Below are 72089 nucleotides of genomic sequence, written 5' to 3' on the forward strand. Positions count from 1 at the left end.
AATAAAATTCTATTTAAAAAAATAATGTTATTTTGGCAAGTTCTACTGTAAAACTTATGTTGGCTCTTATTGATCATTAATTCCCTTTCTAAATGTTCATGAATCATTTTTTAATAATATGTGTCCTGATGAGAATAACCAGGATAATGAGGGTCTTTGAGTTCACACCATATAAAGAATGGTTGGTGGAAAATGCCTAGATAAAGTTAAATCCAAGATAGACTATGATAGCCATCTTTAAATTTTTTTTTTAGGAATGCCAATAGGAAGGGTTTGTACTCATTTTGGAATTTTGCCAGGAATAAAGTCAAGTACACTGACCTATAGCTTTCAGATTCTATTTTCCTTTCTTTCTTTTCAACAGGATATTTTCCTCTTCTCCAATGCTACAGCACTTCTCACCTTCTCTACAATCTTTGGAAGGTCACTGATAGTTGTTTATGTATCATGTACAACATTTTCCAGTGTTATACTGAAACAGAACCATTTGGAGAACCATACCGTTAATATTTACTCTTCTATTTTAACTTTATGCTGGGTATATTCTTGAATATAGAATATATAGAATCAGAATTGCAGGTAATCCCAGGAGCAATCGGAGAGATGTATGATGAGTTTAAGTAAGCTAAAATATGTTTATAGTGATTTCTGGCAGTGTGAAAATGTAATTAAGGGCATGTATGATCCAAAGAGGAAAAGGGCTGGTCATTGACAAGGGCAAAGAATAGCAGGTAGGCAGATCTAATGTTTTTAACAACTTCCTTGAAAAAGACCCATAGGAGGGCATCCAATATTTTGGATGGAATTTCTATGGAGGTTTGATAAAAGAGATAAATAAGAATCAAGAATCACATGGGATAAAAAGATCAGGGTTAAAGTGTAGTTTGTACTAGTGGCAAAAGAATGGTCTGGCAGAAAGCATGTAGAATTTGTAATCTTAAGATCCTGGTTGAAATCAGATATACTTCTCTCTGCAAACAATATTTCATAGTCCTAGAAAAATATTAAACTAGCAAAAAATGAACATGAGGAAACTAAGACCTAGAGAGGTAATATATTACCTTGGGCAAATCATATTACCTCCCTGGGCCTCTGTTTCCTTATGCTTATTTTTTTAATTTATTTTATTTTTAATTTATGGAATAAAAAAATCTATGTAACATAGTATAATATAAAGATAATTGCATATAAAATTGAAAATATATTATGTACAACTTACTATTCATTTTAAATGTATAATAAAGTTATCATATAAATTTATTTTTCCCCTACCCCCAACCCTGTCCTAGAGATGGCTACCATTAGACATAAATAGGTAATGTGTGTGTATGTATGTATGTGTATATATATATATATATATATATACATATACATATATATACATATACATACACATAACCCTATATATATATATATACACCCTATTACCTATTTATGTCTAATGGTAGCCATTTATGTCATATATATACACATATACCTATTACCTATTTGTGTCTAATGGTAGCCATCTCTATATACACACACATACATACACATATACATACACACATAAATGTATATATATGAAGTATGTCTAGATTAATTATATATATTGTGTATGTGTGTGTGTGTGTGTGTGTGTGTAAAATGATTCTGTATATACTTCTTTTTATCAGTTTTTCCCCCCTCTGGATGCAGATAGCATCTTTCTTCATATGACCTTTACTTTTAATTATATATTTATAATAGTCAAAATGACTTAGTCAGTCATTCTTAAAATAAAACTGCTGTTACTGTATACAGTGTTCTCTTGGTTCTGCTCATTTCACTCAACCATTTCATGCAAGTTTTTCCATGCCTTTCTAAGACCACTGAGTTCATCATTTCTTATACCACAGTAGTATTCCATCACAACCATAAACCACAACTGGTACAGCCATTCACCAATTAAAGGGAATCCCTGCAATTTTCAGTTCTTTGCTACCACAAAGAGAGGTGCTATAAATATCCCATTCACATTCAAAATTATAATTACTATATGTGAATTTCCCTCCATCTTATTTTTACTTACTATTTTTCCCAGCCTCTGATTTGACCAATTGTACCCTGTTGCCTTATCTTCTCTCCCCACCTTCCCACTCTCCATCCCACCCACCCCTCCAAGAATCCTCCTTACCCTCTCCTCCAACCTTCCAATTTCAATTCATGCACCCCTCTAAAAGTTTCTCCCCACTATTCCTGAAATAACAAATGTCAATTTAGTAACTGGATGGATATTTCTGGCACTTTTATAATAATGCTGTCAGGGCTAAACCTTCAGACCCACTGAATCTTGAACTGATGGATGGCTTTGGCTAGTTGATAATCAATATCTCCAACCCCTATAACCTAATGAATCTCTATAGTTAGTCTTCATTCCCTTAAGACCTCCACAACTGAAGAATTTGGCTGGATTGCTTAAAAACACTATCTTTTCTTGAAATTGGGACATCCTAGAAAAATATGAGACATATATTACTATAGCTATTGAATACTGGAGATCAAGAAAAGCAATTTGAGGTCATCTTTTGGGTAACTAAAAACCATGGAATATGAGAATTGAAGAAACTAGGGATATTTAGTTTAAAAAATAGTTGATGTGGGAGGAGGAAGAGTATGTAAATATAGGAATAATGATAATAGCTAGTATTAATTTGGTGCTTTTAAGATTTTCAAAGCATTTTACAAATATTTCATTTGATCCTCATGACAACTCTGTGAGTGCTATTATTATCCCCCTTCTATAGATAAGAAAACTGAGGCAGACTGAGGTTAAGTGATTTTCTTAAGGTCACCTCTGAAGCTGCATTTGAACTTATGTTTTCCTAACCCTGGTCCAGCACTCTCTATACTATGCCACCTAGCTGTTTCAGATGTCTGAAGTAGAGTTATATGGAAAAGGGATTACTTATTTTTCTTGGCTTCAAAGGGACCAGAAAGGGAGGCAGATTTTAGTTAAATATTAAAAACTTCCTAACAATTAAAGTTGTCCAAAAATGTAGTAGATGGTAATTTTCTTTTTGCTGTAGGTGTACAAATGAAGTCTTTGTCTGTTTTTTATGACACATATTGCTTTTTTTTTCCCCCAGGGCAATGAGGGTTAAGTGACTTGCCCAGGGTCACACAGCTAGTGTCAAGTGTCTGAGGCTGGATTTGAATTCAGGTCCTCCTGAATCCAATGCCAGTGCTTTATCTACTATGCCACCTAGCTGCCCCCTATGACATATTCTTGATCAAGTTGGCATCTCATAGAAGAGATTTCTGATCTAGGTATGGCTTGGGTTATATGATGTTTTAAGATGCCTTCTGAGATTACATGATTCTAAGGCATGATTTTCCTACTCCAGGTTGTGATTTTGGACAATTATATTCACCATAACATAAGAAAATATGCTTTAGAACTTCAAGAAATGTTGAAGATCCAGTTCCTAATCTAGGAAAAGCAATACTTATTTGTGAAGCAGGTTTTGACCATCAGATAAAACATAATCACGGGGAAAACTGCTCATTATTTTAAATTTAATAACTTTTACTATTAAGGCCACTTGAATATCTTGTTATTGTTTTTTTTCTTCTGCCTTATTTCCCAATTGTAACAGAAAATCAGAAACAACCAGAACAAGGTAGAGCTGGTTACCTAACAGGATGTAGCTGGTTCTAACAGGTCTTAACCACACCCTTGGGATACTTCAGTGAACCACACCCGTGACAAAGAAGGCATTAAAAAAATATAGGGATAAACTAGCTCTGCAATTAAGGACAGTCTGAGGCAAGATTGCACAACTAAAACTGAGCTATGATGATACTACCCATGGTTTAATTCTGAAAAAATATTCTAAATATAATTAAGATTTATTTGGTAAATGATCAAGATTAGGTAAGTTAAATTTGCCAAATAATAGGGGTAATCTGCCTTGGTGGTGAAGATATAATCAAAAATATTAAGAACTTTTCCCACTAAATAATTGGTAAACAAATCAAGTTATCACTGTATTTTAATTTAATATGGCAAAATTAGAACTTCATTAAACCACCCTGTGCAAAGTAATTTATATAGTGCTTTAATGTTTGCAAAGCATTTTACCAATATCATTCATTTGATCCTAATAACAACCCTAAGGGTTATTATAATTATCCCCAGTATATAGAAGAGGAAAAAGACTGAGAGAAGTTAAGTGATTTGCCTTGGATTATACAGTTAGCAAATAGCTAAGGCCAGGCCCATGTCACAACAAAAGTATATAAACACTCAGTGATAAAGATACAAATGAACTTTGAAAAATAAAACCCAGCATCTATATACAGACAGGACTGGAATGGGGCAAGGGTTCAAGTGTCTAATTTACCAGTGGTTATAGACTTTCTATACTTGGTACCAGCCTATACATTGACTCCATTTTTTATCATTTTCATTATAAATTGTTTAAATGGTATTAAAATATAAGCTAAAACTCCATAGTGATTGTTAATGTTCTTATTTAATACTGGAAAATAAGTTTATATATATTTTTTAAATCTTGTAAATTTATAGATATGAACAAATAACCTCTTTATAATTTCACAGTAGGCTAAGAATCTGTGCCTTTAGGTTTTCCCTAAAAGTTGAGCAATGAACTATTTTTTTTCAGGAAAAACTATTGGTTTTATTTGAGTCATTTTGTTCTGGTTAGATGACTCTTTGATAGGTATGTTGCAGAAAGGACTCTTGTCTTTGTATGCTCAGTGCCAGGAAAATGGTCTTGCACTGAGTATGTGTGTTTCAAAAAAAATTCAATTGAAATTAATTGAATTCTGATATGGTTTTCAAAGATTTCATTCAACTGAGACAGATGATTTTCACCAAAGGAAGAAATCTGCTTTAGGAAAGAGTGGGATTAATTAAATATATTATACCACTTGAAAGACATTTAGTTGGTTTCTATTCATGATAAAACATGTTGTCTGAATAAAATGCTTGAGATATCACCTTCTTTTAGGAAAATTTGTTTTTATTCAGTATTTACAAAGCATTACTTTCACTTAGCATGCACATACATATTGGACAAGGACCATGGCAAACTTTTAATTTTGTTGCTGTGGCCTCTAAATGCCTTATTTGATGTCAATGTGGTTTTATAATTTGAATCCCTAAAACATCCTTAAAAGTAGTTTTTTTTTCACTCAATTCACTTAAACTATACTTGACCCTCTATAATTTGCATGAGTGTTACCTCTACTTAATACTGCCTTCCATTTATCCAGGTCTTATATACTATTCCCTATATCAGTAAGAAAATACATCTGTAGGGGCAGCTAGGTGGTATAGTGGATAGAGCACCAGCCCTGAATTCAGGAGGTCCTGAGTTCAAATCCAGCCTCAGACACTTAACACTTACTAGCTGTGTGACCCTGGGCAAGTCACTTACCCTCAATTGCCTCACCACAAAAAAAAAGAAAATACATCTGTAGCAAACAGTCAGATGACCTCCATGAATTTTTGTGGCTGACAAAAAATGCAGGACAGGATATCTCCAATTTTTATTTATCTGATTATGTCTAAACTTTAAGTACATGGACTAGGCCTTTTTCTTTCTTTCTCAAATTTAACAAATCATAACATTGGAATTTCCCTTTTAGTAGTTATTAAGAGTACATTATCGGGCAGCTACGTGGTGCAGTGGATAGAGCACCGGCCCTGGAGTCAGGAGTACCTGAGTTCAAATCTGGCCTCAGACACTTAACACTTACTAGCTGTGTGACCCTGGGCAAGTCACTTAACCCCAATTGCCTCACTTAAAAAAAAAGTACATTATCTATAGTAACAATCTAAAACTTTTCTAGGCATCATAAGCATATTTCCTTGAAGAATATTTTTAAAAAATATTTTAAGTTTTACAAACATTTAATGAACACAAGGGATTAAATACTTTGAAGGATTAATGAGGAACTTGGTATTCAGTGAAACTCATTTATGATAATTACACTTAATTTTCATCTACTTCAGTACTCCCACATAATTCTTTCCTATGAGTAAGAGATACTTGGGGATATGAAGCAGGGTGAGGATGTCTCTTGCTACATCTGTTTGCTCCCTTCCCATAGCCATGAAACTGTTTGGTATACAGATATCCCTTTGAACTCAGTTGAAATTGTACTTAAGAAAAAATTCACAGGTAATTAGTAACAATGAGTCTACATGCTTTAAATAGTATCATAAACTGTAAAAATACACTAACAAAATTATTGGTACCAATACCCTTTTAATGAAATTTTAGAAAAATTTCATTAATCATGAGGCTGACTCTGTATTACTTCAAATTTTGGCTAAACTCTTTCAGAACGACTTTACATTGCAATGTTCATTTTTTAACCATACATATATATAACATACACATATTCACAAAATGTACCTACATAACAACTACCAATAATGCCTCCATAAATTGTGATTTTTGTAAGGAGCTAATAGTAAGAATTCTCTTACTTCCCTGGGGTACATGTCGGCCTTGATTTCCTAAATCAGTGCTCTTCAAAATGGGGCCCCATTGACTGATGGTAGTCCATGAGAATCCTCCTGATGATTTGTGAGTTTGTCTCTTGAGAAGACCCTGTGGCTAGTTCTGCTATTGGACACCTTAGGCAGATCATTTCACTTTTGGAGCACTCAATTTTTCTCATCTGTAAAGAGTAGGGGTTTACTTCATGATTTCCAAAATCCTTTTGGGTTCTTGGAGTTTAAGTAGATTTATATACTTGGATTTTGGATGTGTACTAGTAATTTGATCATGATATCCTCACTCTTTCACTTTTGTTTTTGTCACCAGTGCCTAGCACAATGACTGCCACATAGTAGGTGATAATAAATACTTATGGATTGATATTTCTTATTTCTCAAAATTATTTACCCAGTGTCACTTTCATACTTGCAGTTTCATTACTAATGTCATTTTTTTTAAAGTGGTAATAAGACAGGTGAGATATAATCAAGGGTTACTGTACTAAAGCACAGCCTGTACAAGATTGTGCATTCTGCAACACAATTTTGCCAATGAGTAAGTAATTATTTATGTTCATAGACTATTCCAGAGTATCGATTTTATTATTTTGACATTTGGTGCTCCTCCTTATCATAGCCTGTTAATTTGAGGGAGACTAGAATAATTTTCTGAAAGGCTGTGAATATACCTCTGAAAGTATACAACTTTCTTGTAGGAAGAAAAATCTTCCCTAAGAAAAAAAGAAACACACATAACATTAAAATCAAAACAAATTAGTAGTATATAACCTCTCAATTCAAAAGAACCATTGACTATATTTTGCTTTTGAATGATATGCACACTCTCATTGATGCTATATTGGGATTTATATCTGTGAAATGCTATAATTAACCTGAAATTTTAATTCTTATTGATTAAGATAATTGAATGCATACATATACCAAAATCATGCCATGCTAATATATGTATAAAAAAAAAAACTACACAAAAAAGCAGAAAAAAGTAAATTTATTGCAAAATACAGTTTTTCCTTCCCACCCTACCACTGGCTATTTGCTCCCTTAGAAATCTGTTTTTTTAAAATACTGAAACATTAGAAGTGCAGAAAATAATCAATCATTTGCACAGGTTATTCATATGACATTTTGAATTCTGAAACTTCTGAAACAAGCACATTTTAATTTCAGTCATGGAACTATTTTCAAAATAACATTATTTTTAACATACAATATAAATTATATTTTTAAGAGGTAACAACTAATGATATCCAAGTAGTTTTTAAAACAGTGAAAATCAACTCAGAGATCCTTTGTTTCCAAGACTTCTGCACAATTCCACCCCGCCCCCAAATTTTAACAATGGCTTCCCTTAGTTAAAGCAGAAATACATCTTTGAAACATAATTTTTTCTTGTTCACATATATGAAAGTCAGCAAGCTGTAATGGATAATATGCTTGATTTGAAGTCAGGAAGACCTGGGTTCAAATCTGATCTCTGACATTTACAGTTGGCACAACATGTTATTTCCATGAGCCACATGAAAACCTCAATAGCAATGAGTTAAAGATGAGTTGCTATCTTCCTTGGTGGAGAAAACTCCCAAACTACCCAAATCATTGGCCTTTTATGCATTGATGATTAGACACACACTTCCACTCTTGTTCCTTCCCTAAAACAGCTTTAAGGACAGTGTAGTATAGAGAGTAAAACTGGGAACAAATTAATGCTGCAACTATTACCTTTTTCTCTTTCCTCAGAAAGCTATCTCCACAAAACTCCATACAAATTGCTTTTCATGTCACTAATTAACCCTCATCACATTCCTGCCAGTACTGCCATCTTTCCTCAGAATCATTGTATCTTACCTGTGTTATTTAAAAATGTTATTTCATATGTAACATATGTATGACACGGATAACATAATATGCAAGACATTAAGTGATATTGGCAATGGGGGAAACATGTTGGTGTCTCTCTTCTGCTCCAACATCCACTTTCATTTTGAGGAACACATAGATTCAAAATTGACACAGAGGAGAAAATGAGGCAACAGAAACAAAAGAGCCCGACCAGACATCCCATTCACTATCTAACCAATTAATTGATGAAGAGAAACCTTTTTTCTAGACAGAAAACCATCTCCATGACATTTGCAGTTTTTATCTGTAGATATTTAAAATCTAATAACAAAATCTCTTAAGAAATATTTATTTAAAATATCCGCACTCTTTTCTGGATTGATGTATAATTGAGAAGTCTAAAACTTAAAAAAATATTCACCTGAATTATTTTACATATATACATGTCAGTTTTAAATTTTTTTGTTTTCTGAAAAAACTCCAAAATTGGTATTGTTTTCATTTCTCTGACTATAGGGAGGAAATGTTAATAATCCTAATGTTCTTTTCTTATCTTGCTTTGCATTTACACAATGCTTTGTAAACAGAAGAATTTAATAAATTGCCCATGCCAGAGTCCAGATTTGAACTCAGGTCCTATTGACTCCAGGGCCAGAGCTCTATCCATTATGCCAGCTAGCTGCCCCCCATGCCATATTCTAATGACAAAAATTCAGAGATGTACATATACATATACATATACATATATATATATATACATACATACATACATGTAGAATTATACTTCTTTCAGGCAATCTCAGCTATCTGGGGTAAGATTCTTGAAGGTAACCTTTGACTGTAAAACCAAAGAACCCACCAAGAAATATACCTATTAGTAGGTAAGGGGTTGGACCTGTGATTTCTTTGGTATAAAGAACTCTCTGGAGAGGAAATTCCCTCCACTATGCAGCTATGTGCACCTTCTCTACAATATATCATCTTAGAGAGTTGCCTAGAGCACTGAGGAGGGAAGGATGACACAGCCAGTATGTGTCAGAGGAGAGATTTGAACTCAGATCTTGCTGCTCCCAGGACAGCTTCAATATTCCTCTCTTCTTCCTCCACTTCCTCTCTTATTGGATATTAAAAATCTTACATTTATATTAACTAAATCAGAGTGAGAGGCCTCACTCATAATCAAACAAGCTTAAAATCTTACATTCCATTATCCTTGACAATTTATTCATTTCCCAGGCATCTCTATTTATAAGAAAGATACGTCGTATACAAGATTCCATAAAACATCCCAAGTGAATCATCACCTGCTTATTCTGTATTAAACCACAGGAAAGGAAGCTAATGCCTTGTGTAAAGTGAAAAAAAAAAGGAATACCTAATAACCTTTTTTTTTTTAAGTGAGGCAATTGGGGTTAAGTGACTTGCCCAGGGTCACATAGCTCGTAAGTGTTAAGTGTCTGAGGCCGGTTTGAACTCAGGTACTCCTGACCTCCCAGGGCGGTGCTCTATCCACTGCACACCCTAGCTGACCCACACTTATAACCTTTTAAAAAAATACTACTGATCAAACCTTGATGAAATTTTACCTGTGGTAAGGAGAAAGAGAGACAGAGACAGAGACAGACCAAGGCCTGGGGGAAGGTTCTGAGAAAAAATTGAGACACAATCCCTGTGGAAAACTCTTGAAGAGTCATTTACAGTTGTCACTAGGATCATACAATTTAGAGTTGGAAGGACAATCCCAACCCCCTCATTTTGCAGATGAGGAAACTGAGGCTCTGAGAAGTGATGGCTTAATAATACTACTATTAGCTCACACTTACATATTGCATTAATATTTGCAAAGCGCTTTACAGACATTTGATTTCATTGACCTCCTAAAGGTAACACGGGCTAGTAAATAACAATCAGATTTTTAACCCGGTCATCTGACTCCAAATTGCGTGCTCTTTCCATAACACCGCGCTGCCTCCAGCTTTATTTCTTTATGCATGTCTTTGCTAATGTCCTAAATTTGGGTTCCAGATGATCTAAAAACTCAAGTCCCTCTTCATCCTGCCGATCACTGCAACAGCCTACAGAGCCAGCTACAGATCCTTTTCCTTCATAGTTATAGGAAAGGACGTAGTCTTTAGAATACTTATGCTCTTCATCCTGTCCACAGTGATACACCTTCTGTAGATGAAGAAAACACATTTTATTATTTATTTTTTTAAAACCACCTAAACATATTCACATAAAAATAATTTCTTTGATTTACCTTTTATTGTTTAATTTTTAATCAGAGTGTGTCCTCTAATGGATTCCTACATATAAAAAATGCACATGATTGGTCTAAATTATATTCATACTTAAAATAAATATTTAGCAAATAAATGTTTCTAGTGATTTACAAAGGTATAAATTAAATTATATATCTATTATAAAGCCACCTTGCATTTTTCAAATCAAACCCACAGACTTGAGGTTTTGATTTGTCTGCTAAATAAGGGCTTCACATATCCACAGGCAGATTCTGTAGTCTATCATGTTTACATAGAGCTATAGAACTGGATAACGTTCACGTTAGATGATAAATCTGTACATTAATCAAAATGAAAAGTGAAGAATCAAAATAAGCTTGTCATTAACCATCTAGTTGATATCATTAGCTGATGTCAAATGTTATTCTGAGTTCTCCATCCGACACTGAGTGCAGTTCATAGCCACATATATTACAGTTGCAAACTATGTGCTTTGGTGCCAAATGCTTATCCTACTTGTATTAAAAATATTTACAATTTATAATATGCTCATCACTAGATAAACCTTATTTAATTTTATGTTTTGACAGTATTAAGAGAAAGATGTCAACTGTTTATCCCTCACTGAAATATATGCCTGCACATAGTTACATTGGACACCTTTGTCTAATACCTCTTTAAAAGGTGATGCTAACATAATTCATTTAGATAATCAAGGAAACCATAATTTATGAGCTATAAAATCAGATGAAACTGTGACAAAATGCTGTTGAGAGTAACAGGATGATCATCAGCATCAAATTCACTATGACATAAAACACACACACACACACACACACACACAATGTGGACTCAGGATAATAGGAGCTTACTTCACCAAGGCGAGGTTGAGTAAAACTGTGCCAATCGGTGTATGCATATCTTCCAGTATCCATCAGTCCCTGTCCTGATCCTTTGTATGATTCCAATGTCTGATGGCCTCCGCTTTTGGTTGATTCCAAGGTGCAACCTTTGAGCATTTCAAACTTTGCTGTCCACCAGTTTTGGTTCCCCTGGCCCAACACGGTCCCCGTGCAGATAACTGGTTCACAAAGGTTTGAAGTTTGTGTGGGAAGTCTAATATTTGCTTCCTGAAGATAAAATTTTAAAAGGACACAAGATAGCAGTTATTTTTAATTTTTATTCTTTTCCTAGATTTTCATTTTATATTTCATATCCACTGATGTAAAATCATGGGATTAAAAAGTTACTGTCAGGTTTTTGTTTAAAATCCTATGTGAAATGAAAACAATTAAGCAAGGATCCTTTAAAATGTTAAATATGAAGAATATCTGTAAACTAAAAAAAAGGTCTGAACAGCACAGTAACAGAATAATTTGGTATTTTATTGTTATTTTATAGATTTAAAGAATTTCATATTATATCTATAAAAGGTAAAGATGTTTACTTGAAGTTAAATTATTATACAAAAAATGCTGGGTAACATGACGAGCAAGAAGGTAGAATGGAAACTTTATATAATGTCTTCAATGTAAAAACTCAAAATAATTAGATGGCAGGCAATATAGTAATTACAGCAACTTCCATAAGACCACGAATGGCAGACAATTCCACATCCCACTCAAGGGTTAAAAAAAAAAAACAAAGACAATTCCTTAATTAAACACCAGAAAATTTTAACATAAGAGCTTTCACTCAGTTCCACTCTCCCAAACGAATCTATCTACATGCCTGCCTACAATGAACACAAGCCACCTCTTAGTGTTTGTTACTGGCGACCTGAATGTAAGACTCTCCATGCATGTGGTATATCTGCCTAAAATACCTCATCCTATTCTCCACCCTATTCCACAACAAAGTAGTAAGGAACATTGATTCTATTCCAGTCATGTAAGCAAAGGATGAGAGCGAAATGAAGGAAGAAACATGTAGTGACTGCCCCCAGTGCCACCAGGCTAGAGAGAAAGCGGCATTGACCCTACAAGAAAATTATAGAAAAGACTGGAAAAATCATATAGGCTGTTACTCAGGACAGGGAACCCCAGAAGGGAAGATAAACCCTATTTCCTAATTGGAAAGAAGCTGAAGTTGCTCAGGAGCCAGCCTGTAAAGGAGTGGAAGAAGAGGACCAAAGAGTAAGTGAAAAAAATATATACATATACATATACATATACATATGTATGCATATATATATGAAAGACAACATAAATTTTAAGAGATCGTGCCTCAATAAAACTCAAGTATACAGATTACCCAATAAAGAGGACCATAAAAAGAAAAGTGAGAACAAATAAAATCTCAAAAAGGAGCCAAAATACTTTAAACAAATACTATAATATAAAAGAGGAAAATTGTTGTTACTTAATAAAAACAGAACCTTGTGGACTTAGAATTATATCAGTTCAGAGCTGTAAAGGATCTAAGCAGCTAACTATTCTAAACAGTAATTACCCAACAAGTGATCACCCAGCCTCTACTTTAAGGCCTTTGTGAGATAGAAACTGCCATTTTCTTCCATTCATTTTTGTATAGTTATGATTGTTAAGAAGTTTGTCATATCAAGCCTAACTTTCGTTTGTTTGTTTGGTTTTTATTTTGGGTTTTTTTTGTGGGGGAGGGTTTGCAATTTCTATTCATTTCTCCTGGCTCTGCCCTCTGGGTTGGCCAAAAAAAAAAAATCTAATTTTTCTCTTACATAACAACCTAAAAGTAATTGAAGAAAACTATCACTTTTACCTGAACCGTTCCTCTCCTGGCTACACAAACCTAAGTAGGTGATCACTTAAGCTTCCATTTTGAAGGACTTGAGAATAACAGCCTTGGGCAATCCACAAACATCCTGCTTTTTCCATTTCCTGAGCTACCAACCTTTGTTGGAGAGGAAAAAACCAAAATAATTGAAACAACATAAATAAATTTACACTTGGCTATATCAAGGGGGTCTTCAGTGCTGCTTGGCACTCTTCCTATTCTGTTTACTAATTTCCTATCTCATTTTCCACAATGACTGTTCCAGAATTGCTCCTCTCTCTTCAAGTCATTAACTTCACTACAGACTCTCCCAGAGTCACAGCAGCAGCCTAGGCTTCTACATGACTGAAAATATGGAAACCATCTAACCTCTAAGTAGTCTTCTAGTCTTAATCCATGATCTTGGTAAGAAAATTAATCTGGTAGGTACATGTAGGGTGTACTAGGCTTTAGAAGAGTGTAGAAAGTTGTTATGAAACTATTACAATGGTCCAGCTGTGAGGTAAACTTCAGTATGGTAATACTTCTAAATCTCAAGTGGTTTATTCACCTGAATAGTTTGTTGTTGTTATTTTGGTGAGACAATTGGGGTTAAGTGACTTGCCCAGGGTCACATAGCTAGTAAGTGTTAAGTGTCTGAGGCCGGATTTGAACTCAGGTACTCCTGAATCCGGGGCTGGTGCTCTATCCACTGCACCACCTAGCTGTCCGCTGAATAGTTTTATATCTAGAATAGGCAGCATAGTGTGGTGGCTAGAGGGCTGACCTTGTAGTCTAAAAGAACTGAGGTCTGGTCCTGTCTCTGACACATTCTTGTTATCTACCATCCTGCTAGAAGGTCACTTAACCAATCAGTGTCCATGGCATCCCCCTAAAATTCAAAGTTACAGATTAATGTCTGCCTCTTTTCTTCACAAGCATGGCCTCCTCAATCATTCCCTTTCCTTCTCTAATCTTAAATCTCTCTTTATCCATTGGCTCCTTCCATGCTACCTATAAGTATGACTAGACCCCCTTAAAACAAACAAACAGGGGTAGCTAGGTGGCACAGTAGATAAAACACTGGCCCTGGATTCAGAAGGATCTGAATTCAAATCCAGCCACAGACACTTAACACTTACTAGCTGCATGACCCTGAGCAAGTCACTTAATGTTCATTGCCCTGCAAACAACAACAACAAAATACTTCATTTGATTCCCTTAAGCTATCATTCTATTCTCTATCATAGTCAAGCTAAAAGATTATCAACAGTGGTTGCCTTGACTTCCCCAAATCTCACTCACTTTTCATCCTTTCAAAACCTGGCTTCTGACATTATTATTATTATCATTATCATTATCATTATTATTATTATTTTGGCGAGGCAATTGGGGTTAAGTGACTTGCCCAGGGTCACACAACTAGTAAGTGTCAAATGTCTGACGCTGGATTTGAACTCAGGTCCTCCTGACTCCAGGGCTGGTGCTCTATCCACTGTGCCACCTAGCTGCCCCCTGACCTTATTATTTGATTAAAACTGTTCTTTCCAAGTGTATCAATAATCTCTTGTTTTAAAAATTGTTGATCTTTTCTCACTATTTATCCTTCTTAACCAGTGTTTGACATTGTTGACCATCCCATTTCCTGGTACTCATTCTCTCCTCATAGTTTTTTTTGTTGATACAGCTTGGATTTTATATGTGTTGTCCAAAGTAAAAATGTAATATATGTATATGTGTATTCATATGCATATGATATAATATTACATTATATTTGCATATATTTCAGATGTATATACATATGTGCATGTATATAATTTGTGTGTGTATTTCAGGCTAAATGAAAATTTGATTCTATGTTCTTTTAGATTATTCAAATAATTTTCCCCTTCCATAATAATGATTAAGCGAGAGTTGGCATATATATGTATTTGTATATAATGTATATATATTTATCATATGTATAAATCATATATATAATATATACATACACACATGCACATATACTGATTTATGTATTATAATATGTATTATATAGACAGATACACATAGAGAGAGATTATATATGTAATAATACATATTTTTATCATGTCTTTTCTTACAAAGCATTTTGTATTTATGATCCCATTTGAGTCTTGCAATAATCCTGTGACAGGTATTATTTTAATTTTACAGATGAAATGACTAGCCCACAACCACACTTTTAGTATGAGAGTCAACATTAGAACCCAAGTCTTTTATGATTCCAAGTCCAGAACTTTTTTCATTAATCTATACTGTCATTCAGTTATTATTCTATTAACCATCTACTTCAATTGTAGCTATGTGGGGGGTGGGAAGGAAGCCCAATAATTTTCTCCTACTACCCTATGTTCCTGAAGAATTGAGCCAACCACCATGTTTATATAATCTGTAAAATAACCCAAAGACGAAAATATGAACAATTAAAGGAGATCATTGAATGCCGCCTTAGAATTTATCACACAATCAAAAACACCCCCCTTGCCCCAAAAGATATAAAATGTTTACCATTACTTCTTCTCCTGGGCCTTCTGTGTTTGATACAATTAAATTCTGTTGAGCTATATCTTCTGGAAAGCATTTTTGTACTGTCTTCTTAGTGGTAACACAGAAACATGCAAACAGGACACCTAAAACAAAGTACTTGAGTTAAACCTCTCATTTGCCTAAATTTATTGGATGGCCTTCTTCTGAGGATACCCTGAAGATTCTTAGATTATTGGTAGATGTGTAAATTCATCTCAAGAACTTTGCTACCTCTTACAACTTAAACACACACACACACACACACACACACACACACACACACACACACACTACCTCCCATTGGTGTAGATGCACTGGCAAAGAAAGTCATGAACTTTATAAAAAGATATTAGGAAATTAATTCCTATATTTTAGTATCTATATCTCAGTAAAACAATAACTATCACATAACCAAAATATCATTAGAAAGCTAAATTTAAAAAATATAAAATTAGACCACAGATTCATTAATACTGTTCATTGGCAATATGTACCCAATTGGATCCCCCATACATGATAAATGTATGTCATGATACATGACAAACTAAATTAATAAGGACTGGGGCCAGGAAACAAGAGAAATTTTGGCTTCTATGCATAGTGCTTACAGGCCACATTTATATGCCAGGAAGTTAAAAGAACAATAGTAAGCCACCCAATATATAACTTCCTCTATGGGAGATTTATGGAAAAAGAAGGAAGGAAAAGTCACATGGGAAAAGGAATAGAGGAGCTGTGATTAGTACTGTTAGAAGCATCCACACCAATAACATCACAGATCTTTCCAAGTATTAAGATTGTTTCCAGCTCTTGAGTTATGCTGTTTTCAGAAACTGACACCATTTCTTCTGCATAATTCTCCTTTGAGAAGACTAAAACCCATCCAAAGTCACATAGATGATTGTAGGTAGAAAAGATGAAACTGGATTCCAAGTCCTCTGACCTCAAATCCTTTCCCTGCCCCCTCCCCTGTTATCACATCTCCTTTTGGGAGCATTTGAGGTAGAATGACTATCTCCACCATTTGTTTTATTATCCTGGTCTCTCCCTCTCCTACTACCTATTGTACCCTTAACTCTTTCCCATCCCTACAAATTCTTAGCCAGTTGCAAGTATTTAAAAATAAAATTGATAAAAAAATTGCATGCTCCAAAAGTCTTGGAGAAATGGTCTAAAACTATATAGGGTAATGTAAATAATTTGAGGCTTTGAAGGTATTCATTGCATCAAATTAATCTTGAGAATAAACTACCAGTGGTGTAAATAATAATAGTTGGCTTTATATTGTACTTTAAAGTTTGTAAAGTGCTTTATTTATAAATATATTATTTGATATTGTATGTCAACTCTACCTTGTGAAGACCCTATGAGGCAGGTACTACAAGTTATCCCGATTTTTATAAATGAGAAAATGGGGTACTAGAGAAATCAATTAAGTGACTTGCCAGGATCACACAGCTAATAAGTGTTGGAGGCTGGCTTTAAACTCAGGTTTTCCTAGTTCCAAGTCCAGGATCCTCTCCACTACTCCATGTAACTGCCTCCAAAACAAACCATAAATTCATAGCATAATAATTAAGAAATAGAGCATTGAAAAAAGCAAATATAGACATGATCTGACTATCCAACTACACTGTAAAACTTCTTCTATCTTCTATTTTTTCTACTTTCCCAACTCCTTCTCCACCATCCCTCAATTACACTCCACTGCACACAAGGAATGAAATAATATGAAGGAGAATGAGGCACATTGAATGAAAACTATTTGAAGCCCTGTCCTGTAGATAGCATCCTACTCAAGACAAAGAAGCTAGCACTTATATTTTGGTTATTTTATTGCTTAGACCTTGAAATGATTTCCAGAATAGTAGCTTTACTTCAAGGTATCTGACTTCTACCCATTTAGAGTGACACTATTTAAATCAGGAGTATATATATATATATTTTAGTGAGGCAATTGGGGTTAAGTGACTTGCTCAGGGTCACACAGCTAGTAAGTTGTCAAGTGTCTGAGGTCAGATTTGAACTCAGGTCCGCCTGACTCCAGGGCCGGTGCTCTATCCACTGTGCCACCTAGCTGCCCTGAGTTCCTATATTTTCAAAGTGGGCCACATGATAAATCTGTATTTTTCAAGGTACATAAATTTAATTTATTGGATTCAGCTTTAGTTGTAATTGCTCATAACCTGAGTGTGCCACCGAGGCACCCAGAAGCAGTAAGTTACATGACAATAGTGGCCAACTGGAGGTTAGTGTTTACTGGCCTATGTGTGCCAGTGTGTAATTAGGTCAAAGGCATGTTAATAGTCTCAGGTATGCTCAAGGGTCAAGTAAGGTGCATCTGACTGATGGGGCAGCTCTAAGGTAGAGCAAATTGGAGGGGTTAATGGGATACCTGTTAGATGTTGGAAGTTTATTTAAATAGAAAATATTCAAGGCAGAGGCAGCACGGAACAGTGAGAAAAGAACTGGATTTGGAGTCAGAAGGCCTAGGTTCAACTCTACCATTTACTCCCTGTGCAACCAAAAGCAAGTGACTTAACTATTCTGGACCTTAACTTTTTGATATATAATGTGAGAATTAGACTAGATCGCCTCTAAGATAACTTCCAGATTTAAATCTATGATCCCATTATCCCATAGCAGGACGGTGAATCACAGGCTAGATGCTTGTATTTAAATTTAGTTTAAGAAAATTAATACTTTATATTTGAAAAGCCAGAGTTCTAAAGAGGAATACAGTTTCTGTTATGGACAGTCAAACATGGGTTCAAGTAGCATACTCAAAAATGTATCTCTTTTCTTTTTTCCTTAAGGAAGCCAACAAATAACCCCAAGGCCATGGACAAGATGTGGTCTATATCACTCACAGAAACATTCCTAGGGAATCACAAAATGAGGTACACTTCTTTTTTTTTGTTGGAGTAGGATACAGAAAATCCCCCAACATAACAGTCAGAGCTGTCCAATGCCTCAGAGTAAGAAAAGAATAATGGTAGCTTTCAATTAAGCTGTTCTCCAACCATATCCCTTAAGTAGGCATTACCTAGCCCCAAGTTTCCTCATCTATGAAAAGAGGATTAGACAGCATGAAATATAAGTTCCCATGTAGTTCTCAAATTCTATTTCAATAGAAGTTCATAAATTGAATGATATTATGAAAAGATATTGATTACAAAAATCCCCACATTTAATTTGAGGAAAGACAAGGTAAATAATTATACTTACATAATAGCAGGGCAGAACCCAGCACCATTGAAAGGATAGCCCATTTCCCAAGATGTATATTTGAAGATGATTCTCTGTCCTGACGAGACAGCATCTTACAATCACTTGGTAAAGTGCAATCACACAATCTGACTCCTAAATGAGATACTTGACCATTGCCATGCCGATCTCGTACTCTAATGGGCACTGAATAAAAATCACTCCTGAGGCCTTCCTTTGGATAAATTACTGCACTTGTATCTGGGAAAAGAGAAGTGTTGACCTAACATTAATAAGACCTTTTGATGCAAGTTAATAACCAAGTTATATATTTTGATAAAAGTTCGTAGGTAAAAAGAAAAGTCAGGTGGGTATTTTTATTTGTGGTTACTCACTTATTTTGAGCATAAAAGAAATAACACTCTTCCTTAACTTTTGAAGAAAAGCTAAAGCTCTATCTGATGTTAGTGTTTAAACATTAGCAAAGCAAACTACGTATTCCTATGTGAACATTAATGTGTTTTGTCCTGAAAAACCCTATTCGTTAAAGGATTTGCAGAGTAGGAAGTATAGGCAGTTCTTTTAAAATAACACTTGTTTATCCTTTCATAATATCTGAGATTGTTACAAACTAATGCCAACAACTTTCATTACAATAAGAAAAGATAAGAATGTTAGTGGATTACAAGTGGAAACATTTCACATCTTTACATACCAGATACTTTTCGTATTGTCCAAAGTTTATCACCCTGATTATCCAATATAAATTCAAAAGGTGGACCATTTGTTGGTCCATCATGATCCACAGCTTCTATCTTGCCACCTCCATCCCCATGACGGCAAATTGTCACATTATCTTTAATTATTGGTGAATTATCATTTTCATCTTCCAGACGTACTACCAGTGTTCCAGTGCATGATCTGCCAACTAAAATAGAAGCATAATAACTTTTAATAATCTATTAAATTCTTGTTTCCTTCCTTCATTTCTTTTCAAACTTATTGCCCCATCAGACACACACACACACACACACACACGCACACACACACACACACACGCACACACACACACACACGCACACACACACACGCACACACACACACACACACACACACACACCATTGCAACCAAATTGCCCTTACTGGCTGGGTCCTCAACTTGGCAATATATCTCCTTCATCTGGCCCTTTGCAAAAAGGAGCTCCTTGTGCTTAGATTATGTTACTCTCTCACCTCTCCCTCTTACAATCCTCATTTCCTTCAAGGTTTGACTCAAAGGCCACCTCATAATTCCCCTAATTGTAAGTGCATTCTCCACTTAAATTGCCCTGCATTGCCTTCTGCTCCCCAGGAGTCCACTTTTTGTTTGGTTTTGTTTTGACTTCTTTTCATGGTGTATGATACAGTACTGCTCAGCCAGGGACAAGCAGCTCAGGGCACCCCCCCACTTTGGAGAATGCTTTACATCTTAGGCACAATAAACTGTGAGATTAGACATCAAGTGTAAACCATTTTCCAAACCATGTTACAAATAACAGGAGATTAAGCGGGAGGATTCACTCTTTAACCATCAGAGGTTACCCAAACTGTCCAGAATTGTGACCCTGGGTGACTACTGTAGTCCATACAGATTTAATAACTTATCAGTGAGTGGCACAGCTGGCATGACCGATATTAAATATTCAATGATCTTTGTATAAGAGCTCATTTTTAGGAAAAGTACTATGCAGCTCATGCCAAATCCTTATAAACTTTATACCAACAACATAAAGGAGCTTGGATTGGAATACTTATCCAAGTGATAACTAAAGGGTTAAAAGATTTCTTATACATCTTATACATCCCACATTAAATGATTTTTCTTTTCAAGATCATGTCCCACTTGTTATGAAAAATTTGTCCCTGGATCTCAAATAGTCCCAAATCTCAAAAATATATGTTTAATGCACAATTGGCAAATAGAGATAAGTGATTTTGGTTTCATATTTGAACAATAGGAAGAGAGACATGTTTAAAAAAAGTACTTGACCAAAAAAAATGTAGTTGTGCAATATTCACCAGCTTACTATAATTCAACATTTGGCCATTATTTAAAATATAATTTTGTGTATTATGCCAGTTAACTTGAGAGGACGTGATTTAAAAATATGAATGTCTTCAGTAAAAGTCAAAACCCTAAACTTTTTTAGAAAAATAATAGATGATAGATAGATAGATGGATAGATAGATGCATGGATGGATGGATGGATGGAAGGATGGAAAGATGGATGGATGGATGATAGATAGATAGATAGATAGATAGATAGATAGATAGATAGATAGATAGATAGATAAAAGGATAAACCCTTAAATGCAATGATGATTTAAGAGGACATTTTCATGAAAACTCATGGAAACCCTATCAAATATACTTATGAATTTAGTGGGAACATAACCTATCTTATAATATTGAGCTTTCTTATGAATTCTTGTGTCTTCCTTTTTGGCATACTTTTCTCTGTGCTAACATATATTAGTGAGATGATAAAAGTACCAAATATGAATAAAAGTATGTGTGAATGGCTTTAGATAAAAGTTACGTGGTAGACTGAATATGCTTAGTTTGTTACAGAGCAATCAAAAGTAAAATATTTATATTAAAATTTTACATTTATATTCAAGTATGTAAAATTATGTTGGAACTGATTCAGTGAAATTGCTCAAAGATGTAAGTGGGACTTTTGAATGATTTAGAAGAAATTATATTTAAATTATAAAAAATTATTTCTTATATTCATATCATAGTATAATGATAAATCAGTATAACTCATGGATCCATAAATTCTGTATTGCTTTTAAAAGTCAAATACATTATATAAAAAGGAATCCCAGAATAATATTTGCCAAGGGGCATAAATGCCCTAGGGCAGTCCTTGCTTTTGTACATAATAAGTACTTTAAAATATTTGTTGAAATGAATTAGTTCATGGATTTTCCCTCTGCAGTTCTGTAATCTATTATATTTGTCATATATGGTACTCACCATTATCTACTGCAAGCACTGTGACATTGTATTGGTCATTTTTTACGAATGCTGACTCTCTATCCAGGACTTTAGTGGTTTTCAAGTTTCCTGTTTTTTCATCAATTTCAAACCAATTATCTTCATCTTTCAGCTTCTGATACCTAATTAGAAGATGTGAAATGGAAAATGATATATTATGAGATGCATTATTATATGAAATCCATGTCCCCTTTCCCACAATCCCAACTAAACTACATATGACGTTAAAAATAAAGATGATTAAAAAGTTGCATACCTCAAGCCTTCACCACTGTGGGTTTCTGGGTCCCGTGCTTTGTATCCAAAGATTTCTCTCCCAGCCTTTAAACCGTCTTTCGATTCTATAACTGTTACAGGAGGCTGGCATTCAGGTCCCTCATCACTATCTCTGACATTGACAATGACAGAAGTTGTGCAAGTCGTAATGCTTCTGGAGTTTGTTCCTTTAGAGAACTCAGCTTCATTAACTACACCAACTTGTAAAATAATTTGGCGAGTGGCTTCATAATCCAGCGGCTGTTCAATCAAATATATCTTGTTAGTCAGTAGGAAACAATATACATATTAGGCCCATTTGTTAATTGAGCTATAATTTCTAGGCATAGCAAAGAAAGGAAAAAATATGGAGCTATTTCCAAAGATATGTTCAAAATAAAAGCTAAGATAACTAGAAACCAATTGGCTACTTTCAAAAGACTTTCCAACGCAAATGTTTCCTATGTTACTTCTTATGTTTGACTGATAAGCCCCAGTCTTCTTTTTTTAATCTGGTGTTAATCATAAATAGAAATGCTGAAGAAGTGATAGAACACTACAATTTGAACAGTCACACATTCTACATTATGTTTATTCCCCTATTTGATTCATGACAAAGGCACAAATCATTAAAGAAAACATAAACCCAGTAGGCTAAGGAGATCTAGTAATTCATTAAAGAACCAGACACACTTTGAATTTTTGGCAAAAAGCAAAAATACTGTAAAGACAACTCATCACATTCAAATAATCAAATAGATCTGTTGGAAATTCCCTTCAACTATATAGAATGCAACCCATCCAAACTTGCCCATTCTGTAGAATTCTTGTTATTTAATTATTTGATTATTTCATTAACTACATAGATGTTTCATATAAAGATATAGATAGATATATAGAGATATAGATACATATGCATAGTTATATGCATACATAACATAATTTGAAATCACAATCCCTATAGAGAGCAGAGATGATAAAAAGTCACCCTTATCACAATTTATTTACCTTAACAACACATAAGATGCCTGCATTTGTATTAGGATCAGTAGTGATATGGAATTGTCCATTTTCATTTCCCTTTAGGATAATGTATTTGGCTCTTGAATGAGGGGTGTTAGGTAAATCCTTGTCCTCTATGTCCATGCGCAGAATTTCTACATTGATTCTATTTTCTTCCACCTCTGTCACATACTGAAAAAATGTATTATAATTTCATTATATACATAATTTCTAAGTGCAACACACTTTGCACTCTCCCCTCCTGGCTGCAGCAAAAGAGTCAAGTTGATAAAAATTTGTTAAGTGCTTTGTGTCAGGCTCACTGAGTTCTAAGTGCTGGAACACAAAGAATGGCAAAAACAACACGACTCACAAGGAACTCAAAATCTAATTAGGGGAGGGCAGAAAGAAAACAAGCAAACAACTATGTAGTTACAAGATATACAAGGGATAAATGGGAGATCATTTCAGAGGTAAGGCACTAACACTAAGGACGACTGGGAAAGATGTTTTGCAGAACGTAGGGGCTTAGCTGAGAATTGAAGGAATCTAGGAAGTCCAAGAGGCAGAGGTGAGAAGGGAGAGAATGAGAGCATGAGTATGAGAGTATGAGAGACAACATACCCAGAGCTGGAAGCTGGAGTGTCTTGAGTAAGAAACAGCAAGGAAGCCAGTGTTACTGGGGAGTAAGGTATAAGAATAATGGGTAGGTAGAACTTTAAAAGCCAAACAGAGGGTTTGTTGTTTGATCCTGGAAGAAACAGGGAGTCACTGGAATGTGTTGAATGGGTATATGGGTGGGTTAACATGATCAAACACATACTATAGGAAGATCAATTTGACGCTGAATGGAAGATGATCTGGAGTGGAGAGAGATTTGAAGCAGGAAAACCAACCACTAGGCTATTGCAATAGTCCAGATATGAGGTGATAATGGCCTGTACGGGTTAGAAACAATGTCAAAGGAAACAAAAGGAACATGAGAAATGTCATCAAAGTAGAATCAGTAGGACTTAGCAAAAGTTGTATAAGGTATGAGAGTGAAGAGGTGAGGATGGCACAGTGGTTGTAAGCCTATGTGACCTAGAGGATGGTGGTGTCTTTAATGGTAATAAAGAAGTTAGAAAAATGGGGAAGGTTTTAAAGAAAAGAAAATGAATTGAGTTTTAGATATGTGGATTTTAAGATGTCTACAGGACATCCATTTAAAGATATCCAGGAGGTAGATGACTGGAGATCAGGAGAAGGGTTAGGGAGGGATAAGTAGATCTAGATTCATCTGCATAAAAATAATAATTGAATCCACGGGGAGCTGATGAGATCACCAAGTTAAATAGTATAGAGGGAGAAAAGAAGAAGACCAAGGACAGTTTTGGGGAGATACCTTCAGTTATTAGATGTGGCCTATATGAAATCCAGCAAAGGAGATTGAGGAGTTGTAAGACAGATAGGAGGAGAACCAGAAGAAACATCATTACAAAAACCTAAGGAGAAGAGATGATCAAGGAGAAAGGAGTGATAGATACACAGTGTCAAAGACTGCAAAGAAATTCCATTTAAAATAGCAGCAGACAATATAAAATACTGGGGAACCTCCTTGCCAAGGCAAACCCAAAGAGCATACAACACAATTACAAAACATTTTCCACACAAATACAGATCAAAACTATTTGAGAAATGTTAATTGCTCATGGCTAGGCTGAACCACCATAATAAAAATAACAATTCTACATAAGTTAATTTATTTATTCAGTGCCATACCAATCAAACTATCAAAGAATTATTTTATAGAGATAGAAAAAATAGTAACAAAATTAATCTGGAAGAACAAAAGGTCAAGAATATCAAGGGAATCAGTGGGAAAAGATGTGAAGGACAATAAACAAGCAGTTCCAGACTTCAGACTATATTACAAAGTATAATCATCAATACAATTTGGCAAGAGCTAATAAATAGAATGATGAATCAATGGAACATATTAGGTACACTATACAGTAGTAAATTACCATAGTCATCTAACATTTCATAAACTCAAAGATACAATAAACTTTGGGGCTAAGAACTCACCATTTCACAAAAATTGTTGGGAAAATTAGAAAGCAGTTTGGCAGAAACTAGGCATAGACCAACATCTCATACTGTATAACCACATAAGATCAAAATGGATTTAGACATAAAGAGCGATATCATAATCAAATTAGGGGAGAATGGAAAATGTGTAATATAAAATGTTAGCTAATATTAATACTATTTTTAGTGGAAAGATCATTGGATTCAAAGTCTGAAAACCTTATTTAAAGCCTTGTTCAGGCATTATCTAATTGTGTGGCCATGGGCAAGTGCCTACATCTGTTATCCAATCTGTGAAATTAGATAATCTGGATGATCTCTAAGATCCTTCTGACTTTAAATCTTAAAATAATATGATTCTTTCATGCTTAGAACATAAATTTATTATTTATTTAATCACACTATGAAGTACAAGGAGTATCACTTCCCCTCAACACCATTGCATTCTATGTCATATACTATTTAAATTGAACTTGGACTTATTACATTAAGGAGCCACATATGTATACCACTTTTATTCTTTGTTCTATTAGATCTCCTCCTACAGGTATATAGCTGAGGAACAAAAATTAAACTATTCCATTCTCCAATTAAATCCCTGGACTGAAAGTAAGAAGGACAAAGGAAATAATTTTACCCTTTAATTTTCAAAAGCAAAGTTGTAAACTATATTATTCTGTTACTTGCCTGAGTTAAATAAATCATCATTTTTATCCAGCCAGGGGTTGGGATTTATGAGTAGAACTGAACTTAGAAATTCCACCTCCCACTAGCTCATTCACATGAAACTTGCTATTTGCCCTAACTATGACTACTGTTCTTTTGATTCCTTCCTTTTCTTTTTGTCTATCTTTCCCCTTCATCTATATTCACCCTTGTTCATATGGACTATTTGTTCCCAACCTTTGGTAGAGCCAAACTTGTATTGGTCTGATCAGCCACAATCAGATACACTGTACCTCGACCCCAACATAGTAATGTCATTTTGGCCCTTTCTGAGAATGAATAACAACCAAGCAACTATTCACCCTTGACTTAGTGATCTATTAAATTCACAATTACTATTCTAGAATTTATTCCTTTTACTTAACACTATTCCAAACCTACTAATCATCTGCCAGTAGCATCATTAGTTTATTCTGGGGAGAAGGGAAAGGTCCCTATAGGGAAGCAAAAGATTTCTCCAGACAACAAGAAGGCATAATTCTTTCCTTAATATTGTGGATCTTTTGACTCATCAGTTTGGAGATAACAGAATTATCATAATATTTCTATCAAAATATTATTTTCTTTCCCACATAAATTCTGCTCCAATATGGAGTATCAACATCAAACAGGAGTTATCCATAATGAATACTCATTGACTCACAAACCTATCAAGGACTGAGGTGGAGAAGGGGATGAGGGTGCAGTATGAAACTTACAGAAGTTTTTCGGAAAGTTGGAGCATTGTCATTTTCATCTTTTATGTTAATAGTCAGTACTGCTGTACTTGATAAACCAAAACTCTGACCAGCCATATCTCGTGCTTCAACATGCAATGCATATGTAGGACATGCCTGGAAAAAAAAAATCAACATCTGTAATGTTCCTCATTCCTGTAACAGACAAATCCTCATGTCCATCTTCTAATGTAATTTGCTATATTTTGGGGACAAATAGTAATAATAGCTAGCATTAATGTAACACATTAAGAATAGGAAAGCCTTTTCCACATATTATCTCATTTGATCCTCACAGCAACTTAGGTAAGTAGGTGTTATTATTATTATTCCCATTTTAAAGATGAGAACACTAAGGCTGAGAGGTTAAGTGACTTGCCTAGAGTCACACAATTAAGTAAGTATCTGAGGCTAAATTTGAACTCAGGACTTTCTAATTCCAAGTCCACCACTCTATTCATTGTGCCACTTGACTGCTTTACAAATGTGAAGGCCAGGTTAATCATATGTAAGCATTACAACAAATTCAAAAGCAATGTTTTAAAATCCATTTGGAAGGATAAGACAAAACTTTCATGGAGAAAGGTTTGATCTACCTACTAAATAGAGTGATCAGAAAGCACTTTCCAATTCTGATTTTAAGTTGTTCTTGAAAAAATTTAGTGACATTCAATTTACTACTCCTTCTTTTAAGTTTCCTGTTTCTTTGGAATTGTTTCAGTCTCAGTTGTGCATTTTTCATAGGCAGAAGCTGAGCAACTAAGCTATTTCTTTTATTTTTCCACTTAATTTAAAATTTCTTAGATTTTTGCTTGGCCATTTTCTTGTCCATTTTGTTTTGTTTCCTATCCTCACTTCCTCCATCAAACAATGCTATCCTATTTCTGACTTTTTAAGAGAAGATAAAGCAGGGAGCTTGATCATGTTTGCCATTTCAATTTGACTTTCTGTCACACTTGTAAAAATTTTTGACTTGGTGAAATTTACATTGGATCTATAAGTAGGCTTTTCTCAATTTTATCTTTTCATAAATTTCCCTTTCAGTTTGAATATAGGACCTACTTGGTTTCATCTTTTAATTTTGATTTTTGAATCTCATGTTTTTGTTTCATCTGCTATTCTAAAAATTTGCCTTTTTTTACATTGCATAATTTGCCTCCTATCTTCCAGAAACACTGGTACAACACCAGCACAACCTTCTGTCTCCCCTTTGATATTTCTTCAAAGTTTTCTTTTTTTAAACCTGTTTGCTCATTTTTATAAGTGAATTGTTAATATATTAAGAGGACCATTCTAGACTCATATAATTGTACTGATGAGTATATCAATTTTGTGAATAACTGATTTCCACCATGGATTTTATACTTTCATAAAGACAAACTGAGAGGTAAAGTGACAGATCAGAGAGAAGAGGTAATGAAGCTTATGACAGTGAACTTCCCAAGTCATCTATGTCCTTCCAAACACTGTAGAAGCATACAAAAAGGACTTCAGAAATCAGTCAACAAACTGCCTGACAAAAAATTCAACAGTTACTCCAAAAGCAACCTCAAAGAGGCCAGAGAGCCATCCTAGTTATGTTACTCGTTATATAATAGATAGTATTTGTCAGGAAACTAGAAAATAATTTACTTCTCTGTCAGGTGGCAATATGATGGTGATAACACCTGTGTCTGGATGGATTGCAAAATGCTTTGGATTTTCTGGAATCTGCTTCAAAATGGTATATTTCAGACGAGTATGTAGTGTATCAGGCTCATCCCTGTCTGTGGCCACCACCTTTCCCACTGAAGTACCTGTAAGATAAATCAAATTCTCTTAAACAACTGAATGAGTGATGAAATGTAATATTTTGATAGGGATATTATTGTAGCTAATTCTTCCAAAAGGCCAGGAAGAGAAGATTGTTTTTACAGAATAGTTGAGGGTCATGTGATCATATTCTGAGAGTTCTTAGGTTCTCTACATAGTATTAAAATGAACTTCAGTTAGATGGCTGTTTTAATTAAAGTAGTTTTTATTCTACTTAATCTACATGTTTGTTTGTTTGTTTTAGTGAGGGAATTGGGGTTAAGTGACTTGCCCCGGGTCACACAGCTAGTAAGTGTTAAGTGTCTGAGGCCAGATTTGAACTCAGGTACTCCTGACTCCAGGGCTGGTGCTCTATCCACTGCGCCACCTAGCTGCCCCCATGTTTTTTTTTTTTTTATTCATTTGTAGGAGTGGTTCTTATGTACTTCTAGAGAGAGAATTGAACTCTGAGTGTAAATTGAAGCATACTTTTTTCACTTTATTTTTCTTGTCTTTTTCCTCACGTGGCTAATATGGAAATATGTTTTGCATGACTTCATATGTTATGTTCCTCTGTTTAGGAAGGTTTAAAATCTATTTTCAAAACTCTTTGGCTTCCAGGATAGGTTTCTTTTATCCATATTTTAAGTTGTCTAATTGTTCTTTCTATCTTTTGCATGCCATTTCCACTTCCTTTTATATTGCATATTTTTTCCTGTTAAAGTCTACATGTGATTATTCTGTCATAAAAAAATTATACCACCACAAAAATATTAGGAAACTTGTTTTATTTTAAATCAATTTTTTTCTTCTAGTTTAGGCTAAAAGCACTCTTGGGAAGATTTAGTTTAGTTGTATCTTATGTTAAATGTTCTTTTTCCTCTCCATAGTTTTTCACTGTTTTGTGTTATTAAGTTTTTACACCCTCTTCCACAATGTTCTACAAACATGTCTTTATTTTGCAAGAGGAATAAATGACAGCTAGCTGGGGTAGTTTCTGAGTAATCTTGACCTATTCATTATGGTGTTTGTTTTATATTTGTTACTTTTTTCAAAGAAACAGTTATAGCCAGGATGACTATCTCAACTTCAATTCATTTCCTATTTTTAATCAATAGTGTATCTAAATATGGCAAAGTAGAGCTGATATACTTTACACAGAGGGTCTTTTTTTCTAATTGAACAATAGTTTTTACTTCTACTCTAATTTGTCAGTAATCTAACAGCAAACAGACAGCTGATTCAGGAAAGACACCTAGATATTTGCAAGTTGTTTCTAGCCTGTCAATATGAAATTAATATGACTTATTGTTCTCCATATTGTTTGGTGCTTATCATGCCCAGTGCCTTCCAAGTACATTTTTAAATAAAGTACTTCTAATACACAGGTTTGGGGCTACTCAAAAACCTTCTACCTTGGGATCATATTTTGTTATATATTGTTAGCCATCTTTCCCCAATCCCTCCTTTGCACTGAAACCAACAACTATCAAAATATAAGCGATTTTTTAGAAGATCTTGTTGAATTTTTCATAGAATATATCTACTTTATTTTCTGCAACATAGGCTGACAAATAAATTGTACTTGACTGGATGGTGGTCATTTTGCTTACATTGAACATGAGATAACTAAGTATCCCACGAAATGATTTTTCTTGTTGTCTTTGAGTGCTCAATGAAACTGACTCACCTAATTCTTTTAATTGCAACTCCAAGGAAGATATGTGAGTTGTTCTTTATTTTGGTTATAATTTCATTAAGTCTTCTGGTTTTATTTAGAGCAGGAAGGTGTGTCTATAACACATATTGTATATATATGTATACATTCCATGTGTATATTTACATATGTATATTTGTGCAGGTGTACACACATGTATACATATGCGTGTATATACATGTATACATATGTATGTATATACATTATACACATACACAAATTTATTGATCATTTATTTTGTGCCAGACAGTGCACTAAATGCTGGGGATACCAAAAAAGGGCAAAAACAAAAGTCTCTGCCCTCAAGGAATGTACAATTAAATAGGGAAGATAACGGGTATATAATTCAGTATACACAAGATACAATAAAGATATAAGGCAAATGAAGATGTGAAAGCACTGGAAAAGGCTTTCCTCCTACAGAAGGTAAAATATGAGCTAAGGCTTGAAGAAAGCCAAAGAAACTAAAAGGTGAAGATAAGTAGGAAGTGCATTCCAAGAATAGGAGAAATCTAGTTCAAAAGCAAGGAAATGGAATGTTATGTATGAGAAACAGTAAGTGTAGTTGGATCATAGTGTAAGTAGAAGAGAATAAGAAGACTGGGAAGGTAGGAAGGTAGTGAAGAGGTTTAAATGTCAAAGACTTTATATTTGGTCCTGGGAGTAAGAGGGAACCATTTGAGTTTAGTGAGTAGGTAAGTGACATGATCTGGCCTATGCTTTAGAAAAATCATTTTGGTAGCTGAGTGGATGCTGAACTGGGGAAGTCTTGAGGGGAAAAGATTTAAGGAAGGGGGAAACTTGAGGTAGGAAGAACAATTGGAAAGCTATTGTAATAATTTAAATGTACTGAACCCATGTGGTACTCAACTGACTAGAGAGGAGACATATATGAGATTTGCTATGAACTTAGAAATGGCAAGGTTTGGCAAGGTATTAAAAATGTAGGATGAATAAGAGTGGGTAGTTCAAAGTAAAACTGAAGGTGTGAAACAATAATAGAAAAGTTCAGAAGAGAGAAGTGTTTTGATGAAAGATAACAAATTCTATTTCAGACATGTTGAGTTCCTATGAGTTCAAAATAATCAGTTGGCAATAGAAGAATGGAAGATAGAATAGAAGAGAGTAAGCCTAAAGTATAGACTGGGAAGATGTGCATAGATATGACAATTAATCCTGCCATGGGATTTTATGAGATCACCAAGTAAAATAGCATGAAGCAAAGAGAAAAGAGGACCCAAGAAAAATCAATTCAATTCAGAAGAATTTATTAGGTACATACTCTATGCTAAACACTGTGTTAATCCTTGGTTTTAAAACACAGAAATGAAAGCAGTCTCTGTTCTCAAGGAGTTCCTATTCTAATTGACAAAAGAAATATAAACACAGCTATTATAAGTAAATGTAAGATAATCATAAGGAAAGAGGAAAAAATCGCTTCTAGGAGGTGACACTTGAGCCAAGCTTTGAAGGGAGTTAAGTGTAGCCAGAGGTAGAGATGAAGAGGGAAAGTGATCCAGGAGGGATGATAGATTGTAACAGGTACCGGGGGTGGGAGGTGTACTGTCAGTGTGGTCTTCATGAACATATTACTCCTTTATACCAGGTAGTATGTAATCAGCCTCAAACATTATTTGCAGACATATTGTAAGGGATTTTAATATGCCCCAAAGAGGAGTTTCTATTTGATTCAAGAGGCAATAGAAGCATTTGAAGGTTTTAACATGAGAACAACGTGGTCAAACTTGAACTATTACAATTTAAATTAAAGATTGTATAGAGGATGAAGTGGAGAAAGCAGAAAATGGATAGAGACCAGTTAGGAAGCCATTATTATAGTCTAAACAAGAAGAGATGAAGACTTGAAGTAGGGTTGTGATTACTTCCTCAACTTATAATAATAGCAGAAATTTTCATAGCACTTTAGAATTTACAGAGTACTTTATATACATTATTTCATTTAAACCCTAAGAAAAGTCCTAGTTGTAGGTACCATAACTATTATTCAGAAACTACAGCTCAAGAGAGGTTTTGTGATTTGTCCATGATAACACAGCTAATATCAGAGCTAGGAAATGAAGCTAGGATTTCCTGTCTCCAAATATAGCACTCTAGCTACTACCTAGGGTCATTCTTAGAAAGGAGACACAGTCCATTACAGGGACCATATTTAAAGCCTTTTCAGCTTGGTATAATTAACCAAAACTTGTGTTTTTCTGACAAATCCTTAAGAATTTGGGGATCACATCCATACCATGAGACATTAGAGTAGTACTTTTGTGGAGGTAGGTGCTGTTTAGTTATATGAAATATAACTAGGAAAATTACTGCAAAATAATGGTATTAAATACTAGTGGGCAATGTTTGAAAATTTACTTAGCCCACAGTCCCTAAAAGGGAATATTCAATTGTCATTCAATTAGTTCTGATCTACACAGACTTCTATTCAAGAAATATTTATTGAATAACTGAAGGGGGAAATTATCATGCTTGTTTCTGGTTATTGTGACTGTCACTTCATTTGATATTAGCTTGAATTTACCACACTCCTACTATTTTCATGGTATTTGTTTCTAAAGTATTAATATTTTTAACTAACCATTCCTGCCTTTAAAGAATTTATATTAAACTAGGAAGAGATGAAAAGAAAACAAATTCATGTTTCAATCATTCATACATTTCCTGAATCTATCTCAATACTGTATCCATTTTTTTCTCTACAGGAAAATTCTCCTTCCTATTTCTTGGACCACATAATAGCTCCTCTACAAACGACTGCCTGAGATGAGTCTTTCACACTGAGAGAGTGTCAGAGAGTACACATAGATCAAATGAGTACAACTGTAATACCCTCTAGTTTAAGAGATTTTGGTCAACTAAACTGCCAAGTATAGTTATAATATATTAATAAGATATTACAATTGTGCTCTATTGATATCATTTAAATTTAGAAATGGTTTGATTTTGAACATTAGCTTTTAAGAAATTCACAATATCATAGTAGCAATTTTAAATTAGAAATGTATTTTAATTATAATTACCCCCAAAACTACCAGAATAAAATGTAATGGTGGAAAAAAGGAATCAATTTTTAAAATACTGTTAATACATGTTACATTTAATACTTATGATACTTTTATTATAATTGTGCACTTACCCACTCTGCAATTTTCAAGCACATTAAAGGTAATCAAATCTTCAAAACATGGGGCATTATCATTGTCATCTTCAACTTTGATCAGAAGTGGAAGTGGCAGATCTGTTGAGTAACCATCTGGTGTTGTTGCATAACCAGTTATCTATAATGTGGAGAGGAGCCCCCAGAAATTCCTTAACTTAATATAAATGATGCATATTGTCAAATAGAGTGAATGAGAATTAGAAAACAATATCTTTTAATGATGGCATGATTAACACAAAATATATAGAACCTAAGAATTAATATTGTAACCAAGAAGGATCCACATTGTTCTCTATAGATAACTCCTCTTTTTTCTTCCTTATCTATGTGTCTTCAGAGTTCACGTCTCCCACAGAATTTTAAGTCAAAAGATCTCATCTATCTTTTTATTGAATCCAGGCCTATTTACTGTTCCTTTCACAAAACACTCAACTCCTGGACTCCATGCATTTTCACTAATGGACCACTCTACCTGAAATTCTCTACCTGGTCATTTCCACCCCTAATTTTTCTCTTGTAAAATCCCACCTGCTGCAAGAAAAATTCCAATTCTCTTTAATGCTTGTGACTTCACTGTGAGATCATCTCTAGTTTATCCTGTATAGATCTTGTTTGGACATAGTTGCTTGCATATTATTAACAACTCCCACCCCATTTGATTGTGACCTCCTTGAAGATGAGGAAAGTTTTTGGTTTTCTTTGTATCCATAGCACATAGTAGGAATTTAATAAATGCTTTTGGAAATGGTGTGGAAATCTGTTTTCTAAAATCTAGGTCAGTCTATGTCTGGCTATGTCTATCTTTCACAAATCCTGAAATATAATAAACATTTCCCTCCAAGGTTATTATCATTTTAATTTCAATAGCCATAGATTGCTTTGGGGGCATAATCAGGTCCAGACTAGCCATTTTCCTTGTTGCTTCATCCATCTTTTGAAGGATGAAATTATTATTATAGCAAGTTAATAAATGATTAAGTACTCTTCTTTTGGAAGAGAGAATGATAGCAGATGTCCAAATAACTGAAGTTCTCCATCATTACTACACCATGCTTCTCTGTCAGGCTTATGTTATGTTTCATATATTATATATCATATATATTCCTATAACCTCCTTCCTTCTGTCCAGGTAATCTGTAGTTTTCCCATAGGACAATATTTCTGGGTTCTCCTGCCATTGATCTTGATCCCAATGCCTTCCACTATGGTTCCTCATTGGGTTCCTGAATGTATCACATGAATATATCTTCCTGCTGTTATTCCTGTATCTTCTTTCATCCTTTTGAGTAAGACTTGCCATGCTAGCACTATTTTTAAAGTATGGATGATTCATGTCACTAAGTATTTTAATTGGGCTCTCTGGTTCACCTTGCTTTTTACCAATGCTTCGTGAATTTATGTTTTGATGTCTGAACTATTCATTTTATTACTGACTCTTTTGTTCTGTAGTCATCTGCAGACTACTCAGCATCTTTACCTCCATTCTTCTTCTTCCCACATTATGACTACTTTCTAGATATACCTTGGTAGATACATGTAGACAGTGTTCTCCTTTTTTTTCATTTAAATCTCTTTTGAGTTGATTTTTCAAGTGTTTAAAATTAATTTTTAAAAATCAACCCTTATTTGGCATACTCTATCCCTGGTCAAACTTATCATTCCTATATTTTAAGCAGTAGTCCAAAATCCAAATCCTATCACCAGCTACCCTCTTCTTAAACAGCTAATCATATCTCAAATTTGCTACTCTCTTTTGCCAATTGTCAAAGTGAACCACATTCCACAATGTTACACACACTTACAAGGAAATCAATCACTAGGGTTTTTGCTAATTCCATGGTGCTCTACTTCCAAGGACACACTAACAGTTTAAAAGTTTAATAGAGTTTAACAGTACCAGGAATATGATATTTATTTAATAGAAATATTTAAACAGATTTCCTTTTTATATTTTGAGATGATCTTCTCTAGCAGACAAAACACAGTCCTTCAACAACTTTAAATCATATGCTTATATGTTTATACATACATATATAGGTCGATATTCAAACCCAATTCAAATTACTTATGTTTTTCCTGTGTTTTCTATCACCCTAGATATAAAAATGAGATAAGCAGAGGGAACAAAAGCTAACAGGGTAGTATGTAGATTGGTATTTTCTTGGGGCAGGGTGTGACTTTATGACACTTACAGAATTTTGTCTTTATTTCTCATTCCATCTTAAGAAAAACCATGTGATGTTGGCAGATAATGTTATTGAAACATATCTTCTAATCTATTCTTTTTGATATGAAATGGTTGAAATATCAAATTTATTTTGACTACTGCTATGACTACTTTTCATTGCTTAAAATTAACAAAATAATGAAATTATTCTGTTTAATTTGTCTTTCGGAAATATTTCTTAGGACTTTTTCCCCAATTAAAAAGGAAGTTTTTTAACGTTTTAAAATTGATACTAGTATAAGCTCAAACTAGTCAGTTTTTAAATAATGATTATGAAATTAGAAAATGTTTGCTCCCCTTTCTTCCACATCTATAATAAGCACAGTTTGGTGATATTTCCCCAGTAAATATATTTAAAGGAGTAAAACAAATATTTGACTTAAAGTAAAAATATGATATAACAGTAAAAATTAAGATCTTTAAATGTTATTACTAAATTTAAGTACTAAAGTGTTAAAACAGTAAATAATTCAACATAACCAATTCAAGATTCTACCTGAAAACTATCATATGTCTCACGGTCTACAGCACGTGTACAAAAGATATCCCCTGTGTCTCTATCAATGTAGAACAAATTGAAGGGCTCCTTGTCTACTCCAGGTCCACTTATAGAATAATAGATGGTATAATTTTGTGCAGAATCAGACTGGATCTAGAAAGTAAAAAAAAAAAAAATAATTGCACAATACAATGGTTGTAATACAAAGCTAAATGTCCAAATATCTCAGAATTAGGGGCTGTTTCTGATCACTCTCCTGTCTTTCCTGTGTATGCTCTTTAACCCAGATCCAACTCTTTCCCAACCACCTATTTATGTGTAAGCCCAAGAAACATAGAATTATGGAAACATCACTCCAAGAAGACTCCTGTAGACATAATTTTGTTCACCTCCCCCACCTTATTTTATATATTAGGAAATTCATGTCACAAGGAATTGAAGTATTTTGCCCAAGGTTACAAATAAAGGGAATACAGCCCACATTGAGCCCATATATCACCTTACTCCCAGGATATTGTTCTTCTGCTACCTCACGGTGCTGTCCAGTTTTTCAAGGTACAGACAGAGTTGTCTGCCATATAGCAAACCATCTATGTCTTTACTCAATGCTTAAATCATTCCTTTTTTTGAGAAGGTTTATCTTGCCAATTTGAGTCCTTATGCTAAGACAGAAAAATCACCAGGCTACTTTATAATCACACTATGATCATTTTACAATCTACTCCTCCAGTCCCTCATAAGATCCTCAAGGCTTTATCATCTATTCAGCCTCTACACACTCTGTACCCCGGGGCACCACCATCTAACGTACAAGTACAACCTTGGGACTCCTGGACCTTACCACTGATTCTACCACTGTGCCCTTAGGATTTCCATCCCTTTCTATCCAATCTATAAGATGAATTTTCTTTTATGTGTTTTCTCCCTCAATTAGTATATAAGTTCCTTGAGAGAAGAGACTGTCTTGATTTTTAAAAAATCCTTCAATAGTACAATGTTTGGCATGTACTAAGTGCTTAATAAATGCTTTTTCCCCATTCATTCATCTACTCATAGCCACTGCCTTTTCTCATTCCTTTCACTATAATGCATCTGATTTATCTTATTGTGTAATTCAGCTGGAAATATAGTATATGGTTTAACATAATACTCCTTTAGGGTAAAATAAAACTTTAAGAGTCCTTACCTGTTGAATTTGTTGGGGAAATGGACCTAAGGAGTTTTCCATTATTGAACATGGAATTGGGGCCCATCTTCTTTTGGTTCTCTTAAGAGTTCTGTCTTTTGCATGTCTTTTCATAGGTGTCTGAATATGATAGGAGGCCACAAAAAGATATCATAGATTATAAACACATAAATTAAAATTTCATTGTTATAAATATAGAGTAAAATTAGGAAAATCATCATATAGCACAAACATAGTATGTGTTTGATTTGAGAAGAGAAAGATGCATATTTAATGACATGCATACATGCCCACAAATACAGAGAAGTGCTCAAATCAATACTTTCCACTCTTCCCCACTTCCTTCTTTCCCATGGCTGTGATTTATTTCTGGACTTGACAATGAAAATAATGCTAGAGCTTTGGCTTTGGAGTTTTTTTGGTAAAGAAAGTAACACCTGTTTCTACAGCTTCCCCTTCCACTTGCTGCATAGAATGGAAGGAGACCAAGAGAAAAGTATTGATCATAGGCTAAAGGTTAGAGGGCAGGGGAGTGGGGGCAACAGTCTTCTCATTATCAGGGCCCATGACTGAGTTCACTCACCCTGGTCCATGATAGCTGTGGCCATAAGAGGTCACACATCCTTGCCAGTGACAAAACATCCAGGACTAAGTGTAGTGGCCCAGGATGAATCAAGATTCTCTGAACACCCAGAAACCACAGTACATTCCTACATGGTAGGAGACACAGGCCCACTATTCCTCCAAGGTTACTGTGTTGGTACAGTGGAAAGAATATTGACTCTAGAGAAGCCCTGTTGGATCCAAGGGGGAAAAATGTCCAACCCCAATATCACCCTCGGTCATTTCTACTCTTGATGAATCAGAAACTTATTGGTCAGTCACAAAGGAGATTCTGGAGAGCTGTAGGAAATCCACAAACCAAATGATTCACTGGGAGATAATAAAAAATACTTTAATTTGAAGTGGTACAAAACTTGGTGTTTGTGTGTGTGTGTGTGTGTGTGTGTGTGTGTGTGTGTGTGTGTGTGTGTGTGTGTGTACATATATAAGGAGTCTTAAAAGCTTTAATGGCTTGAAACAACTTTAGGATTTTGGGGATACCCTGTATGAACATATACATATGCCAAAGCTCTTACTAAAGGAATGCTTCCCTTTATACATACATACATGTGTTCTGAAAAGTGTTTAGTTTGGATCCTTATAAATCAAATTAGACAATCTAGTGTAACCAAGAGAGCACAAATTTGAAGTCAGGAGACTTGGGTTCAAATCCTGATTTATATACTCGCTAACTGGGTGATCAAAGGTAAGTTCCATTATATCTTGGAACTATAGTTTTCACATCTATAAAATAGAGGTAATAATCCTCACAGTACCATCATCCTAGGAATCTGAAGAAAGTACTTTGTAAATCTTAAAAGACTACATGTGTGTATAAATATATATCTATATATGTGTGTATATATACACACAGTTGTATATATATTTATATGTGTGTACATATGAAATATTGTACTTAAAATGAACTAGGCAGGCTACTTTTTAAAATGATTATAAATTCTTTTCATTTTATGCTGTGACTACTTAATTGCTTTTTTTTCAAAAATCAAAGTGTTAATTTGGACTTGCACCTAAAAAATAGTGGGGGATGTTTATTTTAAATAGACAAAGAAATAAACAAAAGTACTTCAAGTTTTTTTTCTGTTGTACCTTCTTTTCTGGGACTAACAGTGCAATCTCTATCTTTTTTTGTTCCTCTTTTTGAGAGTCTGAGAGCAAAATAGCAAAGGTCCTTTTCTCAGAAGACAACCCAATGTTCTTTGTTGTATACACTGAACCATCTTCCAGAATTCTGAAGTCAGGATCACTTGAATGGATGAAGTCAGCTGATTTGAGACACTCCTCCAGATTAACTGCATGGAAGAAATTTGAAAGAGATTTGAAAGATGCAAACAAAAAGAGAACATGTTTTACAGGAATAACAACTGCTTGTTACAGCATGATAAGGGTAGGGATGAACCTAACTATGTTTGAGTTATGTGTCTCTTTTTCAAACAATTCCATTCCACAAACATTTATTAAGTGCCCATTATCTGTAAGACACTGTGCTGCAAGTCAAGAATACTAAGAAGAAAAAAAAAAATGAAGGCCCTGCCAATAAGAAATTTATATTCTACTAGAGGAATATAATATGTTATATACAAGTAAGTAAATACAAAGGTTCCACACAGCAATCTCAAGAATGAGAAAGACAGAACGAATAACTAGGCTGATGCTAGCTAAGGTTAGGGAGTCATATCTTGCATTGATTTTGTGTAATAATTTCATAATAATTAAACCTACTACACTTGATTCACTTTAGTTATATTACTAAAATATTCTCTTAACAAAGATTTCAATCTGCTCCTCCTGGAGACCAGAATTTCATTTTGTTTTGACCAATGGAAATGAATGTGAGCCCAGAAAAGGTTAAATTTTAATTCTGATTTTAGAATCAGCTTCTAATTTACCAGATCACATTCTTCTATCATTGACATTGTTACTTGATACTATCCAAAGGTCTATTTATTTTTTTAAAAAACCACTGAATTAAAAAGAAAACAGGATTAGGAGATGCTGGAGTCAATTCAATGAACATTTATTAAGTGCCTCCTTTCATGAGCAAAGCACTGTGTGAGGCATTGAGGCTACAAAGACAACATTACCTGTCTACCAATAGGGCACACAATGTTTTTTGCCTTAACTTTATTGACTACACTCATTACCTTTCATGTATCTTCTTTTTCAAGCAAAATCTCTTTTAGATGTTCATTTGGATTTCAACCTTTCATATGTAAGATATTCTCCAAATAGTCATAAACTTAATGCTTTCAAATTATCATTTCCTCCCATATATGAGAAGTAAAATTATAGTTCCATGTCTAAAGACAAAATGCTAAATCCTCACAAGAGGGTACCAATGTCCACTTTTTTCAAACAGAATTCATATTTGTACAATTTCATTTTTCTAATGTTAATATTGGGATTTAGAATGGGAAGGAACTTCAGAAATTTTCTAGTCCTATCTTCTTATTTTATTTATAAAGAAAATGGGGCCCAAAGAAGTTGAAACTTGTCCAAAATAATCCAGCTAGGAAATCATAGTCAGTTTCTGAACAACCCAAATCTGCTGACTGGAGATTCAGCTCTTGCTCCCATTGCAAAATCAAATGAAGTCAGTCCATTGTGTAGCATATTAAGAGTTTAGTACGTATCTTTTGGTAGCTTTTAAGATTAGCAAGTCTGGTTGAAAAAATGAAGAAAATTTCAAGTAGCTTTTTAACCTATTCTCTAGGATTTTCTAAGTATAACATCGTATCATCTGCAAAGAGTGATAGTTTTGTTTTCTCATGACCAGTTCTAATTCCTTTCATTTCTTTTTCTTCTCTTATTACTATAGCTAACATTTCTTTCTTTTTTTTTAGTGAGGCAATTGGGGTTAAGTGACTTGCTCAGGGTCACACAGCTAGTAAGTGTTACGTGTCTGAGACCGGATTTGAACTCAGGTACTCCTGACTCCAGGGCCAGTGCTCTATCCACTGCGCCACCTAGCTGCCCCACATTTCTAATATAATATTAAATAATAGAGGTGACAATGGACATCCTTGCTTTAGCCCTGATTGTATTGGAAAGGCTTTTAGGTTATGCCCATTACAGATAATGCTTGCTGATGGTCTTATATGAATAGTACTTATCACTTTAAGGTAAGCTCCTTTTATTCCTATGTTCTCTAGTGTTTTAAATTGAAATGGGTGCTGTATATTGTCAAAGGCCTTTTCTGCATCTTTTGAGATAATCATATGATTTCTGTTGCTTTTGTTATTGATATGGTCAATTATGCCGATAGTTTTCCTAATATTGAACCAGCCCAGCATTCCTGGTATAAATCCCACCTGGTCATAGCGTATGATCTTTGTGATATATTTCTGTAATCTATTTGCTAGTATTTTATTTAAAACGTTTGCATCAATATTCATTAGTGAAATTGGTCTATAATTTTCTTTCTCTGTTTTAGCTTTTCCTGGTTTGGGTATCAGCACCATATTTGTCTCATAAAAGGAGTTTGGTAGGATTCCTTCTTCACTTATTTTTTCAAATAATTTACATAGTATTGGGATTAATTGTTCTTTAAATGTTTGGTAGAATTCACTTGTGAATCCATCTGGTCCTGGAGATTTTTTTCTTAGGAAGTTCATTGATGACAATAAATTTTTCTAAAAGTGGGTTGTTTAAATATTTTATTTCTTCTTCTCCTAGTCTGGGCAATTTATATTTTTGTAGATATTCATCCATTTCATTTAGATTGTCAAATTTATTGACATATAATTGGGCAAAATTCCTTAATAATTATCTTAATTTCCTCTTCATTGGGGTGATTTCACTCCTTTCATTTTTGATACTAGTAATTTGGTTTTCTTCTTTTCTTTTTTTGATCAAATTAATCAATGGTTTATCTATTTTATTATTTTTTCCATAAAACCAGTTTCTAGTTTTATTTATTAATTTGATGGTTTTCTTACTTTCAATTTTATTAATCTCTCTTTTGATTTTCAGGATTTTAAATTTCTTGTTTAGTTGGGGATTTTTAATTTGAGCTGATTATGCAAAGGTAAATGATATGCATTTCCTCAGTAATATGACAAATGCTAACTTTCCATAAGATTATTAAGAAATCTTCAATGTATTCTTTTAAAAAGACTGGAAACTTCATAATGGTCTTTAATTGAGATCACTGTATACCACCTAGCATGCTATATCTAAAGGGCACTAAAATAAAATATTTTTAATATTAAAATAATTAAAATTACATGATAATGTGCTTATTTGGAGGGAATACAGGTGAACATGGACACTACCATAAAAATGCTCAGAAGATTCATCTTGGATTGAAGTAAGACCAATTCTCTAGGCAGCAGAACCGGTGCTTATGTGGATATTTTTTAAATGCCCTTTACCAATATGGGCTCATAAGGCTTAGAACTTGAAGTGATTTTGACATTTATTTAACCTCACCTACTCATTTTATAGGTGACGAAATTGAGAACCAAAAAGGTTAAATAATTTGCTCAATAGCATAGCTTTTAAAGCTTATATAGAACTAAGATTTTTGGGACACCCTGTATTCAAGAACATATTTCTGAACAAAGAGGAAAGATCACTGAGCAACCTAGATGAGATAGCACCGTCAAAAGAGTGATGGATTTAAATTCAGAGGACCTGGGTTCAAATTATGGCTCTGCTGTTAATTTCTTCCATGGCCTTGGGCAAACTTTAATATCTCTGGGCCTCCGTTTCCTCATCTATAATTTCAAAGGGTTGGACAAAATGATTTCAAAGTTCCCTTCCTACTATATATTTATGATCCTATGAATCTAAGCTACAAAGTGTGAGGTACACCTACATCATAAACCAGTAGTGATGGTGGTTGTTGTGATGAGAACAATAGCTCATATGCTATTAGGATAATATGAAGGTAGATTTGATTTTGTTTTCCCATAAACCCTAAATAAAATTTATTGTTTTTGTTGCAGTTTGGATTCTTGGCTTTTCCTATCAATATCTAGTGATTTAGAGAACCATGACTTGTGAACTTTGGAAGTAGATTTGCTCCTTCATTGTATACCTGGAGCCAACCTTATTGAATCACATATAGAGAGTATTTTAAAAGATTTGCTGACCTGAATTAAATTGAATTGATATGGAAAAGATTTAGGTTCACAGGTTCTGAAGGAATAAACTTCACTTATTTTGAATCTGATATGTGTTCCCTCATTTTGAATGAAAAGAAAGAAAGCTTACTCTGGGATTTCAAATGCCCTAACCACTACAACAAAATAAGCAGTCTGCCCATCATTATAGTCCCAATTTTATATAGGGCAGTTACTATCTGGCTTTTATCCCAGCTCTTAGAAAAGCCTTAAGCAAAATGTAGAAAATTACAACTTTGAAAGTCTTACGACATTTTCTCACCTCTGCCTACAAGTGTGTCGGCCTGAAGATGAGAGGGGACTTTAAGAACAACTTTCTTACAAGCATCGCAAAAGAAACTTAGAACCTACAAAGGAGAAAAAAAAGGTTAAGGGGAATCACATATCATCCTAGCATTTTGCATGTTACCAGTATGTCACAAGAAATGCTGTTTTTTACTACAATCTCAGTTTGAATCTTTAAAGATTCACCTTGAACAATTCCCTTGAAAGGCTTGGAAAAGTGACCTTAGAGATTTTGAATTAAAAGGAAGGAGAACATTACCTTTGTGCAACTGAAATTCAATTTTTAATTATTCAAATAAAAATACACATTTCTTAATTCCCAATGACCTTAATTCCTCATCCTTATGACCAAATAATTTATTAAAATAATCACATATTTCATTCTTAATTTATTTCATGGCTGGTTGTCAAAAAGGAGTTTTATTCTTACCCTGACTCCAAATGAAGGGTTATTTATTTTGTACAGTTATTACTGAAAGTCACCATAAAATTCAGGAGTCTCATATCTTACAACTTATTACGTAGTTCTAGTTTTTTTTATTTGTTTTTCACCTTGGGAGCTACTCAATGTATGTATGTGCACACGTGTGTGTGTGTGCATGTGTCTAAGTCAGCTATTGTACAAGGATCCCTGTTTAATTTGTCAAATAAAAAAAGTTCCTAGCAAAGCTGAAACACCCACAATATAATATGTCCTCTTTCTCATAATCCTTCAGTGAAAAGACATTTCTATAGTCTGACTCCTTTTTTTAGGGGAGAGATTGCTGTCCATTTTTGCAGCAATGACTTTTTCTTATTGGGTATAACCTTGGTTAGTAAGAGGATAAAAGCTCATGAACAGATGAAACCATTTGGAGGTTTTGTGAACACCCTCAATGAAGCTGAAACTACCTAAACCTGAAATGAAAGGGGAAAAAAGCCATTATGGATATTTTTAAACACAGGAGATATTATCTGTTTGATTGTTTCAGGTGTTCTTTCCTCAAGTCAGGAAATGGTCTAAAGTAATTTCTTGGTTAATTTAGTCCTATGATTCTAAGAAAATATTCTTATAAATAGTGTACTGTGTAGTACATAGTAATGTCATCCTGAGTTTGATTCTTAGGTGCAGTGTGGGGGGAGACAGTCTATAGAAATGCTTTATTCAGAAAATCAGCTAAGTCCTATACATTTTATATACCCCTATATGTGCACAGATGTATGTTGTATTCACTCCCACTCTCTTACTCCTTTCTTTCTGCTCAGTCATTCCTATAGAGCATTGCAGGTAAAACCAGTGTGCACCATTGATGCCTACAAGTTTAAGCAGGGGCCAAGAAATATAAGGGGAAGGAACAGGTGTCAGGAAGTAAAACAAATGTGTCATACATAAGGCTCCTTGCATCCCTGTAGGGTATTGGTGATAGTAGGGTGGGAAATAAAAGGGATAAAGTGAAGAGAAAACAGAGTGTAGTGTTCCGGGAATTCTCCAACACTTGTACTTGTTCCTGACACCACCCAAGTGGTCATGTTCCTCCTCAGAGGTCACTTTTAGGCCATCATTAGAGTCAGAGTGGGTCAACTGAACCATCAACAAGGACAAAATGAATGTATTTGCAAGGAGACACTTTACCCAGCAAATCCATCCACCATGCCTTGTGCTTCTTTGGTGGATTAGTGATTGTAAAAGAAGCCCAGCCCCATAAAAATATTTTTTAAGGCTGATTGGCATAACAGCCTGGAATAAAGGGGGGAATTCACTATAGTTGGAGAGAGATGCAGCACCTTTTAAAAAAAATAAACAAATATACACACAAGCCTAGTCACTAAAGTCTTTCTTAGTAAAGCAGGGTCCCATTTGGCAATATCTGCCCCTTCATCACTCCCAAACTTTCCATCTTCCACTTCGCCTTTTTTCTCCTTTTTTTAACCCCAAACTCTCAGGTAAAATCTCTGGACTGGACCTAGAGCACTGGCTCTCTCTCTGGATTTTCACACACACACACACACACACCCTTTCCCAGGTTTCTTACCTTGGAATTAATAAACTTTTAAAAAATTATACTCATAACTTTTTAATACTATAAGTGGTTTCCTTTATAATCACATGCATTTTATGCATTTAAAAACATTATTCTAAGAAAGGACCCACAGACTTCACAGGATTGTCAAAATCCATGATACAAAAGAAATTTTAGGTATCCCTTCTGCACTTTTCCAGGGCTGCAAACTCGTCTGAGCTCCTGCATTTTCTCTCCAGGATTCCTAACTGATCGGTAGCCAAAGCAGCCTTTCCCAAACCCAAACCCCTTCTTTCCAAAGAGTTTTGCACTTTGACACCAGCTCACGCTATTTGGTCTCGTGCTTGCAGAATGATCGTATTGCACTCGTTTTTTCTCGGGTGAAAATATAACTCTGTAGGGGAGCAGGGAATTCCCCTGGAGCGAGATGTCTCGGAAACTGGTTACTTGGGCGTACCGCCTTCTTTGTTTCCCCTTGGTTAGGGCTCAAAGCGAGCGAACTCCCTACACTAATCCCCGCGGTCCATCATTCCCCCTCCCCCTGTCTTCACACCCTCCCAGGTGGCAGGCGACAGAACAGGGGCAGGAAGAGGCTGCTAACACGCTTAGCTACCCTCGCTAATCCCTGGGCTCTTACTCACCAGGAGAGAGAAGAGGAGATGCCTGCAGAGGATGCTCCTCAGGGCGCCGCCAGGAGTTGATGCCATCAGAAGCGTTCCCGATGGTCAGGGAAGGTAGCGGCAAGATGAGTCAGGGCAAGCAGTGCCAGGCGGGCGGGCAAGCAGGTCCCCAACTGCAGGCCCCTGGCTGGAGGAAAATGCTGCCTTCTCTACACCAGTGCAGAGGCAGGAGAGAAGTGAGGAAGGACAGAAGGAGGAGGAGCGGGAGAATGACTTTTCTTTTCTCTCCTTCTTTCTTTCCCCTCCCAATTCTGTCTACCCCCTCTCTCCAAGGGGTTTTCCCTCAAATTTAGAGGGTGGGGTACCAAATCACCCCAAAAACCAGCCAGTGGCTCCTCCTCGCAGCACCTTTCAAAACTTCTGCTACTTGCCACATAGGCAGGGGCAGAAGGGAACTCCCTTGGTCCTCAGCCCTCTCCTCCTCCCTACCCCCCAAGATTGATGGTATGAGGTCCCTTGCCAGTTATTACCCATCCCTTCTCCCACCCCTTCTCCTCCTCCTTGGCCTTATTAACCTGATCTGCCCCAGGCAAAGAAACATGGATCGTGCAGGGAAGTCAAGTTGGAATCATACTCTCTTACTCCCTTCCCCCACTTCCCATTGCCATTGGCAAATCAAGGGACATAAACAGGTGTGCAATCACCTTCTCATCAGTCTGTTATCTCTCGATCTAAGCATTTAGGTGTTGCCTTGTCACATATAGCATTGTTGTTCTGGAAGAGATGAAGTCTTCTAGTCTGAAGCTGCTTAGCTCTGTGTCTATTCTCCAGTATTCCTCTCTTCTATTTAAGATGCCCTACAGAACCTTAGCCTAAAGGCCTGAGAGAATCTAAGAAGCCATTAAATTAGTAGTTTGTGTCAAGAATGGTCAGGTAGAAGCTGGGGATATCCCTTCTTTACGTCAGTTTTTTGTTTTTATTGCAAATGTATAAATTATTTTTCTTGAACATTGTTTGGGAGTCTCTCATACAAGGGTAAAGAACTCTAAAAGCACTCCATCCACTTTAGTTGCTTTCAAACCATGGAATTTTAGCCCTGAAATAACCTAAGCAATTTGGTCAATTGTAAGGAAATGATGGCCTAGACAGGTTAAAAGATATAGACAGGGGAAGCTTGGTGGCACAGTGGATAGAGCACCGGCCATGGATTCAGGAGTACCTGGGTTCAAATCCAGCCTCAGACACTTAACAATTACTAGCTGTGTGACCCTGGGCAAGTCACTTAACCCCAATTGCCTCACCAAAAAAAAAAAAAAAAAAAGATATAGACAGGCTTGGTTACACAACAATGCTCAGCATAGAAACCAAGTGTCCTGATGTTTGAACCAGTGTTCTCTTTGATTACATCATCACTCAGGGCCCTGTTAGTGTGAAATAAAACAAAAGATCTCACTAAATTGTGTAGCTGAAATAGATCATTAAGGCAAAATGTTGACATCTTGACATGAAACACTTGTATAAACTCAATGATATCTATTCTTCATAAGAGATAACTCATTTACCCTAAATCATTGCTTTCTCTCGATAGAAACATGAATGGATGTGTGTTTTTATCACCTTACTTTTTTTTTGTCGCCTTACTTCTTTACCTCTAGTAGTGTAGTAGTGTAGCCTCTCTACTTCATCCTTTTTGCTTTTTTCCCCTGCCCCATTTTTATTATGAATTCAATGAAAGCACACGGAAACATTTATAAATACAAAGCAAAACAGAAAAAAAGATTATATTTGGAACCACAAATCTTTACTATCCCCCGCTTGCTAAATCTAAAAAAAATTTAGACAGTTTCCTACTTTTCCCAGAAGCTTTTTGTCTCTAACTTTTTTTTTTTAATGGTGGTGGTTTTTAGGTATTCCAATGATTCTTAGATAATCTCCTGACTTATTTTCCAAGGCAATTGTTTTTTTTTTTATGAAAGATACTTTACTTATGTTTTCTGATATGTTTTCAGTTTTTTCACTTTTCTTTTAGCATCTATTAATTGATTTCTGTGCCAATCTAATTTTCATGGCGTCTGTTACTTGAGGAAGATTTTACATCTTCTATATTAAGCTGCTTAATTTCCTTGTAATTGTTTCCTTTAGAATTCTCCCTCATTTTCTTTCCCATTCTGTCTTTTAGAGGTCGTTTCATTTATAAGATTATATTTAACTCTCACTTAATTGTTCCAGGAATTCTAGTAGAGTTTATAGCAAATTCATGATTGTTTGGAGGCTTTGAAGGTAAACAACATGAAGTTTTTCTCTTCTACTAGCTTTGTGTCTTAACCATCACTGCATCTATAATATTTCTTTATCACCAGTGTTTGATTCATTTTTCCAACCTTACTTCCTGAATTGGGACTTAGTTCCAGCCAGGGCTGGGCTCTGCCTCCTCCCACATAGTGTCTATGTATGTAGGCAGGAAATAGTCACTACTTTCCCACTATAATTCCGTACTTTGAGTGTTGGGTTTAGATGATATTCGAGCAATCAGGGTGGGAAATTGACTTAGGTTAAAATCATAAGTCAGGAAGCAACAAATTATTTAACCTTGTCTTTATCACTAAAACTTGGTGGTGTGGGATCTCGTGACTGGAAAATGATTATTGAAGGGATTCAAAAGAACAACATAGATAAAGGGAAGTATAGGGTAACAAATTATATTAAGAAAATATAGTTACATGGAAGAAAATTCAAGAATGTGTAAGGTAGAGTGCATTTGGATAAAGATAGGAAGGGGGAAAAGGTGGTATTATCCAAGGGATATGTAATCTAGAGGTTTGATGGGAAAAGAAGGTAGATTAGGAGTTTATGAATTATAGCTTACATTTATATCATTTATTTAGCATATGTCATCTCATGAAAATCTTATGACATAGATAACTACAGGTATTATTTCGCCAATTTTTACAGAAAATAAAACGGGATCAAAGAAGCTAAATGGTCCTATGGTCAGGTAGTAAGTAAATGTCACAGGCAGAATTCTAAATTCAGATCTTCTTGACTTAAGATACAGTGATCTTTCCAGTATGCAATGATGACTCCTGATCACAATCTTACCATAAACTAGCCACAGATCCATGATACAGGAAAGATGGAGGACTTCAATTATCTAGACATCTAAAGGAGATTTTTTGTTCTTCCCAGAGCAGAAGAGCTAACAAATTCCTGACTAGCCTTTAAGGTAGAGGATATGATGAGGGAGGCTACTATTCTGACCAGCTAAGAGGACGAGGTTGCTGAAAGCATAATAAATGGGACATTAAAAGGTAGTAGCTTTGAAATATTAGAGCTCGTAAAAGATCAGGAGAGGAAAATCCAGCAAGATTTGGAGACACCAGATTCAAAAGGTCCATTAGAAGAATTCTATTGGGGCAGCTAGATGGCGCAGTGGATAGAACACCGGCCCTGGATTCAGGAGGACCTGAGTTCAAATCTGGCCTCAGATACTTAACACTTACTAGCTGTGTGACCCTGGGCAAGTCACTTAACCCCAATTGCCTCACTAAAACAAACAAAAAAAAAAAAGAAGAAGAATTCTATTATTTAATTATCAAAGGTCCTATATGAAGAGTCTGCCTACGAGGATCAGAATGCTCTCAAAAATTAAACTCAGATAATTCAAATAAAAATTATTCTAATAAGAAAAATAAAGGGAGCTATCTAGATAACAATGCATATAAACAGTGAACTAATCAACCAGCCTACACTTAAAATGTCATGTACAAAATATGAAAGCAAAGGCACATGATAAAGGATGGATATGAGTGGCATGGCCATAAAAGGAGAATATTGGGAATGCAAAGTTAAAAGCACTGTGGTAGTGACGTTAAGAATAACAAAAGGGGGACAGCTAGGTGGTGCAGTGGATAAAGCACCGGCCCTGGAGTCAGGAGGACCTGAGTTCAAATCCGACCTCAGACACTTGACATTTACTGGCTGTGTGCCCCTGGGAAAGTCACTTAACCCCAATTACCCTGCAGAAGAAGAAGAAGAAGAAGAAGAAGAAGAAGAAGAAGAAGAAGAAGAAGAAGAAGAAGAAGAAGAAGAAGAAAGAATAACAAAAGAGATCTGGAAGTTGTTATTTTTAAAGATGCCTTGGTAAAATTAGGAAGATTAAAGACATGCTGTATGGGATGGAATAATTATAACAAATAAGAAAGAGAAGACAGAACTAACAAACTCTTTTTTTTATGTTTTCAGTGCCAAAGAGAATGCTTACTAGATCAGAAAGTGTAGAACAACCTGGATGGCTGACATAGAGCTGAAACCCAAGTAACTAAAGATAGAGAACACCTTTCTGTCTGTTATACTACATTCTAATCTATGATCTCTTAGCTATGGCTACTCTATCCAGTGGTTCAGACTGTCCCCCATATTTCCCTTTTCATCCTGCATAATTATTGTCTAGGTTTTCCCATAATTCTTTCTTAGAGTAGCCACTCAGGTCTCTAGAGATTTTTTCATGTGTCTTTTTATATTTGTGTAGCACTTGGATATTCTATTATTCCTGCACTTGCTACATGACTTATTTTTTATCATATATTTTTGGAAAATGTTTTACATAACTTATTGTATGCATATTGTAATTACTTAAACACTCCAAGGAATTATTTTTTCAGTGTGCCAATGTGAATTTCAACACTTCCAAATATCAATAAATGGTCTTCAAGTGTTGCTATGTTTGGAAGACGGTGAGTTAGTCAATAAACATTTATTAAACTCCTAATATGTGCCGGGGACTGTGCTAAACACTCTGGATACAAAAACATGCTAAAGACCATCCTTGCCCTCAAAGAACTCACATTCTTATGGGGGAGAAAACAAGCAAAAAAAAACCCACATTGAAAAGACAAACTATCTGTAGAATAAATAAGAAATAACAGAGGGAAAACACTAGAATTAAGAGGGATTAGGGAAAGCTTCCTATAGAACGTTCGAATTTTAATTGGAATTTGAAGAAAACCAGGAATACTAAGAGGAGGTGATGAGGATGGAGAGCATTCCAAGTACAGGGGACAGCCAGAGAAAATGTCCACATCCAAGAGATAAAGTGTATTATTTGTGGAACAGCATGGAGGCCAGTGTCATCAGATCAAGGAGTATGTTGTGGGATATAAAACAAAAGAAAATTGGAAATGTTGGGGGAGGCATTTTTGTGAAGGATTTTGAACAACAAACAGAAGCTTATTTTTATACTGGGACAATAAGGAGCTATCAAAGTTTATTGAGGGAAAAGGAGCACCTAAATGAGTGAAATAATTAGTCATTTGTAATAATGGAATATCGGAACAAATGATAGGCAAATGGATATCATCATGGGTGCTGGTGAGTTTTAGGCATCCCTGTCCATTTTAAGTTAGTGGAATAATGTAGAATGGAGAGAGACCAGAGGCAGGACCAGATAAGAGACTATTGCAGAAATCCAGGTATGAGGTGATAAAGGCAACCATTAATGTGCTGACAAAAAAAAAAATAGAATGGCAAAACTAAAAGAAATTTGGAGAAGGGGGTGTGTGTGGAATGAAGCTTAGAGGCAGAGACATGATGGTAAAGAAATTTTAAAAAGGTTTTAGTGATGGGTGTCTAGACTAAAAGACTAAAATAATAGAGGTACCAATGACAGAAATAGTCTTTGAGAATGGAACTTTGTGTGTTTCACGAATAAGAATGGCCTTGAAGCAGAACTCAATAGAATAAGCAGGATTTCCAGATGGATGGAGAGGAAGGAAAAAGACATTTTTAAGTGGTAGAACAACATGGCCACACTATAGAGAGGGAAGAGTAAGGATCACAGAAGTGTAACCTGCTTGGGGTCAATAGCTCTCTGGCCATACATGTTCAGTTTTCACTCTGTGCCTGCTAGTCATTTTTTATTGTTAATGCATCAAAGTTTTTAGAATGGGAGCCTGTCAGTGACTATGTTATAGTGCATCAAAACTGCCTGAACAGTATCAAATTCTGAAAACATTTGACACAATAAATAGGATTTTGGTGGCCATGTCATCTGACCCAGAGATTCATTTCTTCATCATGGTAGTCTTGGGAGTTTAGTTACAATAGTTATGGAATTGTTAAGTCACATCAACATCTGTTAAAGTTCTCTTTCTGCTAAAGCAGAACAGTTGACAAATTCCTTACTTCTTTTAATGACCATTTCAATCTTCAAAAGGCAAAGAAACTGATGATCAACTGCTATTCTGGACCTAATTCTCACCAATAAGCAGGAACTGGTTGCTAGAATAGAAATTACATCAAAATTAAGAACAAGTAACTACCATCATTATCAACATTATCATCTATGGCATTTTGAGGGGAGAGGGTCTGGTCCTGTGATTTCATTGGTGTAAGGAATTCTAAATGAGGAAACTCTCTCCAACAAGGCAGAATGATGCTTGGGGGTACTGAGGGATTAGGTTTGCTCAAATTTAGTCAATATGCATACCCTACAATTTTCAGCATTTTTAGCAATAACTTGAATGAAATACTTACCAAGTTTGCAAATGACACAAAAGTAGGAGGTATAATAAACATGTTGGATAACTTTGAGATGCCAGATATTTCTCAAAAAGCTACAATGATTAGCTAAATTTAATAACACGGCATTTAATAAGGATAAATTTTCAAGTTCTACTCTATTAGCAATACAAAACTTTAGCTAAGTACAAATGAGGAAGGAGTCGCTAGATAGCAACCCTCTAAAATTATACTGGGGATTTTCAGAAGACTAAGAAACCTTTCTCAATCATCATACCTGATATTTCTGTAAACTTTGACCTTTAGAATTTTTTTGTGACAATTCTCTTTCCTTGTTTTCTTTCTATCTATCTAACCACTCTTTAATCTTTAGAGGGCATGCCCACTAACTATGGGCCCACTAATTAAGTTCTACCCTGGGTCTTCTTCTCTTCTCCCATGATGCTTCACTTGATCTCTTCAGCTGGCATAGAATCAGTTATAATTGCTATGCCAAAGTTTGTCAAATCTATTTTTCTATCCCCCACTTCTCTCCTGATCTCTAATCTCACATCTCCAACTACCTATTAGATATAAACTAGAATGAACTAGAATTATAACATGAACTGGATGTTCTGTAGACATTTTGAACTCAACAGACCAGGAAACTGAATTTATACTATCCACCCCACTCAAACCCTTCACACTTCCCAACTTATTGTTTTACTTCTGAGAACATTAGCAATCTGCCAGTCACTTAGCCTAGCAACCTAGCTGTCATTCTTAATGCTTCACTCTGATTCATCCCACATATCAAAGCTATTCACGGGGCAGCTAGGTGGCGCAGTGGATAGAGCACTGGCCCTGGAGTCAGGAGTACCTGAGTTCAAATCCAGCCTCAGACACTTAACATTTACTAGCTGTGTGACCCTGGGCAAGTCACTTAACCCCAATTGCCTCACTAAAAACAAACAAAAAATGCTATTCACAAGCCCTATTGTTTCTGTCTTCACAATATCTCTCATACAAATCCCCTTCTCTCCTCTCTCACAGCTGATAAGCCTAAGGCCCTATGACCTTGCCCTCTGGATTACTTCCAGTTGATCTTCCTAAGCTCACGTCTCTAGCCACTCCCTTTTATCCCGCAACAGCCAAAACAATCTATCCTAAAAGAGTACAAGTCTATTTCTCTTCTCCCACTTAAGAAACTAAAGTGATACTCTTACTTGCCTCCTGGATCAGATATGAAATCTGTTATGGAATCTGTTTAGATTGTAAAGCCCTTTACAACTTGGCCCTTTCGTACTTTTCCCGATTTCTCGTGCTTTTCCTCCATTTATATTTCTATGATCCAGCCATAGAAGGACTTCCATACTGGTTCCAGCAAGAACACAACTCTTCTCCATGCTTTTTCACATGGGTTCTCCCCCAAGCCTGGGATGGCCTCTCACATCATCTCTTCCTTCTGATTTCTCTGGCCTCCTTCAAGATTCATCACAAATCCTACTGCTGAATTCCTTCCCCCACCCCAATTATCCCTCCCCCATGCTAGTGATTCTCCTTGTGCCTTTCCTCAGCAGTTATTACAATTTTGTACATATGGGGTTTGCATGTTGTCTCCCCTTTACAAAGCTATCTCTTGAAGGCTATTTCAGCTTTGGTTTAATCTCTGGGGCTTAGTAAAATGTCAGGCATAGTAATTGCTTAATAAATTACTTATTGACTTTATAGATGCTTGTTGACAGTAGCCTCTTTGGTTAGCAGTCAGATTTCTTAGAACTTTGCCTCAATTTTATTCTCAAATTATATGTTTTCTTCTTCTTCCAGTTGGCTCTCATGGTGGCAGGGAAACTGTGTGTCTGTGGTAGAGGAAGGGTTAGGGGGAGACAGGTAACAAACTCTGAACCTATATAGATAGCAGTGGGCAGTAACCCTTGAATAGAATCATATAGAAGGAAAAAAAATACTCATCCTATACTTTCAAGAATTTTGAAAAACCCTGAGCTCACTTCATTCACTAATCCCTAGTGGATTGTCTATGTCTCATAACTAAATATATCAGAGTCTCTTGATAGCTCCTTCACAAATTGTGGTTCTTTGTAAGTTTCATTGAAGAATCATGGAGGGAAAAAATAGTCCCATGAATGGAATTCCATTCACACCCACAATTATGGTGTTGTCTCTTAAGAGAATATAGGGTATTGAGGCAAGGAAGTGTTGGAGAAATTCTTAATTGTAGATCATCCTAGGCCTGAGAACTTTTTTCTTAAAAGAGATCATTAGCTATCCCTACATCCATTCCACAAGTAGGTATGAATTTAGGAGAAGTAGAAAAAGTACTCTGATTTAAAAGAAAAGAAATGAGCCCAGTGAGGGGAGATAACAATCATAAGACTTTTTAATTCAACAGATATTTATTAAGTGCCTTTTGTGTGCTAGGTGTTGGGGATTTAGACAAAACAAAAATAGGTCTTACACTCAAGGAGCTTACATCTACTTTAAGGGGAAAGTTCAGTATTTAAACAAATGAATAGGTACAATACAATTTGAAGAGGGAAAGAAATCTAACAACCAATGGAGTGAGTAAAATATTTTATGTAAGAAGTGGCACCTGAGTTGATTCTTTAAAGATTCTAAGTGGAGATGATGGAGGTACAGCAAGTAGTTCATTTAAAGTATACACTTGTCCTGGATCAAGGCAAAGAAGTTAGAAAGGACATATAGATTTTTCAGGGTTGACTGGTAAATGTTTAACAATTGACTCTCAAAAATGTTTTTTAAAAATACATTTGAAAGGTTGTTTTACATTATTAACATTTTCTCCATAATTTCCTTTAAGCCTAGGCAATCAAGAAAAAAATCAAGGCTTCATGGTATAGCATTTGCTAATTTCTGATGTATAAAAGCTTACTCTGAAAATTTTAACCATTGGCTCCTGTGAGCTGGTTCAAGCTGGCTCCAGCACACCACTGATATTTGGGAAAAGAATAAGTAGGTTTGATTTTTTACAATATAGCCATGGTTGAGAGTGTGTGACAGGGTTATGTGTAAAATAAGAATAAAAGGATAAGTTGGAGCCACAATGTGAAGGGAATTAAATGCCAAGCTAAGAATTAACATTTTATTTAAAGTATAATTATGAACTTGGGGCAAAGGGTGGTCCCAGTGGCATAAAGAGCCAGGCCTAGGATCGGAAGACTTATCTCAGTCATTAAAATCTGAGCTCAGACACTATAATAGCTGTGTGACACCTGGGTAAGTCACTTAACCCTATTCGCTTCAGTTCCCCTACCTATTAAATAAACTGGAGAAGGAAATGGCAAACCATGCCTGTATTTTGGGGGTCACAAAAAGTTATACATGACTGAGAACCACAACAACAATAATGACTTACCTGAATATTTTTGCTCAAGGAAGTTGCATTACTGGACCTGTGCTTTTTTGAGACTTTTAACAATTGTTTGGAGAATGGATCACAGAGGTCAAGTCACCAAACATCTATTAAATGGTGTCTACTAAATGTGGCCAGCCTCTATGAAGAAGTGCTAGCAAGGGGAGATATTGGAAACAGGGAGCCTATTATACAGCTAGTCCATCTATCCAAAAGAGAAGTAAATAGGGTCTGAAGTTGGTTGGTGAACATGTGAGTAAAGAAAGGAAATGGATTTAAGAGATGTTGTAGTGGTAGAATTGACTGTATCACACCTGATTGCTTATGTCGAGCCAGGGAGAATAAAGAGATGAGAATTACTTCAAGGTTAAAAATCTAGGTAACTAGATAGATGGTGGTACTCTCCATAGAAATGAGGACATTTGGAGAAGAGAAAGATTTAGGAAGGGGAAAATAGTAATATATTTTGGATGGGTTGAGTTTGAGATGCCTTCTGTATCTAGATGCACAGACAATTGGTGATTGAGAACTTTAGTTCAGAACCAAGATCAGAGTTCTTAGTATTTATGGATATGATGATATGTTAGTTAAAATATTTCTCCCCTAAATTGAGTTTTTCATAAGTATACTTCTAAGGGCAACCATTTAATATAAATGATATAAAAGGACAGGTAAAGGAAGGGAAAAATAAAAGAAAATTTTTATTTTTCTAGGGAGGCTATGTTAGGACAAAATTTGAAGGAATTTGTTGATGAGCACAAGACAGGCTAGACTATCTCATCTTCTGCTCTTTGCTGGATGCCCTAGATAAGTAATGAATACATACATAAATGATACTTCTGAAATTGACATAAGGGATACTAAAAACGCAGAAAAGTGAATTCTCTATGAGAGTGAATTCATTTCATATAAAGACCAAGATATTTCTGCATTTCAGTTATCCAGTCTAGATGCAATGTATGGTAGCCAATCCAAAAACCAACAATTTGAAGGTAGCACTTGTAGCTTAGGTATCATTACTACTACTGCTACTTCTGTGATGATATGTATGGCAAGTAATAATAACAATAATAACTTAGCGATATATCCCTTTAAAGTTTCAAACCTTTTTTAACAATAATATTGATTATTTTACTCCTACTAGAAACTACTCTGTGTTGAGAAGACAGATTATTGTGAGAGGTAAAAGTAAAGAATAAAATGGGGAAATTTACATGCATTTTCCACAAATTTGAAAAATTATGAGGGCATTTCAGGATTTTGTTATTTTTTCTTAGTCAATTAGGTTGAGTAGGAGATTAAATATATTATTAATACATATGGGAGACAAACACATATAGGACACAAATAGCCTCTAGTCTCTAGGAACACCATATCTCAGTTTTGCTTTTTTATGTGGACAATTTTATTCACAGAATAAGTTTATTATAAGGTCTATTGTCTTTTCTGCAATAGAAAGCAAGGTAATTGACATAGTTTATAAATCATAGAGACTTTTATACCATTTACACAATTTCCTTAGCAAGATATATACTATTGTGTATTTCCTTGTGTTCCTTGGTTTAGCACATCTACATTGGTTATAAACACTTAGACTCTATAATATTGTATTCCCAATTGCAAGCTTTGTGAAGCAAGGTGTGGTTTTATATTTATTTCAGGTTTTATTGTCACATGTCCTAGAAACTGTATCATGGACAAGTTTATGCAAGTATATAAATCCAGTCTGTTTTATTCATCTATTTATGTAGATGTTTCTGAGATTTTGCTAAAAGCACCAATTCAAAGTTCTTTCAAGCAAATGAAAAAATGTTTTCATATAACTCACTACTGTATTCTATTCTATTTCATTTTTCTGTTCTATTTTATTCTATTGTAGTCTCCTCTCCTTTCTTTTTTTCCTGTTTTCTCTTCTCTTCCTTTCCCATCCAATCCATTCTAGTCCAGTCCAGTTCAGTCTATTCAACTTTAGGCTAATCTAGTCTATTTAACATGCATATTCCTTGCTCTCCACATGTACTTTTTTTTTTTTTTGGTGGGGCAATGAGGGTTAAGTGAACTTGCCCAGCATCACACAGCTAGTAAGTGTCAAGTGTCTGAGGTCAGATTTGAACTCAGGTCTTCCTGAATCTAGGGCCAGTGCTTTATCCACTATGCCACCTAACTGCCCCCCACATCTATTTCTAAATATAAAATCTCCCATCATCACTCAATTTCTTCTCCTACACTCCATGAATAACTATCATTCAGGTCAGATCCTTGTTACTTTGATCTACTAACCTATAGGCTGCTTTTCCTCCTTTTCAGTAACAGGATCAAAGTCTATCTCCCTAACTCAAATGCTTCCCTCATACTTGGTGACTTCAATGTATAGAATGATATCCTCTCAAACTCTTTGGTCTCCCAGCTCATCAGTCTTCTTTAAATAATAATAAAAAGAACAGTAAGAAGAACAGCCATTTATATAGTGCTTTAAGGTTTGAGAAATGCTTTACATATATTATCTCATATGATCCTCCCAACAACCCTGTGAGGTAGGTCCTATCATCATTTTATAGATGAGGAAACTGAGTGTGAGAGACGCTAATTGACATGCCAGGTTCACATAGGTAGAAAGTGTCTGATACAAAGGATTTGAACTCAGGTCTTCATGACTCTAAGTCCAGTTATCTATTACTGCATTGCCTAGCTGCCTCCAATCCTATGGCTTATATTTTCACTCTACCTTAGTCGCTCACAGGGATGATAATACCTTAGCTCCCACCATCACCCATAACTCTGCTGCTTCTTTGATTTTGAACTCTGAAATCTACCTATCCAATCATTATCTCTTGTGTTCCCTGTATCCCTTATTCTTCCTAAACATTTTCTTTATTCTTAAACCAACCTCCCATCTAGTCTTTCTTCCTTGTTCACCCCTGCTCTTAACTTCACAGTCTTGACCTTATGGTTAACCAGATATTTAACTATATGTTGTCCTCCACCCTAGACTCTTTTGTCCCCTTGTCCTATTGCAATTCATACACTGCCAATCTTCAAACCTATACTGCTTCTAACAATGATCTTTTTTTTCATGCTCCCAAGTTGCTGAATGTTGATGAAATAAATAACTATAACAACTAGATTGTACTATATATTAATGTTATCTAGTTTCAATTGGGCATAGAAAAACTTTTTTCTTCTATAATTACCTTGGCATTTAATTCCTCCTGGTAACTATTCCAAAACTTCTCCCCTCTCCTTAAGACCCCAAATTCCCCAAACTCCCCACCACTGCTTTTCAGCTGATTCAGTTACCTTCCACTTAATTGTAAAAAAAATAGAAGGCATCTACTGTGAGATGCCTCTTCTCCTTATTCTATATTACAAAACTCTTAAATCTTCATTAATTATGTCCATCTTGGATTTTTTTATCTATGAAAAAGAAGTTGTTCCTCTCTTTGTCAAGGCAAGCATCTCAACCTGTGTCTTTGATCCTATATCTTCCCATCTCCTCTAGAAGTTTATCCCATTGAATTGTTTTGTTTCTCTATCTTTGTCTGTTCATGTGTCTCTCTTCCATCATCAATTTCTTTATGACTCTTCCCCCGCTATGTATTCACTTGATTCTGCCATCCCCTCAAACCATCATCATAGATCTCTTCTTCCTTTCAGTGTGACACATTTATTTTTATAAAATCATCTCTACTCCCTGCTTCCACTCCCTCACCACCAACCCATTAGCTCAGTTCTCAATTTCTTGCTATCTGGCTTCTGATCTGACTGCTCTACTGAAACTGTTTTGTCAAAGATTTCTAGCAGCATTGACTACTATATGTTATGGCCTTTCCCATCTTTAATCCTTTTTTAATATATTTTCAGCTATTGATATTCTTGCCCTCTCTCTTCTTCCTGAATCTCTTCTCTTCCCTTGATTTCCATGACTCTGATCTCTCCTGGTTCTCTTCTATGTACCTAATTGCTCCTATTCAGTATTCTTTATTAGAATATTATGTATCTCTTCCCCTTTCAACTTTCTATTTTGAAAAATGTCTCTGATAAGTTTTTGTTCCTTTTTCAATTTCAACAACTTCAATAAGCATTTATTAAGTGCATACTATGTACCAAGCACTGCTATATGCACTAAGGATATAAAGACAAAAATGAAAATGTTATTACCCTTGATAAATTTCTATTTTCCTGGGTCATGGAAAGGGGAATACGATCCACACACAGATAAACAGGTATAAGTTGTTTCAGTGAGGGTAGAGACAAGAGAACAGTAACAACTGAAGGGTTTAAGAAATGCCTTGTGTAGCAAGGGGTAAAACCTGAGCAGAACCTCCAAAAGTATAGAAGTCTATTAAATGGGATGTTTGTGGAGACAACTGAGTATTTGTACCTATGGTGCACCTGCATGCAAGTAAGTTTCACCTTAAGAGACAATCTTCTCCCCCCCGCCCAAAAAAAAAAAGTGACAATCTTCAACCAACATGGAAATATCAGTATATCTGGTTCTTGAGAATATTATCTTTTTCAACATTAACTTCATAAAATTACTGCATTTTTAAAAAAATCTTGGCTAGGGATGCATTTAGTGGTTACTTGCTTATTTATTTTTCTTTCTATTACTGTGTAATTGCCACAAGAAACTCAAATATGAAGTGATCAAAAATATAAAGATGTAGGTCATTTTAGATAATATCTGGAACACTTATGAAACAGTATGGTACTCTTCTTTCATGATAGAGCCTCAGGTCCTCTAGGATAGGAACATATCAAGAGCTTAAAAACAAGCCAGACAAGAGCTTAATGAAACAAGAAACAGATCAATATAGATTTGCTCCACCTCTACAGATGAAATAGGTGAGTCATGATATAACACTGAAAGAAAAGGATACTTGCAAAGGTCATTAGTGAAGATAAATTCATACTCCACAGGGCATCCCATCCTCACTGAAAAAAAAAACCCAAGGATTCTTAGGAGATATGTTTTAATAATGATACAAAGTCTGTATAACAGGATGGTACTAGAGAAAAAGTGTGCAACCTCACAGTAGACACTGATACACTTCTGTGCTTTGGTTGTGATGTTTCATTCCACACTTTATACTTGCTTTGAAGAAGGAAGTTTACAAGTCCTGAAAGCAAAGGGTGTGTGACACAGTGGAGTGTTAGACTGAAATTCATACTACCTGGATTCAAATCCCATCCACAGCATTTACAATGTGTATGACCTTCAATTAATCACCTAATCTCTCTGCACCTCAGTTTCTTTCTTTCTTTCTTTCTTTCTTTCTTTCTTTCTTTCTTTCTTTCTTTCTTTCTTTCTTTCTTTCTTTCTTTCTTTCTTTCTTTCTTTCTTTCTTTCTTTCTTTCTTTCTTCCTTCCTTTCTTTCTTTCTTTCTTTCTTTCTTTCTTTCTTTCTTTCTTTCTTTCTTTCTTTCTTTCTTTCTTTCTTTCTTTCTTTTTTTGTTTTGGTGAGGCAATTGGGGTTAAGTGACTTGCCCAGAGTCACACAGCTAGTAAGTTGTCAAGTGTCTGAGGACGGATTTGAACTTAGGTTCTCCTGACTCCAGGGCCGGTGCTTTATCCACTACGCCACCTAGCTGCCCCCTGCACCTCAGTCTCTTTATCTGTAAAGTGAGGCAATTGGACTGGATGGAGGATCCTATGATTGCTAGTGAGTAAAAAAGTAAACATTCTGTCTCAAAACCTCATTCAAAATTTATGGGTAGTTATAAGTATAATTATGAACAGAGGACATGGAAGCACCATATTTGTTAGAACATCAAAACTCCTAAAATAATGAGAACATTTAACAATTCATTGGGTTAAATTCAAAATCACAGAAACATAGAACCTTAGAGGTCATCAAATCCAACCTGTACCTGCATAAGAATCTTCTTTACAACATAACAAGTAGTCTCATTCAACCTTTATTTAAAAACTTCCAGTGAGAGAACACACTATCTCCTGACCCAAACCTTTTTCTCCTTAGAATGACTCTAATTATTTGAAAAGTTTTGTTTTTGTTTTTGTTTTTTACTTGAGTCTCAATCTTCCTCTTTATATCTTAAATCCTCATTCCTAGTTTCCATAACTAGTCTTTTTTTTATGGCATGATTTTGGAGCCATTCACTATTGTGGTCACACTCTTCTGCACACTCCAAAGGAGATAAAAACAGAAATTTAGGATGCATTATTTACATTACTGTAAATAATATCTCTCACGTGTATAACACTTTACTGTTTTCACAATGCTTTTACATCCATTATTTCATTTGGTCATCACAATAGTTCTTTAACATAGGTAAGAATAAATATTCCCAATTTTACATGGGAAGAAACTAAGATTCAAAGATGTTATGACTCCTCCATGACCACGCTGCTGTTCAGAGATGGGATCAGGACATCATTAGTTTAGGTCTGTCGGTCTTAAGGCCACCATGACTATTTCCCTTTATGGGAGGTTGTAGCATATAGAATGTATTCATGGAAAAATAGTGGTAATAACATTTTAAAAGGTTAATGCAGTTGTGTATCTAAAAATAATGTCTTTCTAACAGTTGGCTCATTTTTCTCCCTGTACCTGTAGATCCCCCAAATCTCCTGTGTGCCCCAAACCCTTATATGCAAAGCAGCCAGCTCCATGTGGCCATCAAAATCAGGGTATAAGTATCCCACTCTCTTAAGGGCATCTTGTGGCCTACCTTTCCAGTTCAATGGATCCATGTCTGCTACTCAATACAGATTACATGAGTTATACTCTTAGTTATACTCCCATTACATGAGTTATAATATGTGTATACATATAAACAATGTGTGTCTGAGTTCTATATAGAGTCCCCTCTTCTCAATCTCTTTTCTCCTCTCGCCATTGCTTGCCATCAAAGTATTGCATTGAACTAACTCCCATGGTTTACATGTTGTTCTCAGCATTTGAGCACATTAAGCTATTATTTCTCCCCATGTTTCTGGATGGCTCATGGGCCTTCCTTTAAAGAAAAATGGGGTACTCAGACAAGGACTTAACCTATTGCTAGCCATATTGCTTAACCATATTGCTAGGGAAGTATGGCACTGTAAACCCAGCATAGAAAATAAGGATAAACAGGGGAATCCTAAGTTGTCCTAGGAAGGACTCCCCTATGTCAGAGGACTGTTACCAAACACAGAAATAGAACTGAGATCTCTTGACTCCTGGTCCTATTCTTTTTTCACTATACCATACTTTCTAGATAACACATCAATTAGGGTTCTTTCCTTTGTAATAGTTAAACATCTTCAACAATTAATACTCAAAATATTAGCTTGGTATCAATTTAGAAGGTAGTATTTCTAGATTTTGAAGTTATTTCATTACATTTTCTTTTTCTAAATATATTTTATTGATATTGTTTGTTTTTTACATCACCAGTATTTCTCTGTTTACCTTCCTCTCCCCCCTCTCAGAGAGATATCCTATACAATAAATAATACTTAAAAGAAAAAATAATAATAAAAAGAAGAAGGGGGAAAGGGCAAAAAATGATTTACACATCAAAAAAACATGAAAATATTTGTAATGAACCATACCCATGTATGTCTTCAAAGGAGGAGGGTGAGGGTACCTTCCCATAACTCTTTTTGGGGAGCCATGCTTATTGTTCAAAATTTTGAAACATTCACTTTTGATGTTTTTGTGATTTTTTTCCTTTAAATTGATGTAGCCATTGTACATATTGCATTTTATTGCATTTTCTATCCCAACATATCATTATAATGTTCTTGGCAGGTAGGGCTCTTATTATTAAATGAAATATACTGAGTCAACAGTTAAGAAGCATATATTAAGCATTTGTTCAGTGACAGACACTGGTCTATGGATGGGCTGGTGATACAAAGAAAGGCAAAACCACAGACCCTGCCCTCAAGGAAATAGAATTTCACATACAAATAACTATGTATATACAAGATATATGCAATGTAAATGGAAGATAATTTCAGAGGCAAGGCATTAGAGTTAGGAGTAGGAGACACGGACTAAGAAAGAACTGCAGATAGTGGAATTTGGGCTGAGCTTTAAAGGAAGAATGGGAAACCATGAGGCAGAGCATTCTAGGAATGGGGAACAGCCGGTGAAAATGAATAAAGGAAAGAAGGAAGAAAAAGAGGGGGGGGAGGAAACAAGCATTTATTTAAGTGCCATGCACTATGCTAAACAGTTTACAACAGATCCTCATAACAACATGGAAAATTGGTGCCATTATCCTCCCCTTTTTAAAGTCAAAGAAACTGAGGCAAGGAGATAGACCCAAGATGGTAAAGAACAGGGAGCAACCCAACTGAATTCTCCCAACATTTCCCTTCAAACAACTCTAAAATACATCATCAAATCAAATTTTTGAGCCACAAAACCAAAAAGAAGTCAGAGTGAGATAGTTTTCTAGTTTAAGATAACTTAGGAGGTTGGCAGGAGAGGTCTGTGACACTAGGAAGGTGCTGGCCTGAAGCAGAGTGCAGCAGCACCAGATGTGAGCCTTGGAGGCAGACGTGATAGTAGCAGTAACAGCAGTTTCAGGAGCTGTCAGCCAAGATGTGGTTAAGGAGTTGGACAAATGATGAAAAAAAGATTATAAGGGACCCTTTCCTGGCACTGGCTGAAGCTGACACTGATTGGCACTCTATTGCCCATAAGCAGTTCTAGGTTCCAGAATGGAGAGGAACACTTGTGGTCAGTCACCAGAAGGGAGCAGGTGCCCTCATCATAATCCCGAGGCCAAGAAGAACACTAGTGCTTATGGCTGCAGGAGAGCAGGGGATCTGGTCATAGTTCCAGGGCCAAGAGAAGTGCTAGCACTTGTGGCTGCAGGGGTCCTTTGTGAGTAAAAGCCCAGAGCCACAGATCAGGAGAGCAGTGGCCACATATCTCTCCAATCACACCACCTTGGAAGCATCAAAAACTTTCAGACCCTGGTAACTACCTGAAAATAGCAGCATGAAAATGCCTAAAATTGGCACAGTGCCTTCCCCCCCACACAGGTGAGCAGAGCACAACTTTAATAAAAAGTTCAAAGTCAAGAAATAGGGGCTGGGAAAACTGTGCAAACAACACAACAAACTTAATCATAAAACATTACTCTGTGGCAGAGAAGCCAAGATATAAACAAAGAAGTCAACAATGTGAAAGTATAAGCAAAGCCTCAAGAAAAAATACTAATTGGCTCCAGACCCAGCAAGAATTCCTGAAGAGAAAAGAAAGAGATAAGCATAGTAGAAGCAAAATTGGGAAAAAGGAATGGGAGAGATGCAAGAAATTATGAAAAGAGAATCAACAGTTTGATAAGAGGTACAAAAATATGAAAAGAAAATACTTAAAAAGCAGGATTGTCATATGGTAAAAGAAGCACAAAAATTCACTAAAGGGAAAGAAATCTTTAAAAAGCAAAATTGGTGAAATGGAAAAAGACGTTTTAAAAAAAGTTCACTGAAAAAAATAAGTTCTAAAAATTAGAATTGAATAATTGAACACTAATGGAACTAAGAGACATCAAGAAACAATAAAACAAAGTCAAGAATGTAAAAATAGAAAAGAAAAAACAAAATATCTCATCAGCAAACAATTGACCTGGCAAATACTTCAAAGTGAATAACTTATAAAATTATTGTACTACCCAAAAGCCATGATCAAAAAAGCCTAGACATCATTTTTCAATTATTATAAAGAAAAAAACTGCTCCAATATCTTAGATCCAGATGATAAAATAACAATCAAACGAATCCACTGATCACCACCTGAAAAAAGATCCCCAATGAAAAACTGCCAGGAATATTGCAGTCAAATTCCAGAGCTCCCAGTTAAAGGAGAAAATATTACAGACAACCAGAGAGAAACCATAAAATACCATGCAGCCACAGTCAAGATCACAAAAGATTTGAAAGTTTCTACATTAAAGGAACAGAAATCTTATAATATGATATTTTGAAAGGCAAAACAGCTAGGATTACTACCAAGAAAAATCTCCCCTAAAACTGAGCATATTCTTTCAGGGGAGGAAAAAATGAATATTTAATGAAGTAGAGGACTTTTAAATATTGCTAATGAAAAAACCAGAGATGAATAGAAATTTTGACATTGAAATACAAGACTCAAGAGAAACATAAAAAGGTAAACATGAAAACATAATCATAAGCAACTCAATAATGGTAAACTGTATAAATTAAAAGCAAATTATCTAGAGTCCAATAATTTCTTCAACCTATTTTCAGTGAAAGAAATATTGCAATAGTCGCAAGAACATGTGGGAAAAAATTGATAATGACCTGAGTAATTTAGCTAAGTGTTCCACCTACTTTTTAATTGTTTATACTTGGATGAATAAATGGTATGTATAGGGAGTGGTATATTTTAGAAAATCTAAAAGGAAACATTATTTCATGATATTCAAGTGTTTCTTTCAGAGCTACTTATCAATCAATCCACTTACCAATGCAATGATGACCCCTTTCTTCTTTTTCAGCATGCTTATTAATACTTTCTAAAAATAGGCAACTTTAAAATTGTCTGGTGTTGGGAATATCAGAGAATTCATTAAGCAACTATCATAAACAAATGCGCCAGTTGGCCCCAGGGTGTCTTACTCCTGGAGTGTAGTTTAAAAAAATAGTAGTGTGACTCAAATCTAACAGAAATTGCTAACTGGCAATTACAATAAAAACCAATTGCTGACACTGCATCTGGCACCATTTTCTCTTTGTTAGTAATATGCTATACTGAGATCCACTCACAATAAGCTTCCGCACCTGCACATAGAAAATGATGCTATATGTTTGGGCATTATGGCAGGACCTATTCCCACAACAACTATCTATGGACGGCACCATGATGTGTTTATGGTTTTTAGGATACTAGGCCAAATGCCTAAAAAAACAAGGAAGTAAATGGAAAGGAAAAAGATGGCACCTGGTCCCATACTGAGTTGTAACTTGACTGGCAGTTCTCTGATTCATGCTTATTTATTTAAAAATGAATACCCCCCTTGGGTTAGCTAGGTGGTGCAGTGGATAAAACACCAGCCCTGGATTCAGGAGACTTGAGTTCAATTTGGCATCAGATACTTGACAGTTACTAGCTGTGTGACTCTGGGCAGTCACTTAACCCCTCATTGCCCCACAAAAAAAAATGAATAGCCCCTTTCATAAGTATTTCTTACCTCTAAAGAGGTCAGGGTCACAATGAGGTCAAGATGTGTATAAAATATTCCTGAACTCTTAGAAAGATTACCTAAAAGAAAGGTGACATTATGATTATCACATCTTTACAATTGACTAATCCAAGAATTTAAGCAAGTTTTCAAGGACGATGCTACCAGTTTTCAATACATCTCATATTGTCATACATGACAATGTATATACATATATCTAATGATATTTGTCCAAATTACTTTAAGATGTACCTCTGATTCATTCATGTTTACAATATGTATATATGTGATCTTAGAACATAATTATATCAGAACCTCTTTGAGTAAAGTCCCATTGCATACAGTTTTGATTTTCCTCTATTAACCAGTGGAAAGTCATTGAGATTTTTTTTTATCCATTGTTTTGTAATGTTATCCTAAAACATGTGAAAGGAACTTTCTTCCAGTTAGTTTGCTTATTTACAGCAAGGAAGAAAGAATGGTTATGACATTCATGTCCTTCCCAACTCACTTGAAAGCTTCCTGGTTCACAAAAGAACTTGTCTAGATATTGTGGGAAGCACAGAGGAAACCGTTCATAGAATTTTAGAGGTCATTAGTCCAAACCTCAGCCAAATCATGAATCCCAGTTACAATATTCCAAGCAAGAGGTCATCTACCCTCTTAAGTATCAGAGCTGGGTTTCTAACCCACACTTTGTGATGTCAAATCCAGTATCTGATTTATAAGAATCAGGTAAGTAATATCTATTTGAAGTCCTCCAGTGATAGGGAACTCATTTTGCCACATCAGCTCATCCCACATATTTTTTTTTAAACGGAGCAATGAGGGTTAAGTGACTTGCCAGAGTCACACAGCTAGTAAGTGTCAAATGTCTGAGGCCAGATTTGAACTCAGGTACTCCTGAATCCAGGGCCGGTGCTTTATCCACTGTGCCACCTAGCCGCCCCCATCCCACATATTTTTTGAAAATTTTAATTTCTTGGGAGTTTTTCTTTACTCTAAAATGAAATACATTTCTCTGAAACTTCCACCCATCGATCCTATTCTCTGCTTTAGGGTCTAACAGTATAAGTTTAAAATCCTCTCCCATGTGATATAAAGGGATACTTAAACATCTTATTAACAAACCGTATCTGACACATTAACAATAGTAACTGATACGTCATTTATTTTTACTATGCTATGTATAGATGAATCATCTTTGTTTTGTTTTATCCTTCCCATTGAAATGACCTCTGGTTTATCTGAAGAATTTAATAAGACAAACCAACCCTGCTATTATTGTCTGGAGTCTAACAAAAAACAATATAAGATATAAAACACTAAACCTATCAATGCATAGAGTTCTGCTATTTAGAACTCAGCTTATAATTGTTGTTGTTCAGTGATTCCAGTTATATCTTACTCTTTGTGACCCTATTGGAGTTTTCTTGACTAAGTATTGGAGTGGGTTCCCATTTCCCTTCTCCTGTTCATTTTAACAATGTGGAAACTGAGGCATACATGGTTATAATGACTTGCCCAGGGTCACCATAGATAGTAAGCACCTGAGCCCAGATTTGAACTCAGGTTTTCATGATTCAGGGCCTGGCACTCTATCCACTGTGCCACCTAACTGCTGACTGACCAATAAATGTTTGGGGCAGACACTGTGGGATGGAAAATGAATTGGATGCAAAACTGAAGAGGAAGGAGTAAATAGCTTGGTTTTTAGTTGTAAAATGAGTACTGCTTTTAATAACCCTAAGATACTCCCTGAAACATAAGCCTATCTTTTTAGCAACAACATCCATCTACCATTGCTGCAAAGCTGTGAGTCATGGAATACCACAGTCTCCAAGGAATTAAAATTATGGGTCATCTGAAGGACAATGGAAAGACACATGGTGAACACGTAGTCCCTATTCTTAAGGAGTTCATATTCCAATGTGGGAGACAACACATGCAAATACATAGACATATACTTACATTTACACATACATATGCATGTATATGTACACGCATGTGTATATGTATATATTTACACACATACAGTTTTGGCATCTGTAAAATGAGATTATTAATACTTATTCTACCTATCAAGGTTGTTGTAAGGAAAACATTTTGAAAACTTCAAAGTGGTATGCTTATGAATTATTCATTTATTTGTTTAGAGTACATTATGGTACTGACTAGAAAAAAGCATTTGATTTGATAAAGTAAAACCCTGCTTTCAAAGATCTTCAAAAGTTTCCCATGTACATGTTAGAAACATGCAAGATGCTTTGAAAGAAACATCAGAGATAACTTTAATAACTCTCTATTAATATTAAGTGAGACATGTAAATTATATATATTTATATGCAGAAAGATATGCATACACATATGTTGTATGTGGCTATACATACTATATATATGTACACATCTATGCATAGATACATATCAGTAATCCAATCAATACTACCATACTACTATTGTTCCTGAAAACATTAATTGTGATTAATTGACTGTCCTATAGGTCAATTCACCATTCCTGTGACTCATCAGGCACTCTCTTTCCTGGTTATCATCTATCTCTATCTCCATATACACATACTTACATACATACACATACACATATATATTGTCAGAAGTACAGTTCCCTGGGAGATGCTACCCTGTAGACTCAAGACCAGGTACCAAAGACATGTGGTACTTTCACCAGACGAATACAGGGTAGCCCAGAGATGTTTGTGCAATTTTAATCTATTAATTAAAGCTTTAAACTGCACTAAGATTGCACCTTATAGTTAAATCAGGATATCGCAACAACACACCTGGGGATGTGGACTTACAGAGTCCCACCAAAAACACCAACAATCTAAATTCTATGCTGAATTTTGTAACAACCAAATCTGCAAGTACTCTATTAAGATCTATTCATGAGGGGGCGGCTAGGTGGCGCAGTGGATAAAGCACTGGCCCTGGATTCAGGAGGACCTGAGTTCAAATCCAGCCTCAGACACTTGACACTTACTAGCTGTGTGACCCTGGCAGTCACTTAACCCCCGATTGCCCTGAAAAAAAAAATCTATTCATGGAATATGCCACACAGTTGCCTTTCTTATTGTAGAGGCTTCCCAAAGGTACCTTATGTGCAAGCAGTATGCCCACAACTCACAACTATTGAATAAAGTTTAAAATTCACTACCTCGCATTCAAGGGTCCCCACAATATGGTAGAACACTTCATTTCTAGTCTCATTTTCATATGAATAACATCCACAAACTCTACAAACCAGGCAAACTAGACTATTCCTCATGCCAAAAGAGCAAGCTGGTTTTCAGAGAGGCAGAAGAACCAGAGACCAAATTACCAACATTCTCTGGAAAGCAAGGGAGCTCCAGAAAACAAAACAAAACAAAACATCTGTTTCTGTTTCATTGACAACAAAAAAGCCTTTGACTGTGTGGATCATAAGAAAGTGAGGCAAGTTGTCTCTTATTTGACTCTTGAAGAACCTGTATGTGGCCCTAGAACCATTAGAACCAAACATGGAACAACCAATTGATTTAAGATTAGAAAAGGAGTGGGATGAGCTTTATACTGTCACCTTATTTATCTAACATATACAGAATATACATGTGAAATGTCAGGCTGAATGATAAAAATAGATAGAAATTAATGTTGTTGAGAGAAATATCATCAGTCTCAGATATATCTATGATACCACTCTTATGGCAGAAAGCGTAGAAGAATTATGAAGCCTCTTGATCCACATGCTCCTCTAAAGATGAGGTGTAATGGGGAGAGAGTAAAAGCCGCCTTGAAGCTTAAACATAAAAAAACTAAGATCTTGCTAACAGTTCCCATCACTTACTGTCAAATGGAGTGAAAAGAAATGGAAGTAGTATCAAATTTTATATTCTATTTCCAAGATCACTGCAGACTGGACTGTAGCATGAAATTAAAAGGTGCTTGCCTCCTTGGAAAGAAGCTATGAAAAATCTGGCCAGCATACTAAAAATCAGACACATCACTTTTCTGACAAAGGTCCATAGAGTCAAAGCTATGATTTTTCCAATAGTGATGTATGGCTATGAGTAGCTGGATTGTAAGGAAGCTAATCACCTCAGAATTAATGTTTTCTAATTATCATACTGGAGAAGACTTTTGAGGGTTCCTTAGACAGCAAGATCAATCTGTCAATACTCAAGAAAAATTAAACTTCAGGACTATTCACTGAAAGGTCAAGTACTAAAGCTGATGCTTAAAAATTTTGATCACAACAATGAGGTCTCTCTGCTTGTTGAAAAGCTCAAAATTATTGGGAAATTTCTTCTTATATAAATTCAAAATCTGCCTGTCATCTAATTTACACTACTCTCAATTTTGCTTCTGGGGACAAAGATAATAAGGCTAACCTCTTACATGTGATAGCCGTTTAAATACATGAAAATAGCTATCACACCACCACCACCACCACCACCCCCAATGTTTTTTTTCTCAAAGTAAGTATTCTCAGACCTTTCAATTGTCTATGGAAGCAGTGGTTACAAAAAGCCAGCCAGTATGCCTGCACCCAAGAACAGGTCTAGAAGAACTTTATTTCCATTTTGGCAGGATAGAATGGAATCCTAGGGGACATGGTTTTCTACATTTTAGCAAAGCTTTTCATAAAGTATCTCATGCTATTCTCAGGAAACTTAAGAGATGTGGGGTTTAGATGATATTGTAATCAGAACCAATTCAGAATTGCCTAAGAGTAGTTGTTAAGGGCTCCTTGTTAATAGGGCAGTCTCCTAGTAAAGTACCCTAGGAATCTGGGCTATTTAATATTTTGTCAATGACCTTGTGTAAAGATATATGTGGCATATTCTTAAAATGTACAGATGATCTAATGTTGGGGAGAAAAGCTAATGTACTGGG

General features: G+C 35.3%; 1 protein-coding gene across 1 annotated transcript; it reads right to left on the reverse strand.

Moving 5' to 3' along the window:
• Positions 1–9899: 9899 nt before the first annotated feature.
• On the reverse strand, positions 9900–46235 carry DSC1 (desmocollin 1). The gene is made up of 16 exons (XM_043976489.1): positions 46170–46235; positions 43506–43590; positions 39207–39409; positions 37494–37613; positions 36305–36460; positions 33558–33699; positions 28525–28688; positions 26875–27009; positions 23387–23572; positions 22380–22639; positions 22103–22245; positions 19796–20008; positions 19102–19341; positions 15856–15977; positions 11469–11726; positions 9900–10528 (listed from the first exon to the last, which is right to left on the reverse strand). Exons 1-16 carry the CDS (start codon positions 46233–46235, stop codon positions 10331–10333), a joined length of 2691 nt encoding a protein of 896 aa, XP_043832424.1. The 3' UTR covers positions 9900–10330.
• Between the last annotated feature and the right edge of the window lie 25854 nt (positions 46236–72089).

Source organism: Dromiciops gliroides, chromosome 1 (assembly GCF_019393635.1).
Source record: "Dromiciops gliroides isolate mDroGli1 chromosome 1, mDroGli1.pri, whole genome shotgun sequence".
Taxonomy (NCBI): Eukaryota; Metazoa; Chordata; class Mammalia; order Microbiotheria; family Microbiotheriidae; genus Dromiciops; species Dromiciops gliroides.

What these genes read in the sequence shown, in the direction of transcription:
- DSC1 (XM_043976489.1), bottom strand. Translation starts at nt 46,235, where the DNA reads ATGGCATCAACTCCTGGCGGCGCCCTGAGGAGCATCCTCTGCAGGCAT. An exon ending in CGACACACTTGTAGGCAGAG is followed by an intron (nt 39,410 to 43,505) that starts GTGAGAAAATGT and finishes TCTTCCATGCAG; the next exon opens with TTAATCTGGAGGAGTGTCTC. An exon ending in GCTTGAAAATTGCAGAGTGG is followed by an intron (nt 28,689 to 33,557) that starts GTAAGTGCACAA and finishes TTTATCTTACAG; the next exon opens with GTACTTCAGTGGGAAAGGTG.